Source organism: Sesamum indicum, linkage group LG6 (assembly GCF_026168435.1).
Source record: "Sesamum indicum cultivar Baizhima isolate 11 linkage group LG6, ASM2616843v1, whole genome shotgun sequence".
Taxonomy (NCBI): Eukaryota; Viridiplantae; Streptophyta; class Magnoliopsida; order Lamiales; family Pedaliaceae; genus Sesamum; species Sesamum indicum.
Window position 1 is genome coordinate 9654417 of NC_142662.1, and position 72089 is coordinate 9726505.

A 72089-nucleotide genomic window follows, 5' to 3' on the forward strand; every position below is an offset into this window, starting at 1 on the left:
TTCCTCCCCCTGCACAACTTGTTTATAGTTTCCAGGATCCTACAATGCAGATAGAGATGCTACAAAACATGCAAATGCAGCGCTAAAGGTTCTACAAGTGGGCTGTATGGAACCAGGCACAGGAGGAAGATTAGGATGCTTAGGAGATGATAGAGGAGGTAAGGATTGAGGATGTGGATCAGTAGACTCTGGAAAGTGGCTTCAACTGATGCAGGTGGTGAAGTAATGTTATCAAAAGGAAATAGTACATCTGCAGAAACTGGTAATAAGGGCAAAGGACAACTAGTGGAGCTAAAAGGAGGAATAGAGTAAGAAAGATGTTTTCATAATACACTACATCGCTAGAGATGATATAAGTTTGGGTATCAAGATAAAAAAGCTTAAAAGCCTTCCGACCAGGAGGGTATCCTAAGAAGATGAATTTAGAAGATCGCTTATTGAGTTTTGATTTGTAAAGTTTAACATTAACTGCATAACATAGATACCCGAAAACACGCAAGTGATCATACTTTGGGAGCTGACCATGAAGAAGTTGGTAAAGAGAGGACCAATTCAGAATTTGAGAAGGAGTACGACTAATGAAATAGGTGGCAACAAGTATACAATAAACCCAAAAATGATTGAAAAAGTAACGATGGTTGTCGAATCCACCAAAAATAATTTTTACGAACACTTTTGTAAACGTCTGTTGACTAAATCCCTGATCAGTAAACAACCTTGAGAACGTTCTCAAGATTTAATTTACCGACTACATTAAGAACTAGAAAGGCCCAATTCTAACCAATAAATTCCTACGAGAATTTATGTAAATGCATTCCCTACAACATAATTGAAAACTTCTACATAATCAATTATGCTATGTTACCACTAGTTATTGAACTAAACAAATAATTACGGATTTGCAAGTTCAATTGGCTAGGCAAATATTCTTGACAATGGATAATGATACCTATCATTCATAAATCAAATTATTTGTAATAAAAGTACAGAGTACAACACAAATACCAATATGAATAAAAGTAGAAAGCATAACTTAGATCTCACAACTCTTTGGATATAAGCATTCACCAAGTCTTCAACCGGAATGAGAGAACTAGCTAGACATGCTCATGGAAGAACGCATGAAAAACAAAGTAAGAAAATATCATAAAAACATAGAGAAATAGAAGAGTTCAAAAGTTGTCTCTTAAAGTGAATTACATCACATATATATAGTAACTAGATACCTAATTCTACTAGGATTAAAGATGGATTCCTAATTGAACTAAAAGACTATTAAAAATAAAATTATAATCCTAGTTAAACTCCTCATTCATCAAAAGGTACTTCAAGCAGCTCCAAATTCTTGCTAAAATCGAGTTTGAGTCTTGTCCGAATTTCAATTTTGGTTATTTTCTTCATTTTTCATTTCATTTGTCATAATGCTGTAAAATAATAATAATTAGATGCATTTTGGTCACAAAATAGATCAAAATACCACATAAAATAAACACAAAATGAGATCCTATCAAGTAAGGACCAAGCCAAAGTAAAGAGATGTTTGTGTTTATGCTCAACCACCCATTTTGTTATGGGGTATAGGTACAAGATTTTTGGTGAGTAATGCCATTAGTCAACAAAGATATCCTGGCATTTATTGCTAAGGAACTTTTGTGCCATGATCCCAACAAATGGCTTTGATGGTTTTGCGAAACTAAGTTTGTGTCGTTTTAATGCAAGGATGAAGGTAGTATGGCTTATGATTTAAACTGCATGAGATACATCCATGTGGATCTATTGTAATTATCCACAATTGTCAAGAAATATGAACAATTTGAAGGGGTAGCTTGCTTATAAGGTCCCCAGATATCGACGTGTACGAGATCAAAATAGAGATTGTATGTGATTCAATACATGGAAAAGGTAGTCTTTGTTGTTTGGCAAAATGGCATACATCACATGGATGAGCAAGAGACAATTGTTTAATATTTATTGAATGAATATGTTTCAAAGCTTCTACAGAAGCATGGCCTAGCCTTTGATGCCACATACAAATTGATAAGAAACATGACTTTCAAACATGAATGTAAAAATACAAGAACAGAAACAAAGTTCTGGGAAGTTGGAGTTCAAATAAAAGATTGGCTGTCAAGTATGTAAAGTTGGCTTACTAGCTTCCCTAATGCCAGTTTTTCCTTGGTCCACAGGTCATGCAAGATGCACCCAGAGTTTAGAAACACAAAAGAAACAGGTAAAGGTTGGCACTTGGCTCACAGATAATAGATTAATAGAGAAGGTGGGAATATGCAAGACATGTTCAAACATAATATGGTCCGATAGCTTGATAGTACCAATGTGTCCAACGGACTGTTTTAATCATAAGTTTTAAATCATTTCGCTCTCCAATTTATACTTGCGCTTTAATTATGCATAGAATTTATTTATTTATTAACAATAATTCTTTTAATTTACTATAAATTTTATTTTACGAAATCAACTATATGTATAAAAACTTGGCATTTTGGATTCCATAAAAAAAATGATTTCGTTATCAATTTATCTATTTTTGAGAGGGGACATTTTTCTATGGATTTCTCATAACTTGTCCCATTTTCCCACGTACAGTGACGATATAAAATTGGAGGTTTTAAAAGTTTCGAGAAAACAAGTCCTCAGTCATAAAATTAATAAATAAGTGGGCTATATTATCAAATCAATTTTTTATGGGAATAAACATTTCATACTCCCATATATAAAATACAGAAATTGAAATCCTTATATTTACATAATTTGGGGATTCTCCTTTATTTTTCACTTAATTTAGCTTCCACCACTCCTTTCTCCTCTTTGCAAACTTTTTTTTGTCTATTTTTAAAATAGAAGAGGCTTTTTAACTGAATTTTCAAAATGGGGGTGGGTGGTTGTAGCCGAGAGTTAACTAAGATATTAAAAAAATACAAACTACAAAAAAAATCTTAAGAATAATTACACTCTTTTCACCTAAGTTTGGTATAATTATATACAAACTCTCTGTGGTTCGAAAAATTATACCTGATATGTCAAGCATATGCATCCGTCTAACAAATAGGTTTTTCTGTTAGTCAAAATTAACTAAATTTATTGATATTAACAAAAAATTAAATAAAAATTGATATTTTTGCTCGATGACTTATTACTGATCAAATAAATTTATTCTAACTAGACTAGCCTTATAATGGTGAAGATATACCTTCCCACATGCATTAACATATGAATATGTATAAGGGTAATTTGGACAAAAAAAGATTTATTTGACCTATAATAAATTTATAATGAGTCAATCGAGGATACATATATTGATTTTTATCCAATTTTTATTTTTAGTTAATATCAACAAATGTGATGAATTTTGACTAACAAAAAAACTTATATATTAAATGAAAGCAAACTCAGGATTAGTAAATATAATTTTTAAAAGTACAAAAAATCTATGTGTAATTAAACCAAATTTCATAAAAGAGGAATGTAATTATTATATAAGTGTTGTTGAAATAAGAGCGATGAACTATTATTAATTGAAATAAATTGATTACAAGCATTCCTATCGGATATCAATATCTGTGACAAAGACCATTACAACAATCTTATAAATATCTATACATTATTATTATTGCTGAGCACCAAATTGGTGTCTAACTTTTTTATGGACTGTCATGTTTTTTATTTTTCTTAAAAATTCAACAATCTTTTTTGTGTTTTTTTTTTTTTGTTTTTCTCAACTTTCATGTTTCTTTTTCTTGGGTTATTTATTTTTTATTATTGAAAAATTATATTATTATAATTTTTTTTACTATACTAATATGAATATGTCGAGTCGTGATTTAAAATCATGACTCGACATTAAAAGTACTTTTTTTAATAAAATCCCCCAAGTCGTGATTAAGATCACGACTTGGCCATTTTTCTCTTTTTTTTCATTTAATTAAATTTTGTATAAATTAATTAAAAATTTTAATTTAATTATATATAATTAATTTTTAACAACATATTAAAGTCCAAAAAATCATAATATTAAAATTATATTAATTTAAAAAATTATAATTAAGTGTACAAATTTAATAGTGTATATCTTTTTGTACAATTGTAAAAAATACAATGAGGTACAATTAGTCTTGTCGGATACATTTCTTCCCATTGTTATGATCAATCATAACTTTTTGAGAGGAGACTCCTACCAAGCACATCTACACCAAAGAGTGAAATGTAAATGGCTTGGTACCTTTCATTGGTAATAGTCCGGTGCTATAGTTTTTTGCAGTATTTTGAGCTCTGAATGCAACCTCCTTTGACTTGTGCTTCTTTCCTCTTAGGTGTTCGTTCCGAGCTAGCTCACTGGTGCATCAACTCAGCCAATTATCGTACGAGATTTCCAAATAATATGGGCACTCCCAAAATACACAAAAACTTCAATCCGGGAAGAGACCATCCATCGCTGCATAATTCACCACCAAAATACACAAAAACTTCAATTCGAGAAGATGAAGTAGACATAGTTAGCAAGAAACTGAGAAATAACGCATGACTACATTTGAGATAACAAAGAGTGAATGGGTTGTTGCGTCTGTCTGTTTGAAGCACATAAGCCTTACTATATATACACACAATCGAACCTACCACCAACTTTTTTATTTAAAAAAATTTGAACGATGTGTCAGCCTTATTTAATTACAAGACGGCACATTGTTCGCCTTATTAAATGAACAAGGCTGACCAGTGGCAGCCTTTAATTGTGTGCCCAGCCTTTGATTAAAGGCAGCCGCAGCCAATCTTAATTTTAAGGCTGGCCACGGCCGGTGATGGGTCACTCAATGTGACCCATCACTATCATTTTTATTACAATTTTAAAATAAATTCACCACCCAACCTCTATAAATTCTGCGCAAGAGGGTACCACTTTTTACTACACTTTCACAACAAAGCTTTCGATTTTACTTTCATTCGTACAACTTTTCATCCGATAATTTTTATATTCGTGTGGGGTTACACAAATTATTTTTTCGTACAAATGGATAGACGCTCTATGTACGGCCCTCGTGATGGAATTGTATTATCTCAACAAGCCCAACATAGGTCCGATGATATTTCCGAAGGTGACCTAGACGCTGTACTATAGGCACGGCGTGCGGATGGTACCTTCTGGACTCATTTTCAACAAAATAATCTTTCCATACTTGTACAATAAATCCTACACCAAATAGGATTTTATGGAGTTTACAGGTGCGGGACTATAGTTGGGGCAGTGCTGTGCTGGCATTTTTATATAGTAAATTATGCAATGCCAGCTCAAAAGGCAAAGCGGCAATTGGTGGCGCATTGCAATTATTGCAGGTAAAATTTACTTCATAACTCATACACAATTTTTTTGCTATTAATATTAATTATTAACACATATTTGTATTATTCGTACAGATTTGAGCATGGCCACGGATTACTCCACTTTACCCTAGACTTGGTGCGGAGCGACGATTTGTGGGCCAAGTCCAAATGGACTACAATTGTTGGCTCCCAGCAACACCATATGGTGCTATTTGAAATTGTCAGCACACGTTCACCTGAACAGTACGGGGAACTGTCCGGGTGATAAGAGAAATACTGGATGAGATGCAGGCAGATCAGGTAACTTATTTTTAATATTATACGTATATTTATACCATGAATTAAAAGTGTATTAATTTACATATGTTTATTTATTACAGTTCATCTGAAAGCCGGATGACATGGACTCGGATGTCATTATGGCTTACGCCGCTGATTTGAACCCCCAGTTGTGGAGGTCATCATGTCCGTTGATATTCTATGCAATAATTGAACTGCATCGTCCCGAACGGGTTCTTCGTCAATTCAGGATGAGGCAAAATATTCCAGAAGCGACGCATATCCAATATATGAGCCTCCATCAGATCTCCCGTAAAAATCACACGGGCACAAAATTGGCACCTGCAACACATACAATACATCACTAGATGGCAAAGACGATATGACACGGTTGTACAGAGGCCACCTATTTCCAATAGAAGATAAACAGAACAAGGTTATTGGGAATAGTACTACAACATAATAAAAAATTTTGTGTCGTCATCTACTGATAGACGTGTGGAAAGCGGGTACCAACCTGGAGAAGCCCCTAGTTGCAAGTTGTGGTACGTTGTTAGTTAATATCACATATTTTATTTTAGATTTTTTTTACAACACAAAGCTCATTATTTTTCTACAATTTTCAGGGAAACAAGGTGAATGTCCTTGAAACTTTATGTCGATCTATAGCACTAAATATTGAAGGATATAGTCAATTGGTGGATAGATTTGAACACGGGTTACATATTATAAAGGAACTCATAACCCAACAGCCACAAAAAATTGCTTTTCCATCTGATGATGCTCCCACAACATCCCATAGGCAAAGAAGAAGTTTTAACCAAATGTCTACTAGTTCAGTTGAAAGTAATTATGTTTTCTTCTACGTATATACACTCAAGGTTATTACATGCCTCAACCGCCTCAATATTATTACATGCCTCAACCGCCTCAAGATGATTGGTTTCAATCGACTCCATATATGACAAACCAAACAAGAGATTATTCTTCACAAGTACATCTTGACCTTGGTCTTGGTATTGATCAACCATATGCACAAGGATACAATATTTCACCAATTCCATTTCCATCGTTTAGTGCATATTGTACAATGTGGAGTTTAGTTCTGCAACAACGTCTAGTCGGCTCGGTGGTGATGAAAATGAGGCGCAAAATGAGCCAGTGCATAATGTGGGTGAGAAAATAAGAAGACCTCGGCGTCAACGTAACAGAAGCAATTGTGGAACGGGTGGACATTTTTTACATTTGAAATTGTATACTTCATTGTATATTTTTCAATTGTACAAAAAAACACACGCTATTATATTTATCTACTTAATTGTAATTTTTAAAATTAATACAATTTTAATATTATGATTTTTTGAATTTTAATATGTTGTTAAAAAATTAATTTTATATAATTAACTTATAATAAAAAATAATTAAATAAAATAAAATAAAAAATAAAAAAAGGACCAAGTCGTGAAAACAAATCACGACACCAAGTAGGCTTCTGCAAACGCGACTTGGGCATTTTTGCTGAAAAAAGATTAATGTTTTAATAAAATCATGACTCGGCATATTAATATTAACATGTTATAAAAAACTATATTAATATAATTTTTTTAATAATAAAATAAATAAATAACTCTCTTTTCTTCCACCAGTAATTTTCTCTAAATAACTATCCACAACTTTATTTTTTTTATATTTTTTTATTTCCCGTTTGTCGATTGTCTGTTTTTTTGTCATGTATGTATGATTAATTATTTTGTTTTGGGGAGTGGGAGCTGGGCTAGCTGCAAATCTCCAAATTAATCCCAATTTCAAAAAGGGGAAATTGTATAATATCTATGTTATAGAAAAAGTGCTAAAAACTTATTTATGTTAATTAAATAGTAAAAAAATCTAAAATTATAAACCCTCCAAAAAAGGTCTTTCCTTTAAAAAAAATGGAGAGTTACTTACACCTGCTAGAAATGAGAGTGAGATAATATTTTGACCTATTTTCAGCCTTTGACCACTTTAAATATACAAAATTAGCCCTACCTTATGCATTTATCATCTCTCTTTATTTTTTAATCAATTTCTTTATTTTTTTGTTCTATTTTGCTTAAAATTTACAAACAAAATAATACAACAAAATAAAACTAAATAAAGAAAAAAAAAGAGATAGATCATCTTCCCCAAGACTCAATCACCCTCCGCCTCTACTTCTCCAGGTCGCAGCACCCTCGCCTCGCCACCTTCCGCTTCTTTGCATCACATCTCTAGGCCACATCCTTCTCCCTCCTCTCTACGGCATTTGGGGCTGCAACGACGTGCGGTCACCACCCAGATCTGCGCGGCGACGAGCTTCATCAGCCTCCCAAATTTGGGCACGATGTCACCTCCCAAATCTGTCACGGGCAAACTCTTTCGTCCCACAACAGAATTTTCTCCCATGCGACGTCTCATATTACACTCAAGCTTCGACCAACCTTTTCACATTACAGAATTTACCGATTGTCCATTGCCTGTCTTCGACACTGAAACTCGCTAGCACGATATTTGAACGGCTCCTTATGCGCTTGCCTATTCAAAATGCCCATGTTCGCCGTGACTCTCGGCCCATGCCTTAGAGTCTCTTCGCGGCCGGCCCCGACTAATTAGTCTGCCGCCATGCGTTTTGCCCACAATTTTATAACCCACCAACGCATCCCTCAATGGCAAGGAGCGTTCTTGCTCCGCCTCGGCATTACGACGCTCTGCATGAGCCTGCAACGCCGGTCTCATGTACATGCTCACTCGGTCCATTCTCAGCACACGCCTTCATCGTGGCCATTTTTTATGCCTCGCCTGAGTAGGACTGCATCTTTAGTCAGAGGCTCATTCGATATGCCAACATCTCGCAATGATCCTGCACGGAATGCCCAACATGAGTTGCTACCTTTCGGCCTAGCTTCATAATTTGCCCACAGTGCAGCGTTGCCCCACGACAGCTCATCTTAGCTAACAAACCCCTATGGATGACTAAACCCTAATAGCATATGACTAACCCCTATGAATTAAATATATAAAAATTTTAAAAATAAAATTTTTGTCATTCGATCCTATAATTTAATCTAATAATAATAAAAAATAAAATAAAAAAATACCAAGCTCGAGCTCATCATGAAAGAGACGAGCTCGAGCTCGAGGTCGAGCCATATTCCTGCGAATCAAGTTCGAGCTCGACTTGTTGCTATCTCTAGTTGCTTCTGATATCCGGCAGCCTGTAGGACATCCTTGACTGTCACACAAACCTTTCGACCGCTTTCTCACCCAACGTAGGCGATCCTAGTCCTACGCCGCCCGACCGGTTCCATACCTAAACACTCCTTTGAAATGCCTAGAGCAAGCTCTTGAAGGCCTCCAACATGCCCCCAAGAGATGCTCATTTAGTGATATCGCCTACCGTCATGCACGAGGAGGGTTGGCTGGAGCTCACCACTGCATGCCCCCCTTATATTAGGCTTAAAAATATTTTTCCTTGTTCCACCATTATACTTTGAAATGGCCGAGGAGTGATCGTTTTTTGAATCTCCCTCAACCGATGTCCAAATCACTTTTTTTGAAAATCCATTCTCTCAACTGCACTGGCAGACTCCAAACATCATCGTTGTTTCCTACTCAAACAGAACCTTCTAACTCTGAAACTTCTTGGAGGTGTGTCTAACACCCAAAGATACTTGCCATTGAAACAGTTTTACAAATCTTGAAAGATAAAGCATTCTGCTTCACACATTTGTCTCCTACTCATGCGCAGGTGGTGCCTGATCGTCGCCCTTATAAGTCCGTGCCCGAACATCTTCGGAATGACTTCATACTTGGCGGATAGCATCCCCACATATCAAGAAAGTTCACGTACAAACAGTTATTATTATTATTATTATTATTATTATTATTATTATTATATTTAATATTAATTATTAATTTTTAAAATTATCTATTAGTCGAAGAAAATTAGGAATATATTTTTATTAGATGTAATAACTTGTTCTTGTTAATCTAATAATAATTAATACATATTCTAAAATAATTATTGTTTAAATTTAATTCTAAATATCAATAAAAAAGAAAAGATTTTAAACAAGCTAGAGTTCAAGCTCGAGCCTAAAAAATTTGAGCACATCGAGCTCAAGTTAGAGCTCAAAATCATGAGTTTGGACTCGAACTCGAGCCTATTGTTAAGCTCAACTCGGACTTGACTTGTTTACACCCCTAACCATCAAATGTAGTTAGATCAAGATTCAAATGGACTATTTGCACGGAAAACAAAGGACTAGATTTTATACTGCCAGAGTGTGTATCTGTAACTATTTACAATTTTCTACCAAACTAATACATTCACAATCCAATGAATTGCCTACAAAATCTAGCCAAAGTGTACTCACGAGTCCAGTTCTGGCTGAAGGTAGTTGTGGCATTCCATTTGAGTCATCTCCCCACCTGCAATTGGATCAAACTTGCATCTGTAGAATCTGTATAAACACTAGTTTGTCACCATATGTATAACTTTTTATCTTTTTACCAACATTTGCAAGATTTATAAGTAAGCTTAGTCAACACCCTCAAATACATACCTGCCATTCGTGCCACCAATGAGAATTGTGTTCGTTTGGTGGCCAAACTCGACAATGTGTTGTATATCTTCTGGTACACGAAACTGAGCCATCGGCCACTTAGAACTAAAAGAATTTGATAGAATACCTGCATTGTTCCGAACTACTTCATACTAGAGCAGTACATTGCTTAAAGCTGTCTTGATTATTTTACAAGCGTTTGCACTAAAACTGCATAAAGAGTACAGAGCATATTAAAAATAAACTACCTTTGAAGGAGGAAAGACGCGAAAGAGAAATATTATTTTGTTCTGCTTCCTGTGGTCCATCGGTTTCCATGGAACTTGAGCCCGTGTTTAATCTAAAAATATGGACTGCTCCTTTATTGCATGAAACAGCCAACAACTCAGCATCATAGGAGAAACAAAGGCTGTGAATCTCTGCTCCTTCAGAATCCCTTCTTAACTACATTGAAACAGTGAAGATATTTAGAGGAGAGAACAAAGTCCCGCCAAGAGAATAACATGAAATCATCACAAGAAAGAGCTAATCAGACTGCGAAGTTCCAATGCTTCAAGCACTAACTAAAGGGCTCTAACCACAAACATAACCTCAAGAAACGACTAGTCATTCCAAGAACTTACGTTAACTCGCAAATCAGTTGTTTCCCCCAATAAGCATAATTGCGTGGGAAGAATATGCCACATTAGGGTGTTTGGCTAATCTTATATAAAGTATGTTATAAGCTTGTATATCAGTTAGAACATGTTTTCAGTCATAGCTAATAATTTTGGCCTTGTCTATGTGTAAACAACAACGAATAACATTAAATAACTATTGTCGCGGCTGTTATTAATTAATATTCATATAAAGTCATATTTCTGGGAGTGTTTTTTTCTATTACACACATCAAATTTAGCATAAACATCAAAAACAGTAAAAGCAAATGTACCTCCTGAAGCAACCTTCCGTCCGATGCGTCGAACACCCTAACCAACGTGCCCTCAGTACCCGCGGTTGCCAGCAGCCTCCCGTCATACGACAAAGCAAGACACGCAACATCCGAGTCGTGGGCCTTTATCAGCGTACTAGTATTACTACGTAACGAGTAGTGCACCACGCTCACCTCCCCTTTATCCGATCCCAAGCAAACCAGAACCATCTGCTCCGAATGCGAAACTTCACACAACCCCTTCGGATTGGGCCCGGTCTCTATCTCATGCAAATATAGGAAGCCAATTATATTGTAAATGAGTACCTTTTGCATCGTCACGGCAACAAGGCGGTTCTGCCAAAGGCGGACGCTCTTCACTTCGGAATGGAATTCGATCCACCCCATGAATTCTCGCTCAGCATCATCCCAGATCCTGACTCTGTTCAGGTTGAGTCCGCAGACTAGGGCAAATTTTCTGGTGTCTAAGTCCATCTGCACGATAGCAAAGTCGCCATGTCGGTCATGCTGGGGGAAGTATCGGTGACGGGTTAGTACAAAAGAGTTGGTGTTGAATATCATGTAGCCGTCGGTGGTGCCGACAGCAAAGAGGCTGCGTAAATGGTTGAAAGAAAGGTGCACTATGGACGGTGGCAGGGTGGCGTCTGGGTTTCTTGGATGTCGGATGGAGGGGCCGGCGGCTGTTGACGATGAAGCCATTGCGGAGGAGGAAAAGGAAAAGAAACGTACATCAGCGGGGAAAGAAGAGTGGGACGGAGAACAATTATACAGAAAAGTAGTATTAGAGAGGGAAATTTGGATGAGAAGACGATTTGGAAATGAAATTGAGAGATGAAAGTTCACTCATATACTTGGAAGTTGATCATCGGAGAAAAAGAGTTATCCAAGAAAGTTCAGTCACTATTTTCTGTTAGAACCGTTTTCCAAGAAGTAAATTCAATTTTTTTATTTTTGAGCCGTGACTTTTTTCAATGGATTTCTCATAACTTATCCCATTTTCCAATGTAAAAATTTCGAGAAAACAAGTCCTCAATCCATAAAATTAATAAATTAGTGGGCTAAATTATCAAATCATCTTTTTATGGGAATAAACATTTCATACTCCCATATATAAAATACAGAAACTGAAATCCTTATATTTACATAATTTGGGGATTCTCCTTCTTTTTTCACTTAATTTTGCTTCCACCACTCCTTTCTCCTCGTTGGAATTTTTTTTGTCTATTTTTAAAATAGAAGGGGCTTTTTAACTGAATTTTCAAAATGGGGGATGAGTGGTTGTAGCCTAGTGTTAACTAAGATATTAAAAAAAATACCAATTACAAAAAAATAAAATTAAGAATAATTACACTCCCTTCACCTAAGTTTGGTATAATTATTTATAAACTCTCTGTGATTCGAAAAATTATACCTGATACCTCAAACATATGCATCCGTTTAATAAATAGGTTTTTCTGTTAGTTAAAATTAACTAAATTTATTGATATTAACAAAAAACTAAATAAAAATTGATATTTACTCGCGATTGACTTATTGCTGATCAAATAAATTTATTTTAACTAGATTAGCCTTATAATGGTGAAGATATATCTTGTCACATGCATTAACGTGTGAAGATGTATAAGGATATTTGGACAAAACAAAATTATTTTGACCTATAATAAATTTGTAATGAGCCAATCGAGGATACATATATGAATTTTTATCCGATTTTTATTTTTAGTTAATATCAACAAATTCCATAATTTTTTACTAACAAAGAAACTTATATATTAAATGAAAGCAAACTCAGGATTAGTAAATATAATTTTTGAAAGTATAAAATTTTTACGTTTAATTAAATCAAATCTCATAAAAGATGAGTGTAATTATTATATAAGTTTTGTTGAAGTAAGAGCGATAAACTATTATTCATTAAAATAAATTGATTACAAGAATTCCTATAAGATATCAATATCTCTAACAAAAACCATTACAACAATTATACTCTAATAAATAATATCAATACTTACTGTTACAGTACAAATAATACTTGCTATTTAGTAAAAATGACATACCTATTATTTAATAAACACGATATCCCACGTATAAATATTACATATCAAGTATGCATATCTATATACCTTATTATTATTGCAGAGCACCAAATTGGCGTTTAACTTTTTTATGGCCTGTCATGTTTTTTATTTTTTTTAAAAATTCAACAATCTTTTCTTTTCTTTTTTTCTCAACTGTAGTTATCTTTCTCCTTCAACTTTCATGTTTCTTTTTCTTCCACCATTAATTTTCTCTAAATAACTACCCACAACTCTATTTTTTTTATATTTTTTATATCCCGTCTGTTGATTGTCTGTTTGTCTGTCCGTCATGTGTGTATGATTGATTATTTTATTTTGGGGAGTGGGAACTGGGTTAGCTTCAAATCTCCAAATTAATCCCAATTTCAAAAAGGGAAAATTGTATAATATCTCCTGTATTATAGGAAAAGTATTAAAAATTTAATTGTGTCAATTAAATAGTAAAAAAAAAACCCCTAAAATTATAAATCTTGCAAAATAAATTCTTTCCTTCAAAAAAAAAATAGAGAGTTACTTACACGCACTAGAAATGAGAGTGGGGTAATATTTTATCTATTTTCAGCATTCGACCACTATAAATGTACAAAATTAGCCCTACCTTACGCATTTATCACCTCTCTTTATTTTTTAATTAATTTATTTATTTATTGTACTATTTTGCTAGAAAAAAATATAAAATACTAACAATTAATATTCATCAATATTTTCATACGAAAATATTATTATGTCAAATTAAATGCTTATGCATATTATTACATCAAATTAAATTATATTAGTTAATTTAATTTTGGGTGGATATGTTTTAAAAATATATTATTTGATAGTAAATAAATTTTAAGCTTTCAATATAATTATATTACTCCAAAACAAGATATAATTAAATGAAACCATTATACTAAAATTTAAAAACAAAATAATACAACAACATAAAAATAAATAAAGAAAAATTACATCATCTTCCCCAAGACTCAATCACCCTCCGCCTCTACTTCTCCAGGTCACAGCACCCTCACCGCGGCACCTTCCGCCTCTTTGCATCACATCTCTAGGCCACATCCTTCTCCCTCCTCTCTGCAGCATTTGGGGCCGCAACGACGTGCGGTCGCCACGTAGATCTGGGTGGTGACGAGCATCGTCAGCCTCCCAAATTTGGGCACGATGTCACCGCCCAGATCTATCACGGGCGGACTCTTTCATCCCATAGCGGAATTTTCTCCCATGCAGCTTCTCATATTACACCCAACCTTCGATCGGCCTTTGGACATCAAAAAGTTTACCGACCGTCCATGGCGTGTTTTCGACACTGAAGCTCGCTAGCACGATATCTAAACACCTCCTTGTGCGCTTACCTATTCGAAGTGCCCATGTTTGTCTAGGTTCTTGGCCCACGCCTTACCGTCTCTTCACGGTTAGCCCCGACTAGCTAGTCTGCTGCCATGCGTCTTGCCCACAATCTTAGAATCCACCAACGCATCCCTCAATGGCAAAGAGCATCCTCGCTCCGCCTCGGCATTACGATGTTCCGCATGCGCCAGCAACGCCCGTCTCATGTACATGCTCACTCGGTCCATCCTCAGCGCACGCCTTTGTCGTGACCATCTTTTATGCCTCACCTGAGTAAGGCCACATCTTAAGTCCGAGGCCCATTCGATATGCCAACATCTTGTATTGATCCCACACGGAATGCCGAACATGCCTTCTTGCCTTATGGCCTACCTTCATAATTTGCCCACAGTGCAACGTTGCCCCACAACTGCTCATCTTAGCTAATGGACCCTGTGGACAGCTAGACCCCAACAACATGTGCCACTAGTTGGATCACGAAGTCTTAGAGTGCTTGCCTCGATCGTCCATTCGCACGAGAGGTGTTGCTCCTAGGGGTGGTAGACCAGTCAAGCCGGCTCGCGTGCTTCGAGAGCCAGCTAGATTTTGTACTCGAGCTCAATCCTCTTCGGCTCGCGAGCTTTGTTTTAGTTTTTATATATATTTTTACTTTTAAAATTTTTATATATTTAAATTCATATTCAATACTTTATCAATTTTATACTCAAAATTGACCATATATTATAATTATTAACAAATTTCATATATTTTAAATTGAATAATAATAAATTATGGTACTTTTATTTATTCATTTAATCTTTATTTAATCAACAACTTAGTAAATTATAATATTTTTTATAATTAAAATTATTATTTAATATGATACATATAAATTTTACATCATATTTTAATATATATTTGCATTGTGTTATACTTTTTTTTAATTGACAGGTAGTTCACTTATAATTTTTTTATCAATTTCTGAGTTTTATATTTAAAGATACATACTATGCATTATGTAATCTATTTTATTACTTATAAATTTATATCGAAATTTAGTGATTCTTATTAATTAATCTAAGAATAATGATAATAATAATAATAATAATGATGATGATGATGTTTAAACAATTTTAATTATTTTAATTATTAGTTTATTATATATAATTAGAAAAAAAATTTAAACAATAATTACAATATATTAAAATCTGGGGACTCGATTCATACCAAATTTAATTATAAATAAAGCTGTGTCTATTTGATCATATCAGACGGTATGATTTAAAATCACACAGTCTGATTCAACGATACATTGTCTTGAATGATTACTCTTATGTTCTGAGTACGATATCTCGACATCCGTATATCCAATAAGTCTAAAACTTTACCAAATGTATTTTTCTGTAAGTTTGATCATATCTAACGGTTTGATCTAAATTTTGATATCCCGATTAATCCATATTGCTCAACAATGTATGATGATAGTTACATCAATGTAATACTAACATTTATAAATATATAAATTTATTGTAGATTGTGTACATATATTAATCTCAACTATAAAATATTTTTATGTATTTCGATTGCATTATTTCAGATAATGGATACTTTCTATAATTTTAAATTGTTCAGTATGAATTTTTTTTTTGTATATTTTACTAATTATATTACTACTAAACTAACTAATAGTTTATATTTATAAAAATAAATTAAAATTTCATACTATATTTTGGTATATTTATAACATAGTATACATTATGCAATCTATTTTATTACTTATAAATTTATGCCAAAATTTGGTGATTTGATCCCATGATTTAATCTAATAATAACAATAAAAAAAAATACCAAGCTCTCGAGCTCATCATGTAAGAGTCGAGCTCGAGCTCAAGCTCGAACTGATTAACAAGCAAAACTATTTATAATACATTAGAATTATATTCAAGCAATATTTAAATTTTATCTAATTTTCGATTAGAAGATTTAGCTTGTATGAATCGTTATTGGTTTGATACCAATAATGGCAGTCATTTCAGTATGTTAAGGATACAGATGTATCCACGCTTGAAAATTCGTGGATAATACACTTTTTCTATCTATTCTATACCCTATATTATATATAGGGTATATGAAAGCAAAGAAATACACAGATCCCATGTCTTGAAATAAAAAACATCCCCTGGATAAACTTCACGACCAGGCGGTCTTCGTAATGGAAGAGACATTTGGCGAAAGACAGGTGGTGGTCCAAAAGACCAACAATGTGCGGACAGGGTAGTAGAGGAGGCTCTGATAGTACTTTTCTGACACTCTGTCCTTTGTCTTAAGAGATCTCTGATGACCTACAGATACTTTTACTCCATAGGTCCTCCAAGGTCCTATTTCCTGTTACATATTCCTTCCGTGATGTTGCTTGCCTTAACCTCTTTAGGTCTCATCTGAAGTGATGAAGGTCTCAATAAGGGATGTAGGAAATATCCCCACATCAGAAGCCCCTCCACTTACCAAGTGTGTCATACTAAGGTTGGGTTAGTGGAATCACGAGATCTTCGAACTTTTTTCTTTCCACAATCGTGTCTCTTTGCATAATTCAATTTCTTTAGTTTTGGCGATGAAATCAAAAAACATTCTGGCAACTTCGTCATCCATTGCGCACCTTGGTTTGCCAACCAATCATTTATCAATAGATGCCACTGCAGAGGGATACTTTTGGCAGAGTCGCATCCAATAAGAATCATTGTGGGTTTTTTCATTTTTGGGTCACTTCTTTCCTTTAAATGCTGACTTTTCCTTATTAACAAAAATTTTGTTTCCAAACTCTCTTGCTCGTGACAATTATGAGATTTACAACTCTCTGAGGCCAACTTTTGTCCCTTTATTCTAATCAGGTTGGTATCCTTTCGCACCTTGTCTTTTAAGTATTTAGATCATCCACTAGCTATGTCGCAGTCTGGTTCTTCAAGTGATGGGACGATCAGTAGTGCTCTTGTAGGTTTTTCCGGTCCCGATTTGATTAGGGATGCCATGTATGAATTTCCTACCATAATAAAAAAGGTAAAGTAGGTCAAAATCTTTACCACATCTTCATCTTTCTCCAAAGCATTGACCCCCTCTCTCAATTTTTTTTTTCCCACAGCAAAGCAGCCGCTATTCCACCACCATCTGCCATCACTCTCTTGCCGAAAAATAGTCCAGACTCATCGTCGCTGCTTCACCGTCACCCTCTGTCTTTGAGACCACCGTTGTTCCCTGTCGCCGTTTCTCTAGCCGGAACCCATCTCCGCCAACTCCAGGTCCGTAGTCGCTGATTCGTTGTTGCACTTTTCCGCCTCCTTCACCTACCCCACGTCACCATCGCTCGATTTCTCCCTCTCTATTCGTCATTGCACCACCATGAAACCTAAGACAAACAACCTTGGATGACATCGCTCAAAGAATCGCTCGAATGAGGCCAATTTGATTGACTTGTTCGGGCTAACACCAAGGCGCCCACCGACGCCATGAGCTCTTCGCGGCATGCACTCAGGGACGCTTCCTTAAACTCTCTCTCATTTTAATTTTAATCCTTGAGATGCATGTCATGGTCCACATTGAGGGCAATGTAGATTTTAAGTGTGGGGGTATAGTTGTTGAGCATGCTTGTTGAATTCGGTTGTTGATGGTCTTGTTGGTTGTTGAATATGGTTGTTGAATTTGCTTGATAAGATTTTTTGTGCTTGATGCATGATGGAAATGCGCTTGATCAAAAACTTTTGAGTAATGAGCCTTGTGAAAATTTTCCTTTTCTTTTTGACGTGAAAATTTTTTGACAAATTTTTGGAAAATTGTGGCATGATGAAACCCCTTTCAATTTTGGACTATTCTTGGCTTAATGATGTTATGTGCAAAACAATACGTGTTTTATATCTAAGGATAATTCACAAATTGAAAACTTAGTTTTACCAAAATGACTTGAATTAAAATCTTTTGATATAGGATTAGTGGACTAAAACATACCTCGTGAGATTTTGAGCTTGATATATTCATTCATGTTAAATTCCATTCTTTCTTGATAGAGAAACACTTCTATGGCTTTGACTTCCTAGAACTTGCCTTGAACCATATCGAGGCCACACAAATGTGCATTTATTTGGATATAATAAACGCATTAGAAACCACTTTCGACCTTCTTTAACCACCCAACACATTTTAACTTTAAAGAACCCATTTGAGCCTTTTTGACCTGTTTTGTTGATATAACCCATCATATACGAAACTATCCCGTCATTTGTTTAACCCCTTGACTTTGAACCTTCCAAGGATTATTAGAGCATCAAGGAAAATCGATTTATGTTCAAAAGAATAAGTTCTCAAAACGGGGGATTGACCTTTATGATTTATGTGATTAAAAGATATATCTCGAAATGAGTGTGAGGGTTCCAAATTGTGATCTTCTTTAATTTATGGGAGCCGACATCAACTTTTTTGTTCTACGCCTATCTCAAAAAAAAAAAAAGAATAGAGAGGAGAAAAAGAAAAGAAAAAGAAAAAGGTTCAAAAGAGAAAAAAAGAAAGCAATTTTCTTGCCACCAAAAAAATTGAAAAAGAAAAAAAAAGAAGAAAAAAATGTATGAACTCTCCAAAAGAAATAAAAAGGGCATAGTCCAAGGAATTTTGAGGGTAGATGAGTAAACTTTGAGAACTTCAAATTGTTGTTCACTCAAATTTCTTTTTGGTGCTCTAATTGATTCTTGAAATTTAACCTCGTTATCCTTATATCCTACCCCCAAACCAAAGCCCCATTATAACCAAAATCAAAGACCTTTCGATCCATATATGTGCATATTTCAAAGTGGTGGAAAAGTGGTGTATATGCAAGCTTATGGTGAAACATTGTCGTAGTAAGTGTCGAGATACACTCGAGCCATATATACACTTGAGAGAATGGAAAGCGGAGAGAAAATAGTCTGCTAGTTTTATACAATTAGTTTTGATGATAGTCACTATGTGAAAACTTGTTTGATACTGGTTGAATTATCTTTTACTTTGCACATGATTACAATTTGCCTTTAGTATGATCAAAATTTGGAGGGAGTTCTGAATGCATAATCCATCTTGATTTTTCTTGAGGACAAGCAAAGAGTTAAGTGTGGGGGTATTTGATAACTGCACAAATCGCCACAATTTTATAGTGATTTAATCTTCCTTTTTGAGCCAAAATATTCCTAATCATGTGAACTTATTGCATGTCCAGCTAAAAAGGGATGATATGGAATAAAGATGGCAAAATAGAGCTAAAACTAGAAACTGAAGGCATCATTAAGGAAAGAAAAGATCTCAAGACAGATTTGCTGATTTCATTAAACGTGCCCACACTTAGTGATTTGGTCAACACGGATGAAGAAAGAAAAGGCGTGATTTCCACAAGAGAAAATTAGGAATCATGTGCTTAGATTCGGAAAGGATTCCTTAAAATATGTTATTTGTGATTTATTTACCTTTTTAAAACTAATTATGCACTTATCCCTCCCCCCCCCCCCCCACGTCTAGATTCGTAGGAGATTTTTATTATAAATAGAGGGGTCTCTTCATTAGATAAGAGGATCTTGGAATTGAATAGAATACTTTATTTTATTAGCTTATTTCACTCTCATACTTTCCCCTTTAGTTTAAATTTATTGCCGGTGTTAATGGAATTCCACTTCTTAGTGTGTTCTTCTATTAACATGTCCATCTAAATTCTTTATTTTCTAATTAAGGTATGATGATTTCTTGATTTGTAACATATTGTGAGATCTAATCTGCTCTTTTTACACTTGTTAAATAAATATTCATGCTATTCTCTGTGCTTTTATTACAAACATCTAATTTTTGAATGATATGGTCAATTGTTCATTACCAAAAAGGTTTACTTAGCTAATTGGACTTTACAAATCCGTGTAATTGTTTGTTAACTTCAATACTAGTGGCAACGTAACATGATTAATTATGTCATAGTAAATAGTTATGTTATGGGGAATGCATGATCTAGTTTAAACGAATTATCCTCGTAGGAATTTGTTGACTAGAATCGGGTTTTTCTATTTCTTAATACTGTTAATAGATTAAATCTTGTGGACGTTCCCAGGATTGTCTGTTAGTTAGATATCTAGCCAACGGTCATACCTTAACTGACGAAAAGGTAAGAAAATGTGAGGTTGTTAGGTCGTACCAACAACCATAACTGATTTATTTACATAGTGTTATCTTTGCATCAATGATCAACTCACAAGAATCAAGAATGATCCTAGCCTTAATCGAAAAATCTCTCTCTCATATCCTTGTCAGGTAATTTCAATTATTTTCTAGTTTATTTAGTTTTCAATTTTTTCTTTTTATCATCAAATCTCCCCCCAATTATTTTCCTTATCTTAAAGAAATCAACTTATACCAGTCCTTGTGGAATCGACCCTACTCCCACTTTCACAAGTGTTGTAGGAATTATCTTGGTGGTCTCGACACCCACCAGACCATGAAAAAGGGGACCTATTCCTTGATGAATCCAGGGGTTCTGACTATCCTTTCCTCTCCTTATTGTCTTACTTGACAGACCAAAAGTTGATTTTCTGTGTTCCAAGTTTCATGTACCTGATGGTTATACCATTATCCAGCCCATGCCTGATGATCGTATATACCTTCCTCCTTCTGAGTGCGGGACTTTTTTCTTTGCTGATTTTGAGACTGGCCTTCGTTTACCCTCTTATCCATTGATTGAGGGGATTCTTGATCGTTCACATCTGTGCATAACCCAACTTACTCCATGCTCTTCTGGAACCATCTGTCCCGTTGTAATTTTGATGGCTCACTTAGCTATTGACCCTTCGGTTGACAATTTCTCAGTATAGGAGAGAAGGATTTTTTCTACCTAAATAGTAGGAAAGGGCTTAAGCTAGTGAGTAATAGTAAGAGATCATATATAGACTGGAAAAATCGTTCTTTCTATGTTCGTTCCTCTCCTCATAAGCCTCGGGTTAGCCAAAATCGGTGGCAACTAACCAAACCTCCCTTTGAACTTGTGGGGCCTGTTTCGTGAGATGATACCTTCTTAACGGAAAGGCTTCTTAAATACGAATATGATTATAAGGTTATCATGATTAAGTAAGTTTTTTCTGTAGTTGGCTTGTCTCCAACCTCTTTTTGCTTGGATGCCTCATATCTTGGTATATTTCTTCATTTGTTCTTTTGATGTTGGCCTCGTTTTCACATTTTTCTTATTGACTTCTGTTCGCTTGTCTCAGGAAACATTGTGATGGCTTCGAGTAGTCTTCGAATGAGCCCTCACTATCGTCTGCAAGCATCTTCTTCCTACAGCTCTGCTCCATCGCTTCCTGTTGTTGTGGCCCTTGTCTCCGCAAGGGTGCCCTCTCTTTTCTAGGCTACCCCTCGAGGTGTAAAAGGGGGAGTTCTCCCACTTCTGGTATCTCTACTAGGCACCAGAGGAAGCTGATAGGCGTTGATGACTCCGATGAGGTGGATGAGAAGGTGAAGACCTTTCCTGTAGCTCCCTGGCCACCATGGGAATCTTAATTTCTTTGCCAAAGACTACTGCCCCTCCTAACAAAATTAGTAAGAACCTGAAGGGTGACGTTGGCAAGGGAAAGGCCAAGGTTTCTCCTCATTTGGAACCCTAAATAATCGTTGAACTGGAAGAAAGCTTTGTTCTGTCCTCGTGGAGAAATACACACCTATGAGGCAGTTGAAAATTATGGAAGGTTTGCCCAAAGAGATTAGGGAGGCCTGGTTGGCTACCAGGGAATCTCCTCCGGTGTCTGCAAATCTTGCTCCCATACTCACCCCAACTAGAATGTTCATGAAAATTCTTCTATTTTGGGTTCTATTACGGGTGATGTTTCTTTGACTTATATTGCGAAATTCTCTTGCCCTGGACCAACTGAAGCTTTCGTTCAGCCCTCTACCTCAGATGGAATCTCATGGGGCCAAATTTCTAATGGGCATAAGGATTTCTTCTTGTTCACTTTCTAGCTGTTGTTATTCTCTTTCTAATACCTTATAACCTTCAATTTTACCAGGTAAGTTAGATCTTACATGGTGTAACTCTCCAAGTTGCTAATTCATATGAGCAAGCTTCCAAAGCAAAAGAGAAAACTGAAATAGCAAAGGCTTGAGTGAGGGGGTTGAAGGAGCAGAATGAGATGTTGCGTGCCTATATCGGGAGTCGATTGCCAAAGATCAGTAGGTGCACGATCTGGAGAGGAAGAATCTTCTTGAACTAGGGAGGCGAATTGCTAGTCATATCATCAGGGAAGTATAGCGGAAGGTATAGAACTGATCTATTCAGTGATGAGTATAAGGAGGTGGTGGCGAATTGTAGGCTCTAAGGTGCCCGTGCTTTCATAAAGTCTCCAGTGGTTGACCAACTTATGGATATGAAGGTATACGTGAGCTTGTGGTAACCTGGAATAGGTGTATAAACTAGGTAAGGTCTTTCAACGATTTTAAAGAGGGCTTTGACACCAGCCTCCTAAGCATCACCAAAGATGTGAACGGCAAGGATTATCCTGATACTCCTGTTGAGGTAGAAGTTCCTCTATCTGATGAGTTTTACTCTATGTTGCCTCGTACACCTCTTGATGCCTTGGACGAAGAAGCAAAGGAGCGTCCGATTGCTAAAGTTGCTAAAGAGGAATGGATCAAAATTGAAGTTGCTACTACCGAAGGTGAACTGATTATGCCTTGTTCTGTGGAGCCTATGATTGTCGAGGGTTACGATCCGATACTGCCTGTTGATGTTCTAGCCCCAAATATCGAGGTGAGTGCCAGTCTAAGCCCTAATCCTTCCCATTCAGCTTCTGCGGATATTGAACCTACTTTTGAAGGTGCTGGTGCTTTTGAGAATCTTGTTGAGAATACAGAGTAATTTGGATATTGGGCAGCTCCGCCCTTTGAATATTTAGTATGAAATCTGAATATTTTAGATGATGTTGGGTGCTTGTTTTGGTAATCTAATGCCAATGATGTCCAACTCTGTTTTGATGTTATGAATTTCTTCATGGTTGACTTCTTTACATGCTTTGATGTATCCCTGGATGAATTTCAATCCGATGTGAGTTGCATTTAATAAGTAGAGTTACCTAGTTATTTTTCTAGCTTCATGTTTTGCATGTCCTTAGCTCAAGGTAGAGTCTTGTTAGGACTTAGGCGATTACTTGATTCAGTTTGCGTATGCCTTGAAATCAAAGGTCCTTATTAAATGTATGCCATGGTGGCTTATAAATAAAGGTAATTACATTATTAGCATGTTATTTTCTGTATTTAATCATGTTCTTGGTATATGATATTGGATATCTATTGTTAAATACATGGATTGTATTTAGTTGTTTAACATGTTTATATTTTATATATATTTTATTATTATTTATTGGATAAACAATGGGGTTGATCATAAAGCCCAGTGGCCGAATGCATAGTTTAATTTTATGTTGGGTGAGGCCTGTGTGTCTCTTTGTTATAATTCCTTCTTTCATTTTTTAGCCTTAAAATAATAACGCTTGCTTTCTCCCTCCTTTTGTACTCCCCCCAACTTTTGATTAGGGTTTTCAATTTCTATTGTATTGATTGTAGTTAGAAAAGTGAGGTTTTATTTATTTTGAATAAATGTAAGATTCCAAGAAGTTGAAGGCCTAGGCCCGTTGGATGGTGTCTATTCAGACTTAAGCGCTCTCAGACTTAATATAAAGGTATCTATTCAGATCTAAGCCCTTTGGTACTTAGAATAAAAATATCTGTACAGAGTAAGCTTTTTCAGACTTAGAACAGAGGTCCACTACGGACATGGGCCTTTTGAGGGTCCAAGATAAAATGCCTTGTAGTATAATCAAAGTCTCTTTATTTAGAGGAGAATTTCACATCATAGAACTAAGCATAAAACTTCCTGAGGTTTTGTGCATTCCATTTTTGTAGATCTTTCCCTCACATTTCTTGAATGCGATATGCTCCATTTTTTGCTATTTTTACGACTTTGGAACGACCTTCCCAGTTCAGGTTCAGTTTTCCAACATGCTTGGAGGCTTCCCAGTTCTTCAAGACCAAGTACCCCCACTTGGAAGGTTCTTGATTTCACCTTCTTGTTATACGTTTTCTACGCTTGCCTTTTATACTTTATATCTTTGCATAGGTCAGCTCTCTTTTCTCAGTAGCATTATCAAGTCCATCACATGTTGCTCAACATTCTACGCTTGATCATACATTTTTTCACACGCAAATTTTGCCCCAATTTCCACTGGAATTGCTGCTTCTGAACCATACATCAAGCAGAAGGGGGTTTCACCTATGTTGTTTCTGGCAGTGGTGTAATATGCCTATAACATACCTGGTAACTCTTCTGCCTAGTTTCCTTTAAGACCTTCCAGGCGAGTTTTTAAGTTCTTCAATATGATTCTATTTTATTACCTCCATTTGCCCATTTGCTTGCAGATTTGACATTAAGGTGAAGTTCTATTGTATTTTCATCTCTTGGCACCAATCTTATATATTTCTTCCTTGGAATTGGGTACCATTATCTGAGATCAGTATCCTCGGAATCCCAAATTTGCATACTATGTTTTTCCAGAGGAACCTCATCAGTTCATTACATATATATTGGTTACAGCTTGTGCTTCCACCCATTTGGTGAAGTGTTCTACTGCTACGATGATGAATTTTCGCTGCCCAAGAGCTAGGGGGAAAATTTCCTAGAATATTAATCCTCATCTGATCAAAAGGGCATGTTACTGGGATGCTTAGCAAATTAGTGGGAGGTACATTAGATAGGTTGGAGTTTTATTGACAACCTTTACACTTCTTCGAGAATTCAAATTCGTCTTTAGGTAATGCGGGCTAGAAGTATCCTTGCCTTAGGACTTTTGAGCTAGTGCTCTTCCTCCATAGTGATTCCCATAACTTTCTTCATGCACTTCTCTAAGTATGTACCCTGTTTCATCTCTATTGACACATTTCAACAGCATACGCTGTGGTGTTCTTCTGTACAGCTCCGCTTCATACAGTGTGAATCTGGTAGATTGTATTCTCATTTGCCGATTTTGAGCTTTATCTGCGAATCTTTCGCCTTGGAGAAATCTTATGATTAAAGATTTCCAATTGTCATTAGGTACTTGAACGTTTAGTAATGGGAGACTTTTATCCTCTTGGGTTACGTGAAGTTCTCTGTGATCGGGGAATCTCTATTTTTGTTGTGCTTAGGTACCAAAAAAGTGATGTTCCTGTGTTTTATCCCAAAAGCTGTGCTTGCAAACTTTGATAGGCATCTGCCCTTTCATTTTCCTCTCTTGGATTTTTATGCAATTCAAACATTTCAAAAGTTTGTTGGAGGTTACGTACCTTTTGTGCAACCAGCTGAGAATCCGTGTAGGCGATTATCTCCGTAGCCCCTAGTTGCAATGCCAACTGCTATTAGTGCCTCATCCTCAGCTCATTATTCGTTACCGCAAAATTTAGTTTTACTGCTATCTCAATCTCAGTACTTTTGGGATCTCTAAGGACTATCCCTGCTCCCCCTTGAGTTGAGTTCGAGAAGCTATCTACTTGAAATAGCCACTTGCCTTTATCTCTTAAAGATATCAAAATTTCGGTTGTTGACTACTTCAAGCAGGCCTTCACAATGGATTACAGGGTGAGTGTTGACGACCTTCATTAGGTCCCTAATATTCTCTCGGAGGAGGACCAACATCATCTTAATGCTACCCCTATAATTGAAGAAGTGAAAGCAACTATCTTTGATATATGCCCAGATAGTACAGCTTGCCCTGACGGATTCTTGGCACACTTTTTTCAATGTTGTTGGGAAATTATTGGTCAAGATCTCTACGACGCTGTTTTGGATTTCCTCTCGGGATCTACTCCTCCGAAAAATTTCATAACGACTACCATTATTCTCATTCCAAAGATTGAGGCTCCATCCACTTGGAAAGATTTCAGGCCAATTAGCCTTTGTAATGTCACGAGGAAAATCCTATCCAAAATCATCAACAATTAAATGGTCAAACTGCTTCCCAAAATCATCTCCCCTTCCCAGAGCGGTTTTGTCCAGGGGCGCATGATCTCAGATAATATTCTTCTTGCACAAGAACTTTTCCACTGTCTTGGAAAAAATGGCAGTCTAAGCAACACCGTATTCAAACTTAACATGGAAAAAGCTTATGATCAAGTCAACTGGACATTCCTCTACCACATGCTTAGTAGAGTGAATTTCCCAACGCACTGGATTAACATGATCAAGAAACTCATAAAAAACTGATGGCTCAGTATTTTGATCAACGGTGAAGGGGTGGAATTTTTCAAGTCGACGCGAGGCCTCAAACAAGGGGATCCCTTATCCTCAACGCTCTTTGTTATTGCAGCAGAATGCTTATCTAGAGGACTTGATTGGCTTTTCCAACGACAGCCCCGAATGAATTTCTTTGCAAGGAGCAGCAAGAACATCTCCCACCTGGCATTTGCAGAAGATATCATTATCTTCCCGAAAGGGACTCGCAAGGATCTCAAAGGAATTTCTTAGGCACTACGGAGCTCATTTCTGGTTAGCGTATCAACAAGGAGAAAAGCTCCTTCACGGTCGATAAAAAGACCTCCAACATGAGAATTCGCTGCATCCAACAGGTCACTGGCTTCAGGCTGAAATACCTTCCGATCACATACCTAGGAACGCCTCTCTTCAAAGGAAACAAGAAGGGAGTTCTTTTCGACAAACTCATTCAGAAAATTCGGAATAAGATCACATGATGGGAAAAAGCACTCCTATTCCATGGAGGAAACCCCAGCTTATCAAAAGCATCCTCAGTGCCATGCCGACATACCTGCTACAAGTCCTGAAGCCTCCTAAGTGTGTTATGGAACGCATCGAAAGAATTTTTAACAAGCTCCTCTGGGACAATACTGGTGATCAAAGAAAACTGAACTGGTTTTCATGGGAATCTGTGTGCTATCTGATGGACGAAGGGAGTTTTGGGGTTAGAAGAATCCAAGATATGGTCCATGCATTTCAATTCAAGCTGTGGTGGAGATTTAGGAAACAAAGCTCACTTTGGACCCATTAGAATGGGGAATAAAGGTGAATAACTATTTGCTTGATAAAAACTGTAAACATCAAATTTTTTCTAAGGAATGTTTGACTTGCATAAATATTGAGATGGGTAAATTGGATCGGGGTCCAAAAATACACGTGAAATAAAAAAGTTATGTCCACATGTGAGCTTTTGCTTGAAGAGAAATAATAGACAAATGGGAGTTATATTTGGTTTTGTTGCTTTCTCTTCACTTTTGTTTAAGCCAAATATTTAAAAGGCGCCATTACTGGATGGACTCTTAGATGGTACTTTGGAAGCAACCCCACAGGGATTAAATTACGCTTAGGCTCAAGGTTAGTCTTATACCATTAGTTGTTTATTCTTTGACAAGATTTTCAATATTCTGTTTGTTAATTTTAATTATGGTTGAATACTTATCATGTCTATGCCTTTTTACCTCATCTTTTTCATATAATTTTTCCTATGAAATTTGAACTTTTAGCTTAATATTTATATTATTTGCTATTATATATGCTGTCTATTTTAATGTTGATAAACCTGCATTGTATGGTTAGTGTTTGCTTAAAATTCTTATTTGTATTTTTATATAATCATTGGATTTTAAACTTTAAATGCTATCATAATTTTCAATTAAACCATTTCTTATGTTTTAGGTCAACAAGCATCACATATTAATAAAATGTAGGGTTAAAATGGAGTTCACACCTTAAATTAACCAATATATTTAATTTAAGATGTGAACTCAATTTTAACCCTACATTTAAAGTAAAATGTAATAAATTTAAAACTAAAAACTTATTTAGGCAATTAAATTGATGTTCTAGAAGTATTGTAGAATTCTTTTCATAATTTATTAATATTTTTTAGTAGTATAACCATATCAAATTAAATTTATCCACATGAATCGAGTATGTTAGCGCTCATCCTGTAAGGTAAAGAATTTTTTGTTGTCATAATATTAAGTGGTTAAAATTTCTTTTGATATGTTTGTTATTTAATCAACTCTTATTTTTATTACAAGAGTAATTGATATTGAAAGATAAATGATAAGAGATTCGCTCAAATATTTAATTTTTTTTCATGGGCAAAGTTCTTAATAAAGAGAAGTATTTTTATTTATTTATCTATTTCAGCTTATTTAATTAATTTAAATGTGCATTAAAAGATTTTTTCTATAAAAATATTGTCATTTTATATAAAAATAAATAGTTTAAGAGAATGAGCAAATTGACTAATTGCCATGACAGAAGGTAACGGGACTAAAATAAGCGTATAAATAATTTGTTGGTATATGAAAGAAAATAATAAAACAAAGAGAATGAAATTTGACAATCATATAATTTTATTTGTATCATATTATGATCTTTCATTTATTTGCAAAATAGTTAAAAGATCTGGAAGTTATTTATGACGTGTTGAAAATTTTGAATAATAATTATTTTTAATAGTCATATGTTCTTTAAAGAAGTATTTAGTTTGTATGATTTACTAAAATTTTTGAGTAATTGTAGAATTATATCAAATTCAAATTATTCACAGTATAACTAAGTTTTCATTGTCTGGTTAAAATACACTTTGTTAGTTTTGTTTTGAATTTGGGATTCAGAACTAAATAACATAATTGATATATTTAATCATCTTTTTAAAATATATTCTCTCTATCATTCTCATTTTACTTCACTTGAATTAAACCTTTTTTATATTGGTGTTATCAGTTAATTTATTATTATTATTATTATTATTATTATTATTTTATATTAAAATTAATTTATATCAATCTGAGGCCCCCTCCCCCACCTCCATCCACCGCCAGCGCCCAGTCTTAGACTAGGCGTTGCATGGCGAGGTCTGGTTGTGGGGATGGATGGAGGGTCGGGGTTAATCTTTTATATGTTATTTTTAAAGTATTTTGATATTCAAATAAATATATTTAAGAAAATAATTATTATTTTTTTAGGAGGAGAAAAATAAAAAAAATAATATCAACTTACAAGAAACAACGGAGGGTAAATTATAAAATCAAAAAAGGTATTTTAATCAAATTTATGCAAAACACGAAAGGTTTCTAGTATATTTAGATGCGTGGAGTTAAATGTTTTTTGTAAATATGAGGGTAAAATAAATTGAGCATTCATTTGTTAACACGGCATATGACCCTTTGTCGTTAAATTTAATAGTGAAGGACCAATAATATCGAAATTTTAAATTTTGGGATCAATCCATAAAGCCAAAAGCGAAAGACCAAAAGTTATATATTTTGTAAATACTTAGAAGAGAAATGTTATATTTGTTACTAAATGAATAGTAAAATTATAATTAGCAAAAATTAGTGAGAAAATATTGTTTAAATATTTCACTTATAGTGTCAACAAGGCCAAAATTGGTAATTAGGAGATATTTTATAATTTTTTATTAAGTGGTATTTATAATTATAGCTTCGGCAAATTTGCCAAAAAAAATTAGAAAGAAAGGAAAAATGGTGAGTCGTTAGTTAATAAAAACGAAATATCTAATTAATAAAAACAAAATAAAACATTGGGAAAATCTCAACAAATCCATACTCAAACTCGGCTTGTATCTAACTATATTTTAATAAATTTAAATATTTATTTTAATACTCATAAATTTATGTAATATCTACTTATAAATTCATTAAGAAATAAACATTCATCTGTGAATTTCTTGTAATATCTTATTATTTACTCTTTAATTATTTTTTATACGATATTTTATATTTATTTGATATTAATGAATGAGTAAATGTTTAATCCCAATGAACTTTGTCTTTTGATTTTTAAATTTATGATGAATTTAATTATTTTGTGTATAATTTTTTCTTGAAAATAAAATTCTGTTAGTTCAAAAAAGTTTTTCTCCAATAGTGGTGATTTGGTGCCTAACTTATTAAATCTCTTTTTCAAAACATATCTCTTGTTTTCTCTCTCTATCTATTGGTGTATGTTTTGATTTATTTTTGTGTAACATAAAACATTTTTTGAGGGAAAAAATTCTCTGTTGATTTGTCAAATCCTTGTGATGCATCTATCATGCTCAAAATCCTACATCCATATGTAGAGTCTACTAATTGATCGATTCGAGGGAGAGGGTAAAAATCTTTAGGGCATGCCTTGTTGAGGTCACTGAAATCGATCTACATTCGCCATTTTCCCCATAGCTTGGGTACCAACGTTAGATAACCATTCAGGAAATTGTATCTCTTCAATATGTCACAGTGCTAATAGTTTATCAACCTTAGCTTGGATTGTTTTGTCTTTTTCAGGCCCAAAATGCCTTTTCTTTTGTTTTACCGGCTTAATGATCAGGTTGAAATGAGGTGATGGGTGATGACATTAGGATCGATCCCTTCTAAATATTGGGGGTCCTTGCAAAGATATCTACATTGTGACGTAGACACTGAATTATTTCTTCACGTGTAAAGTCCTCCAATTGAGAACTATTGCGTGTAAATTCTCTGCGTCCTTGGGCACGATCTCGACATTCATTAGTTTTTCAGTTGGCTGGACCTTGGGGGATGTCTTCTCATCTTCATTATCTCCCATAACCTCCTTCTCACGTTTGTTGGGGGTGCCTCCCTGGGAACTTCATCTCTACTTCCCTTTTGTTCTTTGCGTACGGCCTCCACATAACATTTGCGAGATTGGAGGAGGACTCCTTGCACTTCTCCTACACCTCTGCGTGTAAGGAACTTGATCTTCATGTGGTACGTGGAGATCACGGCTTGGAATGCATTGAGGGTAGGCCTTCCTAGGATGACGTTGTAAGTGGAAACATTGTCTACGACCAGGAACTTTAACAAGCAAGTCCTTGGAGTGGTACCAGTACCTAAGGTCAATGACAGCGATACCATGCCCCTAAGATGGACTACATCCCCTGCAAACTAGTAGAGGAAAGTGTTCACTTTTTCCAAAGGGGTATCCTCTAACTGCATTTGGTCGTAGGCTTCTTTGAAAAATATATTTGCAGAACTTCCTAAATATATAAGAATACGTCCTACTTCATAGTTGGCCAATAATCCATGATAACTAGAGCGTCATTATGAGGGCTTTTGGGACCTGAACGTTCTACCCTTCCAAACTAGATGAGGGGGGCATCCTCCGTTGCTCCAACATTCCATATTTCTTTTATAGTTACGCTGTGCTTCTCTAACCTAAGCCTTCCTGGCATGATGGGAGTCCCTCCATTTGGGCCTCCTACAATCATTCATATGATTCCTTTTCGAGGAGGATCATTGACTTCACTTTTTCCTTCAAATGTATTCTTGTATTCTTTGTTTCGTGAGGATTCTGGAGGAGAAGCTTTTACTTCCTTCCCCTTATTTAGTTCTTGTTTGATGTGTCATCCTGTTCCTCGAGCTTTTTCCCGAAAGACATATCCTAGCAGATACCCATTTTGGATAAGTCTTTCGATTTCATTCTTTAGGTGCCGACATTCTTTAGTGGTGTGGCCATATTCTTTACGAAAATGGAAGAATTTGTCATGCAGCTTCTTGCAATCATCTTTCCAATGTTCTCCAACTCTGAAGGACATCCTTCTTATTTAAGTACTTTCTGCCTATGCAGATTCCAACTTTGATCCATATCCATGAAGGCATCTCATGAAGAGGGTTGGAAGGGTCGGCATAAGCAACCACATCTTGTAGCCTTGTGATTGATATGATCTGACTATGATTATTGTCATCAGGAAATATCCTCCTCATGTCATCCTATGCCTTGGTACTCCAAATATCATCCACCACCACGAGATACCTCCTACCTTCAAACCTTTGTATGCATGTTATACCATATGTTCGTGGTTATGCTTTTCTTTATCAAATGTTTCATTGAATGCATTGATGGAATCTACAATAGCGAAATGCATCTCTTGTATGCTATAATCTTGTGACACCATAAGCCAAGCACGAGAATCAAAATATTGTATAATCAATTGATCATCATAAGCATTTCTAGCAAGAGTTGTTTTACCAATGCCACCCATGCCATAGATTGGAATGAATTATGCGACTCTCCGCAAATTCGAGTCTTTATTGCCATCAAGTCATCTTCAAATCCAACTGTGGCATCATTTTTGGCAAGCGCAAGACTAATGATGAAGTAGGAGCAGAAGAATCACTCAACTGCATCAGTGCTGAAGTAGGATGAGAAGAGTCACTGACTTGCAGGTGTTAGACTCCAAGACTGCTCTTAATTTCCACCACCTCTTCCACAATAGATTTCAAATCATCAGCCACTCCCGGTAGCTACTGATATTTCTTCTGAAACTTGCGCTGCACTTCGATAGGGAGAAAGATCAAAACTTAGGGTTCCTCCATTTGAATCCAAGCTAAGAATTTCTTCAAACAATAGGTACTCAAGAATATCCTCAGCTTCATTTGTTGCATCCCTCATTCGAGCTTCCAAATTGTTGGTTTTCTCAGGAAAATCTTCAAGAAATGCTTGCAAGAACTTCACGTGTTTAAGGAGAGATTTAAGTCGTGGTTTTTCTTCAAGAAATAGGGGAAACTGACGTTATTTCAGAAGCTGAACAAGCGTTTGCACAAGTGAAACAAGTGTAGCGTAAGTCATCTCAATTTGGCGGAAGATTAAAACTTTCAATTTCAGAGATTACAGAACTTAGAACAGGAGATTACATTAAGGTAATAGTAATATTACAGGATAGGATTAGGACGCTGTTGTGAGAAAAGTAATCACAACATTCTTCAAGTATAAATTAACAGTGCAATTGTGGAGTACAGATTCCTCACGGGTATAGGAAGAAAGCATGTGCACAAGTGTCAATTGCAATACAATTGTCGAAATTCATTATAGTTTACTCCTTGTACAATGTTTGTTTAGGCAAATTGTTCTTATTTTTTTAAATAATTATAAAAATTAGGGTTAAATATTGATGGGTATGGACCAGCGAGTTACATAGCTATTATGTCAGTAGGGGCCAGCTTCATACAGCCCAATGATTTTGGCCCAAACACTAACAATTGGCCCTATTTCCTCACACACGACTCTCTCTCTCTCTCAAGTCCATGTGGCATACTCCGTGTATGCCCTCCTGACCAGCCTGGAGCACATGTGGCAAAGAGGTTTTCTTCAAGGACTCAGATTCTTGCATGCAGCAGACTTCTTGCGGACTAAGAGTCCTTCTCAACCTCGAACTCCTTCCCTCACCTAGATAATCATTTTAACAACATGATCCCTAAAATGGGACTCGATCATGCCTTATCTCAACTAATCTTATCTGTTCATTGCAGAAATAGGAAACATGGTTAGTTCTTTGATAAGGAGGACACTCTTCTATAAATAGAGAACTCGTCCCCAAGCGAGGGGATACCTTCATCATACTGAAATTTGGTTGTTACTTTGTTACACTTCTGTTGCATTTACAAACACGATTTCTCGCAATACTTTTTATTATTTTAGATTATTATTCTTTGAATCCAATACTAACTTGGGCGTCGGAGTGCTAACATTTTGATATGTAGGTTTCTTTCTTTCGAATTCTTTTCTAAGCATTCCAGGCCCAGCGCCCAAGTTTGAATGTGCTGGACTCATGCTAAAATCACACGCATTAATTGGCGCCGTTTACGAAAAATTTTGGGTTAAACGCGTATGTTACTATGAAAACCCCTAGCAACCACGCTAACAAGCAGAAGGCTGTGGAGGCATCCAACAACAATCAGCCTCTGCAGGTGGTTGCGAGAACCTCCCTAGCCCCGATAGGAGGATCCGTCCCAGCTTTGCCTGCCCCGACGTTGCCCCTAGGGTGATGGACCCACTGATTGATCCTCTAAGGCGAAGCACCTCCTCGGACACCACATCAGGAGAGCTTTCTGCAACCTTATTGGGTGCAATTCAACAGGTGGTTACAGCCGCCATTCGGGAGAAAATGGTTGTATTATTGCCCACCTGCTTCTATGGTGAAGCAGGCGTCCTCAAGGGGGAATAGAAGGAGACCCATAAGAAGAAGACATCACTGAAAATGGCCCCGCTAGCGAGGATACTGGGACTCTCTTCGACGGCTCCCCAAGAGGTTCCCAGACAATGGGAAGCTAAACTGGAATACCTTCATAAAAGCCTATCGAATGTACAACACCAGATAGCTGGAACCTCAAAAGATAATCAATAGGGTGTCCCCTTCACAAAAGTAGTGATGGTGGACAAACTCTTGGCGAACTGCCACACTCCCGCTATTGCTGGATATGATGGGATGATGGACCCTCAAGAGCATCTCTCGCGCTTTGAGAAAGCGGCCCTTTTGCATCATTACACAAACGAAATCAAGTTTGCGTTTTCATCACTACCCTCGTTAGGGCTGCATGGTTCGATCAGTTACCTGATGGAGCAATAGGATGTTTTCCGATCTCTCTTCCTACTCCAATTTGCCAACAGTCAGAAGCTTCGTAAAATGAAGCTTAGTCTTTTTGCAATACGCCAAAAAAATAATGAGCTTTTAAAGGAATACTTGCAAAGATTTAACACGGCAGCTTTGGAGGTGCCCTCTACCACTCAAGAGGTGAAGGCCAGCGCTTTCTCACAAGGGCTCCTACATGACGACTTGCCCAAATTGCATAAACAAGACTTAGTCCTACAAAGCACTTGATTATGCGGGATATTCCTGCATATGTCAAGGGACTAGTGGGAGTTCGGTTTGTGCAAAATTATTACATAATACTGCAAACATCATTTGTAATCATTTGTTATTTTGCTATTGACTATATTTCGGCCCTCCTAGGGGTAACTAGAATACCTTAAATACCTAAGAGGTATAGGTCTTTATATTTGTCCGGTTAATTAGATTACGATCTAATGGGATGTAAGGAGTAGCGATGTAGAACATCGGCCTGAATCTATGGCCTGAAACTATGTGTGATTCGACATGGAGTTAGTGTTTAATTCAGGATTACTAGTGAAGTCCTTGAATTAACATTATAGAAATCCAACCAAGTCAAAGGGAGATCTATAAGAAGATTTTACCTTAAATTTGTCACATACATTCTCAAAAAGAAGAATTGGAGGATTAGATAGAGATTGTACTCACTTTTACATATCAAATACATATTTTTATTTGTGATCATTTTTATATATTTTAATTTACAGACACGATAAAATTCGGCTCTCACAAAATTTGGTGCGCCCAATGGGACAAGCTTTGGCTCTCATCTCTTCTCATCAAAAATCAACTTGAAAGGCCAATGTAGATGAACAACTAAATTTCCAACTCTCCAAACTTCCAATACCATATGTCAAGCTTGGAAACTTCTTCTCAATAGAGCAACATATTAGGGGTAAGTAGAGATAGTGTTATTATATTACCTCTCAAGCTTCCACTTAAGTTGGGGTCAGTTATATAATATATATAATTTAATAAATATAAAATAATATATAAATACTTTACTAATAATAAAATATACTTCATATGAAAATATATAATTATATTAATATTTTTATTATAATTTTTTATTTAAATAATTAAATGAATTAACATTAATTTCAAAAATATCTACTGGTGGAGGAGGGCTCATCCCTGGGCAACGGGGGTCGCCTAATGCCCCTGATAAAATCGATTGGCATCCTACTAAAAAATTATGTGAGATGGTTTAGTAATCAAATTTTCATTAAAATGTTACGAGTTCAAAACTTACTCAACGTATAAAGTTATGTATTGAAAATGTAAACTACACTGAAAATATAAATTATTCGTAATTTTACGTAGGTTTGTTATGGTCTGATGATGATCAACTTATAATATCGAGTCCAAAGAGGGATTCACGATCAACAAAGAGAGAGACAGAGAGAGAGAGAATCTTCATACTTCAGATACTACGAATATGGTGAGACAAGTAGATTATTACAAGATATTCCTCATACAATATGAATATATATAGTTGACTTTGATTAAAATCCATCTGTTAAGAGTATCAAATATTATTAGTTGTTGTTTTGTCGTCTAATAATATATTAATATCAAATATTAGAGAGAATATTCTTAATAAGATTCAAACATAATATATTTAAAACCAGTCAGTACCGCGTCCCAAGACATGAAAAAAATTATACGTCAAGCATATATTATTTAAATTGTAAGATATAAACATAAACAAAAGGATAAATAATTTAAAATTAAGGTAATTGATAAGTATAAAAATAGAGAAATAAAATTAGCATACCAAAAAAATTAAATTATTTTAGTGGTTAATTTACTTAGAAAATAAACAGATGTTTTCGATAAAATTGAAGGACTACAATACAATTTTTAGAAAAATTATGAACCTTAATGGAATTTTTAGAAAATTAGAGGACTTTCGTGTAATTTCTGAAAATAGGAATTTTATGAAATTATTAGAAATTTAAGGACTACAATACAATTTTTACAAAAATTATGAACCTTAATGAAATTTTTAGGAAATTAGAGGAGTTTAATGTAATTTTAGGAAAATAGGAATTTTATGAAATAATTAGAAATTTAAGTACTACAATGAAATTTTTAGGGAAATTATGAACCTTAATGAAATTTTAGGCGCAACTTGGACTATTTTGGAATATATAGAAAAATTATGCATTTTCAGAAAACTATGGACCTAGATGCAATTTGTAGGCAAATTTCGGACCTTATTGCAATTATTAGGCAAATTACAAAAAAATATATTTTATTCAAAATTAAATACAATTATGTGTTTTGAATGTTATTATTTTTTATATTGTAGACAATGACAATCAGTGCTTCGCAACCCCTGGGTTGCGCCTGCGACAGTTGCCTTCCCTGGGATGAGCCAGCGGATGCACCTTCAGCCGCCCAATCCTCGAAGGGAGTCTCCCAGCCCCCGACGATACTTACAGATTCCCACACAACGGGATCAAATTCAACGATGGGGGCTAGCAGTACACAGGTCCCGGTGAGGCCGTTGGATGCACCACCCCACCACCACCAACGCCACTACTTCCCCCAGTGGCCCAGAGGGGTTTCATCAGCCCCCGGGATGCAAGGTATGTATAATATTTATTGTTAATTGATTTAATATTTTTGTTATTTTTTAATTAATTTTAATATTAATAATAATTTTCAGGTTCGACCGCAATTTTCACACGGCTATCAATTCTGCGGTCAAAGGGCATTATCTGCATCCCTGGGCTGACATATCGTAGATCAACTAATTGAAGGTAATAATAATATTACTTATTTTAAGAAATATTTATATTTTTAAAATTAAATATTTATATAATTTGTGTTTGTCAATCTTTCAAATGTCGTACTGGTGGGACACGACGAGTCAATGTGCAAGCTCGTCAAGTCGTAGGTGGGGAAGTTCCTACGGAAGTTTTGCTGACGCACAGTACCAGCTCCTCAAATTCTAGTTGAGCCCAAAATTCCAGGCTCAGTCGGTTAAGAATAAGTCAACCGGACCACCAACCCGGAAGCAGTTGTGATCGTCTATCGCGGGGGGTCGTTATCCGTTGGGACAAACAAGTCGACGATGGTAAGTATTTCAAATCATATTAGTAATTTCATTTAATTTTTTTATTCTTAATCATTTTTATATTGATTTTTTTAACAGATTGCCAAGATATTTTACCTCACCTCTTCGTATGATCTCGAGGACTCCAAATGAATCATGCTACTCAGTGTTAGGCCTAACCCACCAACCAAATCACACCTTAACTATCACCTCCCACGTCTTGTGCGACAAGAAAATAGCGATCATGTTCCTTTGTTCATAACAATGGGGTGTAGCTTGCCTCTATTCCAAGTGTGCCACGACTCGTGAAATCACATTAGGATAACGACAGCTTCCTCATCACATTATTATGGATGGAAAGCCTGGACATATAAAAAATCATTTAGATCCAAGTACATTACGGGCCTAATATTTACTTAGTGTTAAGCTCAGCCTATCAACTGAATCACACCTCAATTGTCGGTCCCACAACTTGTGAGACAGGGAAACAATGAGCATGTTCCTTTGTTCACAATAATGGTGCAACTTGCCTCTATTCCAAATATGCCACGACTCGTGAGACCACATTTGGTAGCGACAACTTTCTCACCATATTATTGTGGATAGAAAACTTGGACAGATCAAAACCATTTGATCCAAGTCCATTACGACTGAAAAATCTTGCTCTTCAAAATTCATTTAATGTTGGGGTACTTTGAAACTTGTCTTAGAGTTTGTTAAGCTGGTTGTCGCATGCTTGAGCATGTTTCAATAAATTTCCTACGGCAGTTGTCAATGATGCGATTTGTTGTTCCAGTGAAGGAGTTTGCATCATCATAACTGTTGCAACCTCAGCATTTTGACTTATAATAATGACTTATCGAGCAAATCTTTCTCCACAACTTGAGTTTTCTACAGTTGTTACAATTTGTAATAGCTTTTGTGCAAGCCGTTACAGATACTTTATAATGTCTTGTTTAACTGCGGTAGGCCTAGCTCTTACAACGCTACAAAAAGTTCTCCATCTGTCCATCCCATGGCAGGTTTTGCTTCAGGTGGTAAGATTGTTCTTACACTCTTCGAATTTCTGTTGCACATAAGTAGAAACCAGAGTCACTAGATACGTGTGCCAACTTAGCTCAATAAATGATCGGCACTTCTCAAACTGCGTCCAACATGACTCAAACTTCCAAGGGCGTTGTTTGGGTTGTGTAAAAGTGTTCTCATGGTCCTTCAATTAAATCAACAATAGTTTGTCAAGGTGGTGCACCGAGGCCTCCAAAAACGCTTGTTTCCATCCCATTGTCCCGCAAATCCTGTCAAGTCTCTCCCGGAGTGTATACGAGTGCTCCTGATTATTACACCATGTGAATTTGTTCCATGAAAAACTGAGATCATATAGTCCACTAGCCTAAAGAGCAGCACAAAAATTAAAAATACAACTAATAAACGTTAAAGTGCCTAAGGAATAAAATGAAGAACAGAAATTTAACCACAAAATATACCTTTTTCTATTTCTATTCGGCTAGTCTGGTTAATTCCAAATTTACTCTGGTTCGTCTACAAGGAGAATTCAATGTAGCATCCCTCTAAAGCTAGTCCACGCACATCTATGGAAGTAGATCTATGTCAGTGCTAGGTAAAGATATATTTATGGAAGAAACAAAACCCAACTAACACTATCGATAGTGTATTTTGTTTTCTTTCATTCTTAATCGGACAAAATGCATAAAACCGCCCTCTGTTTTAAAAAGATAGCAAAAAACTCATTTCTATTTTAAAATAGGCTAAAAACCCCCCTGCCCCCTCTCCGTTTAATCCAACTAACATTGTTAATTTTTTATAAAATGACCATTATACCCTTACATAATATATATTATTTTTTATTTTAATGACCGTTGGATCTCCTTTGATCAAATATTAATTGTTAGATCTAATTAGTTAATCTCAACCATTAGATTTTAAAAAAAATGAAAGGTCTAGATTTAATAAATTATTTAACTTATATTATATATACATAATTTAAAATTAAAAAATATATTATTATTATTATTATTGTTATATATATAAAAAAAGAACTAACAACCCCACCCCCTTACCCCTCGCTGCCCCCCCCACCCCACCACCATCTCCGTCGGCGGCGCGAATTTTTTAAACTATCGTATCTCTGCAAATACTTTACCAAAATGAGTCTGATGGTGGTGATTTGAGATCGAGATTCGACGCGAGCAAAGACAAATCAACGGCAAATATGTTTGGTGGTCATGGCTTGAGTCCACTCTCTCCGATTGACAAAATATTTATTTTGAAGAGAAAATTCGAACGGTACCACTAACCATCAAAAACTCATCCGGACGGCGCCGAAAACTTAGAAACAAGTTTCTGGTAAAAAAGGGGCGAAAATCGCTTAGTTTTTTCTTTTTCTTTTTTAATTTTTTAATTTTTTAATTAAAATATATTTTAGTTAATTAAGAATACTTTAAATAATTATAATAATTAAATATTTTAATTAATTAAGAATAATTATAATAATTATTATTGAAATTAAATATATATTTTAATTGATTAAAAATAATTTAAATTTAACATTTAACAATTATAAAATTATTTGAATTTAAATATAATATAATTTAATATTTCAATTTAAATCATAAGAAAATAAAAAAAACAAAATAAAAATAAAAATGGCATTTTAGTAAAAAAAAAACACCTAAGAAAAAGGTCAAAAACAGTTAAAAAAATACCCCCTCACGCACAAAGAGCCCTTGTAATGCACATTCCGCTAATTACTAACGAAAGGGGTATTTGTTGTTGAGTTTTACGAAACACAGGAGGACTTTTAGCCTATTTTTAAAATAGAAGGAGTTTTTAGCCAACTTTTTAAAACACAGGGGGATTTATGTATTTTGTCCTTCTTAATCTAAATCGAGTTCAAGAAGAACATGAAAAACATGGAGAGATGGGAGAAATTTCGTTGCCTAAGGCTTCGAGAGGCGTGTTGGCTGATTTCTATCACCCAAGAGGGAGAATGAGAGTTGTATGGAAAGTATATTCGAAAACCTAGTTTCCAAATCCTCTAGTTTCATTAGAGATAACCACTCCCATAAGTTATGCATAACATGTACAGAAATCAGCAAGTTGTGTGACCAAGTTTGAAGATTTCTAAGAGCCCCACTCGGTCATCTCACTCTCTGTTGGTCAAACATGAAGGCTAGGGTTTCTATAATTGGATTGGATTTGATTTAATCAAATCGAGCCCAACCAAGGTCCAACGAATCTAAGATTAATCCAATTAATTTTAATTTAATAGAAGCACAATTATTTAATTCAATTAAATAATCCTGAAGTCCATCTCCTAATTAAATAGTCCAAGCCCTATTTAAATTAATTCAATTAATGTAAAAGGCTAATCCCGAGTTTGATTAATCTAATTAATTAAATCTCGTATCATCCATCCAATGGACTATCCCAAATAAATGATCCAAGCAATTATTTATTCTCCATGAGTTAATTTAATCTAACTAAATTAATTCCATCACTTCCAGTGATTTGTGTGTGACCCTTTAGGTTTACCCTCAACTAGACTTAGGCTTGTATCCAACACAACTGATTAATTAAATTCAATTTAATCAATTATTTATGATTGATGATTAATTAGATATGCCCGTCGTTATGGGTGGTCATCTAGCAATACTCCATAGTGATAGAGGTTATGTGAAAGTAGGAGTGAAAATTTAGGCTCCAAGTTCCATACAAGTATGTTCTTCCATCGACCGCCTCCCATCCTTCGTCTACGACATTAAATTAGGTACGGTTTTCATTCTGGATTAGACAACTATGTTTACTCAATTGATCTACCTAGGGAACTATTACTCAACTAATCGCTACGACGGTAAACTTAAAAAGTTTAAACATCTCAAGGCGCATAAGTGAATAGTTGTAAAAAAAAAAAATTGATAGGGAACAAATTCTCTCTTAGAATCCACCATCCTCACTGTATACTTCGAATGCACAGGACAAGACTTATAATGACCCTTTCAAAGATATGGTCACCTCTTTCCAGATCTAAGATACAACCATCATATGCATGCGACTACCATGAATCCTCATATCCGAGGATTAATCATGTACTATCAGAGGCAAGGAATTCAGGTCATACCGACCAAGCCTCCAATGCTTCTATATAACAACTCCACCCGAGTCAGTTTAGTCAGCTGACAACCTTGTCAGCTAACCTACTATAATTATATAAAAGTTGAAAAATATTAGCACTTTCTCTTTCTTTATATTGCAGCATGCTTCTCTATTCTTTTGGAGGTTTTCTTCTATGATTTTTATATAGTTTCTACCAAAATATGTGCAGTTTAGTAATTAGGAGTAAAAGTGACCAGTTACAGATCAAAATAGCTAAACTAGTCGCAAAATAAGCGAGTGAACTACACTGCCCAGCGAAAGGGGGGGGGGGTGATACACTCTTTATTAAAATGATGGGGAAGGCTTTTTGCCCCCTTTTCTTTCAAATGTATTTTTTGCCCTTTTCTATATTTAAGAGAGTAATTTGGATTTATCCCTACAAAAATATCTTATTTAAATGTACAAAATGCATAAACTCCCTTTGTGTTTTAAAAAGTCCGCTAAAAATTTCTTTTTATTTTAAAAATAGGCTAAAACGCCCCTATGTTTTGTAAAACTCATCAACAAACACGTCTTCTGTTAATAATTAGCGGAAGGTGCATTATACACACTCTTTGTGTATGTGGGTGTATTTTTTTAACTATTTATGACCGTTTTCTTAGATATTTTAACTAAAACGCCCTTTTTATTTTTGTTTTGTTTTTTTATAATTATAAATTAAAGAGCAGATGGTTGCTGCATATGTGGAAGAGATGAAAAAGGACCTTATGGCACATTTTGGGGAGGAGAATAAATCCACCAAATCAGACTCAACTATGGCATCTGAATTCATGCAAGATGCTCAAGATCCAAATGATGTGGAATTTGAGGATATTTTAGCTATCAACCTTGGCAGAAAAAATTCACAAGAAGGATATGGAACAATCTTCCTCAAACCAGGCAAGAACTGGGAGAAAATCTGATTAAAGAAGGTATCGATGCATGATTGTCAGTGTCAAATGACGCATTAATAAGCCATTAATAAGATGACGTAATCAATAACGTCAAAGCAGACAGAAGGCCGGGAATCTTGGCTTTTCTACTATTCATTTTTTACTTTTAGTTCAATTATTATTGTAACTGTAGCACTTTTTCCCGAAATATCGGTCTTATACTGTGTAATACACGGTTTCTATTGTAGTTTGTAGGGTTAGGCCCCTATATAATAGGATCCTCTGCATTCTATAAATATAGATGTTTAGAGCATTAAGGGCAGAACCTCAGAAAAAACCTCTCTTTTGTTTTCTCTCTTTATCTCTTGCTCATGTGTTGAGCAATCCCTTCTCATTGTAAATTTATATATTGAAATAAAAGAAGTTTGCAACTGCATAAGGACTACTGCAAGTTTTACTCGCTTTATTTTAATTTCTATATTTTATTTATAATCTTATTTTATTGTTCATGGATAGCCTTATAGGCTAACTAATTCATGTGTTGATTCCTAACTGTTAATTACACTAGCATGAATTTGGCATCATGAATAATTAGGACTCATCAAATTTATAGGTTGGATAATAATAACTGGCCTTGACATAAAAATATGTTCTAAATATATGGCTCCTGGTAAGACCCCGGTCACAACCGTGTTGAAAGCGCTTTTAGGGGCAGTTTGGAGTATTATATTTGGATATAAATTTTATGAAAGATTGCCGGTTATTCATTATCTTGTAAAATTATCCTATCCCTGCCTGATGATCCTGGTAGTAATGGTATCAGAGCCATGGTAGTAGTAATTAATATGTTATGGATCAACACATGACTTTATTCATGCATCACATGAACATACTTAATAAGAATTCTAATATTAAAAATATTAAAAATGAGGAGTATGATATACCTGAGAATTTGGATTTATTAAATAGATGGACAATTCCAAAAGTTGAACCAAGATTAATATATCAATTAGGAACTTTTGAAAAGTTAGGATTAAAACAAGTAGTAAAAACTACTGAAGAATCTATCTCATTAGATAATGATGAAATGATAATAAGATTATTATCCGAAAAGGACATTAGTCATTATAGACAAACACATAAATTCCTACATATAGGACTTGTACAAATTGCATTTAAACCTTTGACTTTAGAAGGTTTACCGGAAAGCTTTATTGCAGCTTTAAGAGATGGTAGAAATTTAAATTGGAAACAATCCCTTATGGGTATAATACAATCTAGCTTGGCACATGGACCAGTTTATTTTAATGTATATCCAAATTTATAATTATCTTTATCTGATATTAATATATTAGATGCCTTAACATTAAATGTTAAAACTCATGGTTATGATTATATGCCTGGAACAGAAGTAATATGTATCTGTTATAGAATATATTATAAGCCTTTATTTACATTAAATCCACAATGTAAAAGGATTGATAAATCAAAAAATGAAACTATACTAATTGAAACAAACTTTAGTAATTCAAATATTACTACAAGAAGACCTATTAAATGGGAAGAAATAACTTTTCCAGAAAACTGGATAATTGAATAAGCTGTACCTAAAAGGCCACAAATACATGATCATAATAAGATTATAGATATTCTTCAGAATAATGAAGGAACTGTAAATATTAAATTTGAAACAAATTCTAAATCATTACTATTTCAGAAATGTAACTCGATGAGATCTTACATATCACCTATAGATTATAGGGTAGAATCTCCTATGCCTTCTAGAGCCTCTACTTCTCAAATAAGAGAAACAGAAATATTTACTCCTGTTACAGAAAAATTATACATTAACAAACAAAATATTGTAAGAGAAGCTAATAATCAAACTCAGGATAATAATGAGTTAGAACCGACTATGTCAGAAATGGAGTTTAATATTTAATGGATTATAGCTCTATTATAGATTTTAGCCCTGGCTCTCCAGCCAGAAAAATTATTTCAGAAGAATTTAAAGATACAGGTTATAGCCAATTCAGAGAATGGTTTTTCCAAAGCTTTGATAAGCAAGAAATGTTATATTTTCAAGATGAATTTTATAAGGTTTGCAAAGAAAAAAATGCTTTAATTCCTTTTGTGACATGGTTTATCGATACATATGTCAAAAACTATATTTCTATTATAGAAAGAAATTATAGACTAGAATCAGGGAAAGTTTATCAAGGTCTTTACCCTCCACAACAGTCTTTTCATATTGAAAAGAATGGAAAAATTCATAATTTTTCAGCCTTTTCTAAATTAATAGAAACAGACACTCTTAGGTCATGTTTACTTTCCCCCACTTCGTATACCCCCTCCGGATTAATTTTGGATTGTCAGTTGGATTGCGCCAGATGGGATGGAGTGCTCATATGTTTACTTCCCCGGATAAGAGTGGCAATATATCCTTACATTTCTATTTACTTGTATAAATTAAATCCACCATTTTCTAGTTCCATTACATTTTACCCCCTTCAATTTGAGCAATTACAGAACACAGCTGTCCCCCCCCCTCTTCGTCATTTCCATCTACTTTTTTCTTTTTCTGCAAACGTTGTACATAATTTTAAAAAAGACAACCAAATAAAACATATTCTTGTTATTGTTGGATGAATATTTTTATATTTTAATACATTATTAACTTGTTTATTTTTCTAATACAAAATAATGCGAAATGGCTAATTAGTAAAATTTTAGAAATCAACCTTTTCTTTTCAATATATTTTTCTCGCACCAAACAGATAAGTATATGAATTTTACTCTCCATTTCATCATACCAAATAATTTGATAAAAAAATATTATTATTTTCCGTCCTCCCTTCACTTCCCTTTTTCGCTAGTCCAACGAACCCTTAATAATATACTTAAAAACGATTAAATTTAGTGATTAATGATCTTGAGCATAAAGTATGAGATTTTCAAATAAACGTCAACATAAAATTTTAGATGGTAGCATATGTACCTTCCTCGGCTACTTTAGAAAGAGATCCATCAGCCTGCTTCCTAAATATAAACGCTAATGAAAATCATAAGCCATTGGTTCCAAACAAGCAAAGTTCATCATTGTATCCCAACACGAATAAAGAGCACCATACAGTGTTCAAAGAAAATAATATAAGGCAAGGCACAAAAGGATAAACTAAAATAATTTCACTAAAGAAGTACAATTTGATTGCTGCTCATATAAACAAACATACAAATACTACCAGCAATTCTGTTCAGTAGGTCATGGTGTTGGAAGTTTCAAGACACAAGAATCATTTCTTTAATCATAAGATGGCATCATCAGATATCCATAGGAGCGATACCTTGGTCGGTAGGGGGTCCCTGATCTGCAGAAGCTGGACCTGGTTCAGCAGCACTGGCTTGGCCTGGAGCAGCGGATTCATCAGCTGGGGCTCTTCACCAACTACCTCGAATTCATTGATCAGTCCTTGTACGGTTTCCTGATCCAATAAATGAAATACCTCCCCTACCCCTAATACGGCAGTTGGGGAAATCGCACTCGTCAATTTCTCTCCTTATAAGGTCCCCCTTAATACAAATAGTGCATCCTTGATCAGTTAATTCATATCATTGAAGTATGAATATACCAGATACAAATGGTTTAAACACCAGTGTAACAAGAACTTGGATACTTGTTCCAAATATTCAAAGCTAACTGACACTTCTGCTTGTGATCTTTATCTCACCCTCAGCTCTAAAATCCTAAACCAAATGTACCAGGTAAACCACATAAATCCAGTACAAGCTTAAAACTGAGAGAGTGTGCACACATCACAAGCTAAAATAAAATTTTCCAGGGATAGCTTAAAAAACAAATGGTGATGTTTATCTTCTACACATTACTAGTTTGTTACATGAAGGAGAAAAGACAACAACCAACTGACTGTGGTTCCAGTTTAGTCGAACATCTCTCTCAAAAGTTGCAACTATGGATGAAAAGAGAAATTTTGGAAAGACAAGAAACTCACTTCAGCAATAAGGCTGAAGCTTATACTATGAGCAAAGAGAAGTACTCCGGAAAAACCCATGTGACTTTAATAGATATAGACATATAGGTGATTAAGTCAAGTGATCATCACTCAGGTGGACTTCAACACTTTGCAATATTTATTGACGGTAAAACAAAAAGCAGTCCCACTATGCTACTACATCTTACCAAATTCAGAGCATGTCTCAACCCCAATAGGACGGCAAACAATGATGGTGGCATGGAGCAAAGAAATTGCAGACCACAAGTAAGGCCACGAACATCTGAAACTTGTTCAAGAATATGCCTGCCAGCTTGTCTGATATTCTAAAACAATCAGTAAATTTAAGGCTCAACTTTAGACAATTTTGTCAATAAAACATACAGCAGAAAATTATCATTCTCAAGAACTCAAAGCAAAACTATCATAACTAAAAACAATTACATCATTAGGATCCACAAGAAAGAGTATCAAACTATTGCTCATCTTTGGTTCCCAGGTCCACTGCTTTTTAATATCTCCTTGTTCCATCCTAACAGTGTAATGAGCAGTTAACCTGCATTATTTGTCCAGATTGTGCAATTGTTAAACTGTATCATCTAGAGTACAAAACATCACATGTGGCCAAGTTACCTGGCAAGCCTTTTACCTCATGAGCACACTAAAATTACTGCTCACGGGCTCTTGATGCAGGAGAAAGTATAAAAATTCCCTTCTTTGTTTTTCATGTTCGCCGTCTTGCAAAGCTTCAAGAAACTGGAAGGATAAGAGACAAATTATGACAGAGGTGCATACCACCACATCCGTGTTTCCAAGAAATAGAAGAAAAAGAGAAAGAAGAGAGCTTAGTGAGAGACTCAAATAAAACTTAGCAACACAAACATACCTGCAGAAAAGGCTGGAAAAGATAAAAAATTTCTTTATGGCTTTTCTCATTTCGAGAATGGAAACACTGGCCCAGAAGTGTATTTCTCATAACAGATTTGCGAGGGATAGTTTACATAACCGTTTTCTTTGTTGTGATCCTTTCACGAATTTCTACACTACTAGTCCCCTAATCTTAAACCCTAACTCTCAATTAGACGATGCTCCACAAAATAAACCACCAAACAAGTACGAAAAACAAAAAATGAAACACTTATTAGGGTTTAACCAAGAAATTAAACTAAACCTGAGCCTTGTTGTCCATCGGCCGTCAGTCCGGCGACGACCACACCGATGTGGTCGTCGACCTTGAATAGCTCAGAACTCGCCTTGTTAACGCTGGCGAGCACCACATGAGTCTTCGATCTCAGCCCTATCGCCCGAGCCCTGCTTCACCGCCTCCATCGCGTATTCTACTTGGAACAGCCGCCCCGCCGGTGACCATGTCGTGACGTCAGTGTCGAACTGGTTCCTGAATATTTTGGATGCGGCGTCGTTGTAATAGAGGAGAGAGAAGGAGGTGGGTTGTGATTTGCTTCTCTTTTTCTTCAAGGCAGATTACTTAAAGCGAGAAAAATTGAGGGTAACAAAGTAATTGCAACAGCCATAAATGCGGGGATAACTTCTGAGATTACGAATCCCACCCCCAAGAGCCGGATTCATATCTATCGTTTTATCCAGTTAAGTATCGGGCTTCGGTCTTTCATCCCGGGCTATGCAGTTCGGAAGTAAACGGTGGACAAACCCCAATAAAGGTGGATATCCCTTATATTCCATGTTAGTAAACATGACCTTACAGTAATAATATGTTTGAACAACAAAATTATACAAATTTATTCCTTAATATTTTAGGAGAACAAATACAATCAATTCATAATAAAATTGAAATGATTATTAAAGCTATAAATAATATACAACCAATTATAATAGAAACAAAATCTGAAGAAAAAGAAGCATCTCCTAGCTTTCAGCCTCCTCCAGTTATATCTGATTTCAAAATAAGACCAATCCATGAATTAGAAAAAATGCTTGAAGAAAAATTCAGTAAATTAAGTATAAAAACTCTTGATAAAGAGTTACAGTATGAATTGATAGAAAATACTAATCATAAACAAGTTTTTAAAAACCAAATCAATAAAATCACTAATAAATGGGGCTGATAAACCTATTCAAAGTAAATTCTATTATAATAGACCAACACCTATGGATCTTTTACATGAAGAATATACTGATACAATAGATATTAGTTATTCAGGTAATAAGATTTATGAATGGAACATAGATGGATATTCTAATAAACAGATTTATACCACGGTACATAGAATGCCGATGTATTCTACTATTTGTAAAAATAGTAATAATTCAGATAAAACTATTGCAGCAATGATTGTTGTTGGATTTACTGGACAACTTAAAGGTTGGTGGGATAATTATGTATCTCAACAAGATAAAGATAGTATTATCAATACAGTTAAACAAGAAAATAATAATTTAGTTGAAAATACAGTTTATACACTTGCTGTTAATATTATTGAACACTTTACAGGAAGATTTAGTGATAATAGTGATACTATTAGAACTTTATTACAAAATCTAAGGTGTAAAACACTTTCAGACTTTAGATGGTAAAAAGATACTTTTTTAAGTAGAGTAATGGAATTACCAGAATGTAATAATATACACTGGAAATCAAAATTTATTGATGGTCTGCCTAGTCTATTTGCAGAAAGGATTAGGAAAAAATTAAGAAAAGACCAAATTAATATTCCATATGAAAGTTATACTTACGGAGCTCTAATAGATACTTGTATACAAGAAGGATTAGCTTTGTGTAATGAGATAAAGCTTAGTCAACAAATTAAAAAACAAAACCTTGATGAAAGAAAACAATTAGGACAATTTTGTCAACAATTTTTGGTTTAGAAAATCCTACTACTAGTAAGGATCATAAAATTAATAAGCCTTATAAATCAAAATATAGAAAATATTCTCAGAAACATATAGAGAAAAAGAATAAAAGAAAAGAAGAAAAATCTCAAAGAAAACCGAAATATTCGAAAAATAAAAATAGATACTGCAAGATTTGCAAGAAATTAGGTCATACTGCAAAATACTGTTGGACTAAAAAGAAGATTAATAATCTTGAAATATCATATGATATAAAGAATATAATAATACAAACTTTACAAGAATCAGAATCTGAAAATACAGAGACAGAATCAATAAGTACTTCTGAATCAGAAGAAGAAGAAATATTAAATGTGTTAGAAAATGAAAATATTTCAGAATCAAGTTCAGAATGTGAACCTTGTAGCCTAGGACTAGCCTGTCCTAAAGAAATAAATAATATTAATAGTAAAAATGATATTGAAAAATCAGAATTGTATAAAATACTCTCCCAATTCTCAGAAATGAATATTAATGTTCTTACTTCAAACCATGCCTTTGAATTATTAAAAGCAATTAAAGACCCGAAATTAAGAATGCAAATTATTGATGAAATTAATACTGAATCCAGTACTTCTACTTCTTATAATCCAGAAGAAGACTTAAATGGAACAATTATAAACCCAAAAAGATCATACAATATGAATGAGGTAATGAACCAACTTAGAAGTAAATATCAACATAAAGAAGATAATATATCTCTTCAAAATTTATATAAAGAAATAAACAATCTAAAAGAAGAAATTAAAATATTGAAAGATAAAAATATTATTCAGGAATCTAGAATTTCTGACTTAGAAAATATTTCTAAATTAGAAAATATATCTCAAAATAATAATAAATTAAAAATAGATGAGCATAGCATTTTCTCTGAAAACTTTTTATCCACCATAGAAATGGTTATATCCCAAAAATGGTATATAAAAATATCTCTTCTGATTGATAATCATTATACAAAATCATTTACAGTTCTTGTTGATAGTGGTGCTGATTTGAATGTTATTCAAGAAGGATTAATACCAACTAGATATTTTCATAAAAGTAGTCATACTTTATGGCATGCTGGAGGTGATAAACTCCAAATACAGTATAAAATTCCTAAAGCTTTTGTCTGTATTGATAATAAATGTATTTCTCAAAGTTTTATTCTTGCTAAGAATATTACTAACCAAGTAATACTTGGGACTCCATTCTTACATAATATTTATCCAATAAAAATGATTGATAATAAAGGAATTATAGGAACCTTTCAGAATGATGATATATTTCTTGAATTTATTATTGAACCATTTAGTAAAATATTGCATAATATTTATGATAATATTAAAGCAAAACAGAATCAAATTAATTTCTTAAAACAAGAAATAAACATTATAACAATTGAAGAACAATTGAAGAATCCTAAATTACAGGATAAAATTAGTCTATTAAAAAATCAATTCTCTTTAGAAATTTGTAATGATCATCCTAATGCTTTTTGGGATAGAAAGAAACATATACTTTCTTTACCTTATGAAGATTCTTTTGATGAAAAGAATATACCTACTAAGGCGAGGCCTTGTCAAATGAATTCTGAATACTTAGAATTATGTAAAAAAGAAATTGAATCCCTTTTACAAAAAGGATTAATAAGTCCTTCTCAATCTTCATGGTCATGTACTGCTTTTTATGTTAATAAACATTCTGAAATTGAAAGAGGTATTCCAAGATTAGTTATAAATTATAAACCTCTTAATAAGACATTAAAATGGATTAGGCATCCTATTCCTAATAAAAAAGATCTACTTGATAGACTTTATGATAGTTTAGTATTTTCTAAATTTGACTTAAAATCAGGATATTGGCAAATACAAATTAATAAATCTGATAGATATAAAACTGCATTTAATGTTCCTATTGGACATTACGAATGGAATGTTATGCCATTTGGTTTGAAAAATGCTCCTTCTGAATTCCAGAAAATTATGAATGATATTTTTACTCCTTATATTACTTTTATAATAGTATATATTGATGACATATTAGTCTATTCAAAAACTATTGAAATAATTTTATAATTGTTAATTATTAATCTAAAATTATTTTTATTTCATTAAAATATATATTTAATTACAACAATTGTTATTATAATTATTCTTAATTAGCTAAAATATTTAATTATTATAATCATTTAAAATATTCTTAATTAACTAAAATATATTTTTATTAATATAATTAATATTAGTTAAAAAATTAAGAAAAAAAGTGAACGAATGAGTTTCCGGCCGCCAGTGGTACCATTTGAATCATCTCTTCAAGTTGAACATTTCCATACTGTCAATTTGAGTTTTTATCAACTGAAGAGACTAGGCTCAAACCACGACTATCGAACATATTTGGCATCGATTTGTTGTCGTCTGGCCGAGCATACCACCATCATCAGACTAATCTCTTTAAGACGATTCTAATGAGATTAGCCTCACTTATTTTGGTAAAGTATTTGTGGAGATCCAATGATTTCAAAAATCGCACACCACCATCATCAGACTAATCTCTTTAAGACGATTCTAATGAGATTAGCCTAACTTATTTTGGTAAAGTATTCGTGGAGATCCAATGATTTGAAAAATTCACTGCGGATTCTAACGCGATGGAAATGGTGGCGGGGTGAGGGGGTGGGGTGGGATAGTTAGTTTTTTTTCTTATATATATAAATAATAATATATTTTTTTAATTTTAAATTATTTATATATAATATAAGTTAAATAATTTAATGAATGTTGATCTTTCATTTTTTAAAATATAACGATTGAGATTAATTATCTAATGATTAATATTTAATAAAAAAAGATCCAACAGTCATTAAAATAAGAAATAATATACATTAAGCAAGAATACAGCGGTCATTTTCTAAAAAAATTAATACTGTTAGTTAAATTAAACGGAGAGGGGGTAATTGAGCTATGTTTAATAAACACAGGGGGAGTTTTAACCTATTTTTAAAATAAAAAGAAATTTTTAGCCGACTTTTTAAAATATAGGTGAGTTTTATACATTGTCCTATTTAAATTAGAATGTAAGACTTTATTTGATTTTTAATTAGAAAAATTTTGTACATGATTGATTTTAATACAAATTTCTATATATCTAATAAATTTACAATTAGAAAATTTTTTTTTTCTGTCATCTCACTCCACATTTCTTTCTTCTCACAAATATTTTTTCTTTTTGCTCATTATGAATTTCATTTTGCTCTTCATCTCATATCATAATTTTTTTTATATGCTTGCAAAAATCGTGTACATCAATAATTAGTGATTATTAAATCAATCACATTAATATTCAACCACCAAGACTAAAAGAAGCTATTATCGATAGTTATATTCTGTTCTTTTCTTTTGAAATTTTTAATGATTTTATATTGAACAATTTGTAAATGTGGTTTTTGTTGTTTTAATTTATGAGTTATTAGTTAATCTTATATCCATAAATTATGAGATATTACAAATAATGATATATTGAATCAGTAAATGAGTTTAAATTAAAGAATTTACACGTATTTAAATTATGGACACTTAAATTTAAAATATACGATTTTATTTTGTTTACACTTATAATATTATGCTCCCGGAAATCGCGTCGAGTGTGGCTAGTAGATCAAATTAAAATAATAAATTAGTAGAATACATCATAAATAAATATTAATCGTGAAGAATTTATTTTATTCATTTGAACTAAAAAGTACTAACTAATGAAATGAGACTTGGCTTTTCTAGACAATGGATAAAACACATTCGGTTAACTCAAATAAAAAAATGAATAAATTCGTACATTTTGTCAAATTCTTGTAAATGATATATATTAGAAAATAGAGATGTAAATTTTCATTTTTATCTAAAAAATATTTAGATTTATTAGTTTATAATTTAAGTTTAAAAAATTAATAATATATTTTTACCTTTGAAATAGTTTATTATCTGTCATATATTACTTAATTTTTAATTTTTAAAGTTACAATTACTTATAATGCTAATTACCTTTTTTATTAAATTAAAATATATTAGTTTAATTTTTTAAACTCAAATTATAAACTAATAATTATTAGTTTAGGGATATGTAATATAGTAGAAATGTGAATATAACCCTTTATTTAACAAATTTCAAATTTCAAATGTAAAAAAAAACCCTTTGATTTCCCCAAAAAATTTTCATCAAAACCATGGGCGGGGGAATGAAAAGCCAAAATCTCACATCTGCACACACACACAAACACAAATATATATATATATGTTGTGTTAAAATATGTATGTAGTAGTGAAATTGAAATCCCTTTGATTTTCCCTCTAAAACGCTAAACCGAGTTTACCACCAACTTCCCAGCAAGGCGCCAACTGCATGACCGGGGAGCGAGAGAAGACGCCGCCGGATGGCGTCCGGTGCCGGAGGAGTGACGGGAAACAGTGGCGGTGCCGCGGGCTGAGGGTTGGGGATCAGCCCTACTGCGAGAGGCATCGGTATTTGCTTTCTAGTACCGGCAAGAATTCTAAAAGGAAGGCCTTTGCTTCTGCCCGTGCTACTAGGGTTGTGGGAAAGGGGCCTCCTAAAGGCGGTGGAAGATGTGTAGGTGAGGAGAAAAGGGGTGTGATTCAGGAGAAGAGGTTGCGGAGTAAGGAGAAGGATGGTAAGAATGTGAAGAATTTAGATGGGGATGAGGGAGGGGAGGAAGTTGATACGGAGTCAGAGGATGGGGATATAGTAGGTGTAGTGAAAACGGGGAATACGAAGGGGTTGAGGACGAGGACAGAAGTGGCAGGGTCCAGTGTTGCGGGGAATGAGAGTGGAGAGGATGTGGAAGAGGAGAAGAGGCTGGAGTCAGTACAAAGAAGTGGTGCAGCAAGAAAGGAGGAATCAGACTTTTCTGAGGAGGATGGGAGCGGTATTGATGGCAGTTCAGAATCTTCAGATGAGGGTGATGATGTTCTTGCGGTGAAACTTGGTAAAAAAGATGGAAAGGCTGGGGCTTTGCTGAAGAAAAAGGGCGGCGTATTGCGGGGGAAGAATATGCAAGTGAAAAGGGAAGAAGAAAAAAGTGAAGAAGATGACTTTGGGTTTCAAGTGGTGAAGAAACGGGCGAAGAACAATGTGATGGAGTCCGGTAAAGAGGAGATTAAGAGTAAAGGCATAAAAGTGCGGGAGAAGACAATCCTGCTGATGAAGAAAACTGAAAACGAAGAGAGTCATTCTGATGGTGATTCAGAAATTGAATTGACGGATAGACAAGTGAAGACACCTGGGAGAACTGTCACTCTTGGGTCGGTTTTATATAGGAAGAAGGGCGAAGATCATAGAACACAAGAAAAAAAGATAGTTCACAGTAAGAGAGCTGGAACAGATGAACATAGTTCTGATGATGGCTCATGGTACAATCTAAGGAAAAGAAAATCTCCACAACCGATGGATGGACCAGGAGTTCTCACCAAACGGAAGTATACCAGTGATGTATGCTTGTACTCTGTGCTCTTTGGGTTTGTTTTTTAACTTTTAAGATTTGGAATTGAAATAAATTTACTTGAAACAAACAGGATCCCAGTGACCCTTATCAGATGTGTCATCAATGCATGAGGAGTGATAGGAAAGTTGTGAGGTGCAGCCAATGCCGCCGTAGGCGCTACTGTTTTCCTTGCATTGAGGCGTGGTACATTCTTTATACCTATCAATATCTAAGAGACTCTACCTTTTATCATTTTTAAAGGCAACATCATCATTACTTTGTCTAATGCAATAAAGCACAAAACTTAGTGGTGAAATATTGGCTAACATGAATGCTTTTAAGCATCATCAAATTTCATCGATTCCCTCTCAAATTAAGTTCAAAGACATTGATGGACCTAATTTAATAGCACACTGTAAAAACTTTTGTTTCCTTGTTTTGGTTTCTACAAGTTTCTACTCCTACCTTTGGGTTTATTATATGTTATACCGTGGAACAAGGAGAGGGCACCAACACTGAATGGGTGCAAAGTGATTATCCGGTTTGAGTGCTTTTCTAGAACTTGTAAGGGATTAAATTGGTTTGAAGTTGTACCTACTGTTGTAGATGTTATCAAGCATCTAAACCTGCTATTATTCGAGACTTCATTGCTTTTCTTGTTGGCGTGCTCATTATAGGTATCCTGAACTATCAGAAGAAGCTCTAACGGAGGCGTGCCCATGTTGTCGTCAAAATTGCAACTGTAAAGCTTGTTTACAAAGAGTTAATCTTCTTGAGGTTGTGTTTATGGTCTTCATGCTATGTGCTAATTCTTAACTTTTGATTAAATGTTTTCCCTCAACACTTTTCTGACTGTTGATGCAGAGTGAGTTTTCTGGTGATCCAAAAGATAACAGAGAAAAGATACGCTTCTTTAAGTATCTCCTTAGTTTCCTCCTGCCTTTTCTTGAAGATTTTAATCATGATCAGATCACGGAAAAAGATATTGAAGCTAAGATTCGTGGTAACTTTGCACATATTTCATTGTATTCATGTAATGGGATTTATTTTGGTTGATGGAGAAATGCTTTATAGAGAGTTGATTTGGCTCCTTTCATATTGTCTCTATGGTACATTAATAAACCTTTTCTATTGTTAGCCTTATCGGCATAATTTGCATTCATGCAGGATCAGCTCTATCAGATCTAAAGATAGAGAAAATTGACTTTTCTCCTAATGAGCGTGTATATTGGTAAGCTTCTTATCCGTGTGGATTAATAGTAAGTCTAGTACTGTCCTTGAATAAATGATGCCACTTCTTCTTGTGCAGCAATAGCTGCAGGACCTCTATAGTTGATTTTCATCGAAGTTGTCCGAAATGTTCGTATGATCTCTGCATCACTTGCTGCAAGGAGATTCGAGAAGGCTGTTTGAGAGGGTGTGACCAGGAGGTAGTAATCCAGTATATTGATAGAGGTGAACACTACTTACATGGAACAGAACCTTCTGTGACTTCCAAAAGGGGAAGAAATTTAATTTCATCCAGTAAGTCGAATTGTAGCACTGAGGAGATGCCATTGCCTGAGTGGAAAGTGACAGAATTAGGTGAGATTCCTTGTCCGCCAGAGGAAAGGGGTGGGTGTGGACATGGTAAGTTGGAGCTCAAGTGTTTTTTTGGTGAAAGCTGGGTGTCAGAGTTGAAGGAGAAGGCTGAAAATTTAGTTGTTGCCTGTGGACCTGCTGAAGTATCTCATATTTCTGGTCGATGTCCTTGTTCGGAATCTAATGACGGTGGTAGTGTTTGGGATGGGCAACTGCGCAAGGCTTCCTACCGAAGTTCTGGTGACAATGACTTGTACTGTCCTTTGGCAAGTGAAATCCAGCCAGGGAAACTGGAGCACTTCCAGAGACATTGGATTATGGGAGAGCCAATTGTTGTACGTGATGTTCTCAAACTCACATCTGGATTGAGTTGGGATCCAATGGTAATGTGGCGTGCATTCCGTAAGATTTCAATTAAAAGGGGTTCCTCTGACTTGATGGTGACAGCAGTAGATTGCCTTGACTCATGTGAGGTAAGCACTTATAAGAAACCACTTGGGGTTTATCCTAAAGGTGTGTTGATATATTTTCCTGTAGGCTTGGTTGGGAATGGTGTTTACTAGCTTTGCAGCATTAAGATGATTATACGCTTCACTTACGTTTTTCAATACAGAAATCCTTAATATTCCTTAAATGAATGAGTTTAATGTTTGTGGACAATGCAGCTCCTGGAGTACCTAATGACAAAATCTACTTGAAAACACAACAAAAATATGAGAAAAGCAAGAAGTTGTATATAGGATGTTGAATCAAATAGAGACGTTTTATAATGATAACTTGTTGGCATCTAATGTTAGTTTCTAGGAATATTACTTGACCAAAAAGCACAAATATCAACAAAAGAATCCAATCCCTGATAATTCGTTTATTCTGATTTCCTCTCTTCTTTCTTGTAAATTTGTAATGCTATACCAGAAGGTTGTAGGTAAATGTTGATAATTTTTGTTCCTTAGCAATTGATATTGCTTAGGCCTGGCTTATCAATTGAAAGGAAAATTCTATCTGAAATGAAACTTTTTATGTAACTTGCAATCCCAATTTTTTTATATTTTGTCTTTATTGAGATACTTTGCATTGGTTTCACTTTATCCACTGAGAATTGCCCTTGCCTAGATGCTAATCTTGACAAAAGCCTCAAGCTCTTTCTTGTACTATAATGGCCTCTATTTTCAACTCCCTACTAATTTTGTACTGAAGCACTATCTGTTTGGTTATGAACAACGTCCGAACACGAAATTGTTTCCTGAGCTGGATTTTTGCTATTCAAAACACTATTACTTGTTTCAATACAGGTTGTCATAAACAATCTGATAGTGTTATACTGTTTTGTTATATTTTTGTAGCCTAAATCCTTTCAATATTCTGTGATTTCATTCTATGCTTATTCCTATTTGTCCAATACACTTGATAAATTCTGTGAATTGAATTTGTTTATTTGGTTTTACTCTAGCCCGGTGAGGATTAAGCATTCTCTTATCTGCTGATTCTCTCTTTATTTTACTCCTCTTCGCTGCTGTTATTTTTCCTTGATTTAATCATTGCGTTCTCATAAATGGTCTTATCATAGTTCCAGTGCTAGCTAATACACATCCTTCTCAGCTCTATTTTATCAAGTTACTGTTCTTGGTACTATTTGCATCCTCAAAAAGGAAAAGCAAGTTGTGTGAGATCACCTTTACCTTTGGTGATTTTCTTCAGTGGAAATGGAAATGAGAAGAGCAGCTACCCTTATTTCTCTTTACCTTCCATAAGAAAATTAAGTAATTAACTTAAAAAGTCTGTTGTTTTGGCAGTTACTTCCTAATGGAAGTAGAGTTCATGAAATCCTAGAAATCTGGCACTGAAAAGTTGTTCTTTTCTTTTCTTTTTTTTTTTTAAAATAATAATTGTTTTTTTAATTTGGCACTGAAAGTTATTTCATCATAAGCCGTTAGCCAAATAAGGTTCCCTTTTTTTGTATTGTTAATGTGTAATGAATTTAATGCTTTCTGCTGTTCCTTCGGCGAATCATTGATGAATTTTCTTTTCATTATATAGAGTTTCAGTGAATTGTTATTTTTTTAACAGCTATGATGGTTTTGCCAGTAGAAAAAATTTGTAGATTATGATGTCTCATCAACTAGACTGCAACTTTGATCTATCATTTGGCCATGCAGATGAATGCTTTCCGTTTTCATTGTCTCCATACTTTATTGTGGTTCTATGTAGATGACAACCTGTTGGAAATATCACAAAAAATTTCAATTTTAATGTGAATTTGTAGGTTGATATAAATATACGGAAATTTTTTACGGGTTACTCAGACGGTCGCAACTATAAAAACTCCTGGCCTGAAATGCTTAAGTTGAAGGATTGGCCGCCATCCACCTTATTTGAGAAGCGATTGCCACGCCATGGAGCAGAATTTCTTAGTGCCTTGCCCTATAAAGAGTACACACACCCACGTTCTGGAATTCTGAATTTGGCTTCAAAATTGTCAACTGAAATGCTGAAACCGGACCTTGGGCCTAAAACATATATAGCATATGGATTTGCTGAAGAGCTTGGACGTGGGGATTCTGTAACTAAGCTTCACTGTGATATTTCAGATGCGGTAAGGGATATTTCAATATTAATAAATTGCTTAGTTAATTGTCTTGAACTAAGTATTGCACTGGAAGATATATGCACAAATGTCAAAATCACCATTCAAATTACCAAATTGTATAGTAACTTGATGAAAATAGCATCTTGAGGTCCATTATTATACCAAGTAATTTAGGTAGCTTGGTTGGGAGTAATTCAGTTTAGTGTAAAGAAGCCTTATTAGGTCACTTCAATATTTTGTGGCATGTTACCTGGTACAGAGTTATTGCTGGCAAAGAATATTACATCTCCTGAAAATTAATATCATTTTGTATGCTCCTAACCTATGGCTCTGATATTCTTATCCCCTTAAATCTTGATGTGCCTTTCTCTTTTCTTGTGGAATCCTGCTTGGTTGGGATTACACTGCATAATTTACACGTTACACTGGGTTGATATGCAGTGGGTGTGTGTAATATTTAATGAAGGCATATTAAATATCACAGGGCCCACAGCCATTGGTTGGGAATCACCATCTTGATATGCAGTGTAATCCCAAACAATTTACAGGCAAACCTTTCTTTTATTTTGGCTGTTTTTTCCTTAAGAAATTGTCTGAAGAGCATGCTGTTTTGATTACGAGCATAATGCCTGTCACACCTGCACTTTCCTTTTCTCTTCACTTCTGTTTGGCAAGCACCCATGAGATTCTGAAGAATAATTTTCTAGGCATGATTTCCTTCAGAAAACAATTAATAAAATTAGAATAGAATTAGATCTGGGGCCCTTGATCTGTGGGTCCATACTGCATTATATTGAATAATGTTATTGGACGTGAAACAAACCTGTCCTTTGGCTGTGAAAAAATGAGTATTTGGAAAAAAGATTCGAAAAATGGTCTTAGTTGGGAATGGGACTGATAAAAAAAGTAGCTTTTAGTTGATTGCTGGTTTGGCAACGAGCACAAAATGTGAAGAACATTGCAAGAAGCTTTCATATCTGTCGGAGGGAGCATAATCTTTGACAAATTTTCTTCCTTGTAGTCCCTTTCGCCTGTTTGTAATATATTAATTATTCTTTTTTATTTTCTCTCCTTAAATATACAGATATTATCATATCAACTTTCAAGATGGTCATCCCTCTTCTAAAAATCTTAGGTTATCATCAAATAGAAAGGGGAGAACAGTTTTTCTGACACGGTATTGGAATGACACATCTGGATATAGGGCTCTTAGTTTTTCTTTTTTAATTTTTTGTTCTGTGCTGTTTACACTGCTAGTTAATAACTTGCAGTTTGAATATTTTTAATATGAGTGGATTTATCATACTATTTAGGTGAATATTTTGTTGCACACTGCTGATGTGGCTCCTGAGAAACGTGAACTTTCAAAAATTGAAAAATTAAAGGAAAAGCACGTGATACAAGATCAGAGAGAACTTTTCTGTAATGCCAATGCAAATCACAAAGAGACCGGGATAGCCATGCAGGAATCTAATGCCTGCCTGAACTTGGAGTCTCCAGGCTCATCGCCTGTTGAAGTATTGCTTCCTGTTGCTGCTGCTGCTAAAGGTAGAAATGAACAATCTCAGTCTTCTGGTGACCAGAGTACAAATGCTAAAACTAAGGTGAATGATGATGAGCCCAAGGTGGAAGATACTGACTCTTTGCTCATAAACGTTGAAGACAGCCTTTTGCTTGATAACAATATTAAGGAATCAAATGCAGCTTCTGGATTGGCATCTCAGAATAAGGATGGCAGTGATGTGATGGTTGGAATTGTGAAGAGGACAAAGGGCAATAGATGCGGTAGAAATAAAAAATTAAGTAATGCATTGAATGGGAAGTCAGCACATATTGCAACTGGCTCACAAAAGCTTCAAGAAGTGAGGAATGCAGAGGAAATCAACATTGGGGCAGAAAAAGGTAATTTCTTCTCATGTTAAATTGCTCAAGGATCACGTGCACCAGGCGGGTCAGTTTTTCCTGGTCAGACTAATTTTAGGTGTCCTGCATTTGTACCATATATAGTAGAGGGAGGTGCCATTTGGGATATTTTCCGTCGGGAAGATGTCCGTAAGCTTGAGGAATATCTTAGAAGACACCATAAAGAATTCAGGCATATCCATGGTTGTCCGGTGGAGCAGGTAAGAGCAAACTTATAATAGTAAAGTACAACCAAACAACTGTTGCTTTATTGTGGGACAAAATTATAGCTTCTTTTTACATTTGAAGAGTGAGCGTATGTGATGTTCTCTGAATTGGATTATTTTAAATAAATGTTACTGAGTTTGGATTTGCGTAATTTTCTTAGTTGAAGAAGTAACCAAAACAGAAATAATGATATGTTATTCATTAGGTTATGCTTCTTATCCCATAGATTATGGAGTTCCATTACATGACTTGAATCCCGGCTTTCCTGTTAACCAAGGATATGTGGTTGGCTGAGCTGCATATTTATGTTTTAGCAGCTGATTTAGTCTGTACTTATGTTTGTTTTAATTTTATGTTCTGTCATATCCATTTGTTCATTGCGCATTTCGATGACCTGCGAAGTAATCATTTTGGCTTATTAGTTCTGCTGAATATTTTAGTTGCTCTTTTGGTAGTTTAAGCCCATTATTTAATTTGGCTCATTTTCGTCTTGAGAGGTGGAAGACTAAACACAAATGTAGTCAGGTGCAAAATGCTATTACACGGAGAAGCATGCACTTTTCTTCTCTTTGTTCTACATTTAAGCTTCTCATTTCCTTTGCTGGTTAATAGGAGGATACGCGTGTACTGTGCTGATTTTGCTAATTTTTCCCAACCCAACTTTGGCCCAAAGCACCTTAATAGTCCAATCCAACAAGAAGTGGCCCTTGCTGTGTAGAACTTTTAGTCTTTCGGTGGTTGGAGTCATTTTTCTGTGTTATGATTCAGGTTTCCTATATCTTTTATTAGATCATGAATTAAATGTTTAATTATTTCAAATTCTATTGTATTCATTGTCTTCTCGTTTATAATTGTATTCAATAGATTTTACAAATTAATCATAGTTAAAAGCATTTAACATAGAGCCCGGTAAAATATCATATGAAGTTAATAACTCCACAACTAACATTATTCAAGTTTTTAGCATTAGATGCAAGTCCAAAGGTCACAAATCTATCACTCATGCTATAACAAAATACTAAACTATCAGCGGAACTGAGTTCATAGGTCTCCCACTCTAAATATATCCAGTGTCATTCAACGTGTAACTAATTCATTAGGCATAAGAACTAGTCTTGGTACTTGAGTTTTAAATTTTTTGATAAGACAACAAAATTATACTACATAAGGACTAATTAATTAGTCTTATGTGAGATGCGTATATAAGCATAAATGTTTAGATTTCATTTATTGAAGCTAAATGTGGTTTGCTGTCATCTATACTTCTCGAATTAACCCTAGACCACCTATAGGACCTTCAACCACCAATTATATTGTGGTTTGGTTGGGCTTATTGGTTGGAGTGATTGTAGTTGAAGACCCTATCGGTTGATGTTCTTTTCTCCCATTGATGCATGCTCACTTACCTAATAAAGCTCTTTGTTCACATTTGTTTGGTCAAAATGTAGCAACTTGGGCGGCCGCCTGCTTTGGTCATCTCGTTGAGTGACGAATAATTCTTTGAACTGGTATATGGGCAAAGTAGTGCTTGTTTCTTTTTTCCCCTTTATGGTAATAAATTTCATGGTCAAATGTGAGCTAAGACTATTTAGTTCTTTTGTAATTTATTGTCTGTACCCTGAAAATGTTTTTATGCAGGTTGTACACCCAATTCATGATCAGAGTTTGTACTTGACCTCTTATCATAAAGCAAAACTCAAGGAGGAATTTGGTTCGTACTGTTGGGCTTCCCTGGCTAGTGCTTTTTTTGTTCCTTGTCATTGTTTTAGTTACGTTCTGTTGTAAAATTTATGTAGGAGTTGAACCATGGACCTTTGTGCAAAAACTTGGAGAGGCTGTTTTCATTCCTGCTGGATGTCCTCATCAAGTCAGAAATCTTAAGGTACATCAACCTTTGGATTAGCTTGTTGCAATATTATATTGATATTGACTACCTATCATTAATGCGTATGTGACTTTTGAATTATTTCTAGTTCGGCCTATTAGTTGGATTTCCTATCCATATTACTCCCTTGGGAACTGCAAGTCTTAATGCCGAACTTATTTGCCTGTTAATCTTTTATTTTCGCCAAGCCTCTGTTAAAACTACAGTTAGTGATACTTCATTTTACCAAAAGCTCTTGAAGGATAGAAAAGTCTGTAGTGCAGTTATAGATGAAATTCAGATCTATTAAAGATTTCTTACTTTTATCCTTGCTCAGTTGTGTATTTGTTATTTACCAGTTACCTGAGAATCTGTAGGTTTCTACCAACTTTTTCCTTAAACCAATCTGGTGTTAGTTAAATTTGATCTCACATTCCTTGTTATAATTCTTAATATTGTGGCACCAATGTTCCTGATTGATGTTCCCTTTGCAATTTGCAGTCTTGTATAAAAGTTGCTCTTGACTTTGTTTCCCCGGAAAATCTTGGAGAGTGCATTCGCTTGACTGAGGGGTTTCGTACTCTTCCCCAAAACCACAGAGCTAAGGAGGACAAATTGGAGGTACATATGCCTTTGGTTTGATTGTTAGGATATTTCACTTGCAGCAGCTCTTGCCTTGTTGGATTAAAAAGTCTAGTAACGCACTAATGCTCCTATGGTTGCATAACTTGAAACAGGTGAAGAAGATGGCTATATATGCATTACAAGATGCTGTTTCTCATCTCAAGGATCTAATCTTGTGAGTGTACCTTGCATGAGATCACTCTCTTGCTAATTCTTTAGGCACCCATGCCTTTTCGACTCTTTGCTAAGCAAGTTGGATTCAGTTTTGTCATGCATAGTCTTTGGGGGAAATGTTCTTGGAAAATGGGTCTTGGTAGTCAAAAAATGTCAAAATTGAATTTTTCACAAGATCTGAATTCTTTTTGAAACTTGTCACATGTGTTGCCATAAGATTGCAAATAACTAGCTATTTTAAAGGATCTGCATGTGCGTGTACGATGCAAATATCCCACCTCTAAACTGACACTAAAAGAAACTTCAAACCTCAGATCTGCAGAACAAGAAGCTGACAACCAGATTTGTGGAACCATGCAATCGGAGCCAAACTCAGGTCAACAACCGGAAGATCCTCACTTACGATGAATTTATCAAGGTCAACACGTATCATAAGCCTAATCATATTTTGTTCAGACTAATTAGGTCCTGCCTCAGGCTTGTAGACGACGACCATTTTGAACTCTGTCGCCAGTAATCATGTGTCCTGGTAACACTTCTACTCACCAATATAGTCTAGTTGGCCCTGCAACACTTGATCTTGAGAATTAATCTGTTGGTAGTTCTTTTTTGCTGTTATATTTTGCGGTTTAAACTTCTCTTCTGGCCCTCTAGCCCAGTGATTTTTTTGTGTAAATCTTGTTAATATGCAAACACTGTGGCCGTGGCCATCTTGTACAGCAGTAAGTAGAATTAACTGTGCAACTGTGGTTATTAATCAATTCGTGTCTATATTTATTATCTATGGTTATATTTATTTTTCTCGTCGTCAAAGTATAATCCATTTTCTTCAGATTAACTAATTTTGCAATACTATTGTTTATATGAATAGTAATGTAAATTAATGTCGATATGATTTTATATTTTGATTTCTTTGTTATTATTATTATTATTATTATTCTGTTTTAGTAAAATGTATTTTTATCGTTGTTAATATACTTCAATTTTTTTAGTAAGTCCTTTTTGGAGCTTATTGAATTATGTAAACTCTGTTGTCCATTTTCAAGTTTTTAATTTAATCATTTGAATATATTTCTAAGCAAGACTATACATAAATTTCTTTTGAAGAATTTGTCTAGTTCCTCTGTATTTATAGATAAGTTAAACATAAATATGATGTGGGTGCATATTTATTATGATTCTTTTTTAAAAGTACATATAAATTCTGTATATTTTAATTTCCTATAAAGAGAAAAATATGAAGGAATATTAGTTTCATCTTTACTTGAATTCAGTTCAAAATGAGATGTATTTAATAAGTGATGGAATAGGATAATTTTGAAAATAAAAGCTAATGTGAGCCATCTTTATATTAATTTTTTGTTTTTGGGTAAGTGTTAAATGGTTTGGTTTTAGTAGTAGAACAAAGGATATTTCCTTCAAGCTCTGTCATTAACATTGGTTTTGTTGGATGTCAACCTTATAATATTTTGAGCACTTTTCCAAAAAAAAAAAATAAAAATGCATCAATGAGATATAAAAGAGTACAATTGCAACAAGTATGTGCTGCTCCTAGTCTTTCGCTTGGGGTTGGGGACCCCAAAGCAGGCAACTAATTCAAATATAGTGAAATAAATAAATAATTATAAAAATACTGTAACTTTCAGAGAATTAAATTTTTAGGCAAAATTGGGATTTTGACAAATAAAGAGTATCATTTTTATATTCACAAATATTGTTTAGTGACACAATGATATCATTTTTTCTTGATAATACTCTTAAAGTTGTCGTATTTTCTTTCTTTCTGGTGTTGGACTTCTTGAAATTCATCTGTTTGATTATATGGGAAAAAAAATAAAATACTGTACAATTCTGTTGAGTTATTTAATAAGTTATGCAAGAAAGGGCCATGACATTTTTATACCTTTGGTATATGAAATAGCAGAATCATAAATTAAATTGCTAATGATAAAATGTTTCCAAAAACAATGAAAGATAAACTTCGAAATTCGATAAAAGTCTCAAACTACTAATGAAGACTTGAGATTGTAAAAATATAGTAAATGTAATTAAATTTAATATAATTCGTAAGCAATTGTAAAAATATAGTAAATGTGTCTGATGGGGGTAAAACCCTATTCTCTCATAAAAAGACAACTTTGCTCCTGATGGGGCCCAAAATCGCAAGCTTGCCAGCATGACCCGTGCCACTTTTACCGACCCGACCCGACGACCTGAGACACGTGGCGCGCGCATAGCGGATCGATAGACCCCCAGGTTCTCTATAAATACCTCTCAGTCAGTGCATTAAAGGTACGTCGTCTTGACCGCATCTTACCTTCAGGTCGCTTCAGCTCGCTATTTTCCTAAGCGATCCCATATTTCGACCTCAACCAAACACTGACTTGAGTATCGGAGGGCCTTAGCTGGGGGCCACCCCAGCAAGCCTAACGATCTGCTTCTTTTCTCAGGGCCCAATCACTAGTCTGGGGGAGGAGCGACCTCGAACCGCTTGGGAGATCGAACCAAGGAGGTCGCGTAGATTTCGACCCGGATCAGTTGGCGCCGTCTGTGGGAATCTGAGGAAAGCCCCTTTTTAGATTTGGTTTGAGGAAGAATTCGCCATGTCAGAATCATCAAGGCGTGAACAAGAGGGAAGGTGGCATCTAACCGATGAAGAGAAGCAGCGGATGATCGGGATAGCGAGTAAGAATGTCATGGATGAGCACTGCCCATCTGTTAGGGAACCATCGGGGGAAAGACGGACGGAAGAACGGAGGAAAATGATCTTGGGTGGTCAAGTAGAAGGAACTGTTCGCATAAGGAAGAATAAGGAAGTAGTGCCAAGAACTAGTCGGGTGAGAGAGAAATCAGCTACCGCATCTAGCAACAATAAGGCAGGACAGCCAGCGATCTCCAGAGCTGAAGTGGGAGGCGTAAGTAGGCAGATAGAGAAATTGAAGCAACAGCTAGACGACCTGAAGAAGCGAAGCGACCTGAAGAAGCAAGGCGACCGGGCTAGGCAAAATACGAACTCGCCCTTCACCAACGAAATGCTATCCGAAGTTGTTGGTCCAAATTTTTGATTACCCGATCTACCTAGATACGATGGGACGAAGGACCCACGCGAGCATATCACTACGTTCGGAATGGTAATGAATCTATATAGGCAAACGGATTCTATTAACGCAAAACTGTTTGTGACTACTTTGACAGGGAAGGCACAAGAATGGTTCACCAGCTTGCCTAATGGGACCATTGGATCATATGAGCAATTGATACACAGGTTCGCATACCACTTCGCCAGCAGACAAAAGTCAAAAAGATCAGCGATCCACTTATTCGCGATCCGGCAAGGAAGAGAGGAATCTCTTAAAGATTTTATGGGGAGATTCAATAATGAGACATTGGAGGTGCAGGAGCTGCGGATTGATATGATGACGAGTATATTAATACACAGTTTAAAGAAGGGACCATTCGCATCAGCGTTAGCTAGAGATCCTCCCGGAGATGTGGAACAATTGATGCTTTTGGCCCACAAATATATCAACGAGGAGGAGATGAATGCAATCAAGGATAGAGAATGGGAAGGAGATCGAGAACGAAGACGAAATTGGCGAAGGTAACATGAGAGGGGACCTTCTCCGCCAATATACCACTAGAACGCGACGACCGTCACCTCCAGAGAGCAAGCGTGATGAGGATTGAAGATAGCAATCCACTACAGTGGGTATGTTCGTGTCTTTATTTCCATGACGGATGATTGTTATGTTTTTGAAATATTAGTATTTACATCACAAATCATGTACGCAATTACAATATTTGGTTGTATTAGCACGTATGAATGTTCACATGAAATAAATAGCTCCAGTGGTATCCTATTCTACGACGCAATATCATGCCGCCACCAATCACGCGACCTGAAAAAGGCGCGACCTCATGTGTCTGCGAAAGACCACCAATTAAACGATCTCATGTGTCTGCGAAAAACCACCAATCACGCGACCTGCAAAAGGCGCGACCTCATGTGTCTGCGAAAGATCACCAATCACGCGACCTGCAAAAGGCGCGACCTCATGTGTCTGCGAAAGACCATCAACTACGCGACCCGCAAAGGCACGACCTATTGTGTCTGCGAAAGACCACCAATCACGCGACCTGCAAAAGGCGCGACCTCATGTGTCTGCGAAAGACCACCAATCACGCGACCTGCAAAAGGCGCGACCTCATGTGTCTGCGAACGACCATCAACCACGCGACCCGCAAAGGCACGACCTATTGTGTCTGCGAAAGACCACCAATCACGCGACCTGCAAAAGGCGCGACCTCATGTGTCTGCGAAAGACCATCAACTACGCGACCCACAAAGGCACGACCTATTGTGTCTGCGAAAGACCATCAACCACGCGACCCGCAAAGGCACGACCTATTGTGTCTGCGAAAAACCACCAATCACGCGACCTGCAAAAGGCGCGACCTCATGTGTCTGCGAAAGACCATCAACTACGCGACCCGCAAAGGCATGACCTATTGTGTCTGCGAAAGACCATCAACTACGCTACCCGCAAAGGCACGACCTATTGTGTCTGCGAAAGACCATCAACTACGCGACCCGCAAAGGCGCGACCTGTCGTGTCTGCCAAAGACCATCAACTATGCGACCTGCAAAAGACCGTCAACAACGCGACCCCTCGTCTATAAAGGACCACCAACTACGAGGCCTGGAAAGGGTACAACCCGTCAGGATAACATAAGGTGCAAAATCGTCTGATGACCATTGATTATGCGATCTAAAAGAATGCATCCTCCCTGTCAGCCGAAACCGATCAATGCGATCAGGGAAAGTGCTTGAAAATCCCTCCAATTCTCCCTATATTTGAGGTCGGATTGATGATTACCTTACTAATGGGAATTCTTGGAATACGAAGATGAAAGGGGAATCTCTCATAAAGAAGAAAGTTCATTGAGAAGAAGGATAATTTACAGATACAACTCTGAGGTAAGCACAGTGATCTGCGTAAATGATTACAAATTGAAATACAAGAGCCTACTTATCTACTGCATCTTCGCCCCTATTCTCAAGTTCCTCCACCAAGACCGCAAATTCATCATTATGTTTCAAAGGGGGTTCTTCAGGGAACGCCGCGAGATTACCATCCAAGGACGGGTCGGTCCAGTTCGTGTCGAACCCATCGGCAAACCCCTTCAGCTTCTTTATTTGAGAAATGCAGCGATTAAAACCTTCTATGAGGTAGTCAGCAGACTTAGCTTCTACAGCGGTTGTGAAGGCGGTAGATTTCATGAAATCTCGAGCTCCCTGTAACCGAGTGTCCGCTAAGGTCTTCTTATAGTTATCAGAACTCAAGTACTGGTCGCGACCTTGATTCCGGGCAACTTCGAGCTTGTGTTGATACTCTTCTGAGGAGAGGTATTCTTCTCGGCCGACCACCCGACCCGCCGAAAATCCTTCAGCCTTAGCCGACTCCACCGAAGATGCGACCTTCTGCCTGAGCTCTCTTAACTGAGCCTCAAGCTCAGACTTCTGAGCCTCGAGCTCGACCTTCTCTTTCTCACAGGTCGCTAACTTCGAGCTCTTTTCCTCGAGTAGCTTGTCAGCGACCATCTTCTCATGTCGCCAGTAATTGCACTTCAAGGACAAATGATGCCCGAAAGCTGAGACCTACATATAGCAGCAGAGAATTAGTTAAGGCAAAAACAAAAGAAGTTGATGAAGTTGGTAGAACACTACCTGTGCGAGGGAGTGAGCGAAGTTCTGCTCGACCCGAATATGCGACATGGGAGCGAGGAGAGCTTGATCGCGAGGCAGGATGGTGGATTTATACAACTCCCAGGAGTCTTGGCCAACATGGGTCTTCAGCACAGAACTTTGACCCGAGATGGCCCAGTTCGGTATCAGTTTCTCACCCTCCATGGCAGCAGGACTATATGAAGGCGATTGGAGGTCCACCTGGGTCTCTCTCCACCAGGCAGTCAATTCGTCAACTACCTTCAGATTCTCGCTCTCCGCTGAAGAATTTGCCTTGGATTTCTTTTGAGAAGGGGGATTAGGTCGCAGGGAATTACGCTTCCTCTTGGACGACTCTGAAGCGACCTGTTTCCCCTTGGATTTCTTCCGTATGAGCGGTTGAGGATCACTTTGTTCTTCGGAACCAATCGACAGATGCTCAGGAACGGGATCGTTATTTTCACTGGCGGCCTCAACGGGAGTCGGGCACGGCGAACTCAGAGAGCGAACTCCGTGCGACCTCGGCGCATTTTCTGAGGGAGCAGATGGAGTACGCTGGGAGTCTGGTCCCAATGGAGGAACTGCTCGCTTAGCCCTTTTGGCACGAACCATTCTTGCAATGCGGGCATCCATCACGACAGAATCTGCAAAGATACAAACCAGTCACCACTAAGTACCATAAATTATGAACAGAGGGAGGTAAGAGATTGATCACCTAAAGAACCCCGGGTTCGAATAGGTGCCGGACTGAGACCTGCGAGCTTCAGGGTATGCTCCGTCAAAAGCAATTTGGCTTCATATTGATACTGGGTGATAGTAACAATCAGGTCGTCATCTAACCCTACGCCGTGGACTTGGGGTACGGGTTTAGTAGTTCGCCAGTCACAAGGGAATGGCCAGACTTGGTTAGGAGGAGGTCGAAGGAAGAAAAATTTGTCTTTCCAAGAGCCCACATTGGACTTTCACTTGGTAACAAAAGAGCAGTTTGGTTTGGCAGTGAGAGAAGGAAGAATAATTTCGTAATCTAGAGGAATATAATACCTCTCTCTAATCGCGTCAGCTGTCAAGTATAATGTACTCTCAATGGTTAGCCAAGGTTTATCAGTCGATTCGCCCTCACTATGTTTTGGGGTCATCAGCGGGATTGTTGTTTTCGGGTCGCTTCTGCCTACGCTAGGAGATCCTATCTGTTTTCTACGAGCTATGGGCATTTGTGAGGTCGCAGATGAGCTGCCGGGACTACCCGAAGAACTAGCAGATGAACTACCAGAACTACTCGATGAACTACCAGAGCTACTCGATGAACTACCAGATGAGCTACTAGAACTACTAGGCTTGGAAGACATAATATTAAAAGGAGGTCGCTCGGAAGTACCTGGCTAGAAGGCAGGTCGCAGCTGGAAAAGGCAGGTCGCGCGAGAAACGATTGAGATTGATAGTGAAGAGCAGAGCAGCAGTCGACCCCCCTATATTTATAGGGGTAAATTTATGGAGATTCGTGTCGAAGACAACGGTCGGATATCGAGATAGGCGGTGATGATCTAAAGGACGAGATCGATGGACCATTCGACTTTCCTTAGCGTGCTACTCACACTAAGAAAAGTAGGGGAGTAATGATGGGGGTAAACCCTATTCTCTCATAAAAAGACAACTTTGCCCCTGATGGGCCCAAAATCGCAAGCTTGCCAGCATGACCCGTGCCACTTTTACCGGGTCGGGTCGCGACCCGACCCGACGACCTGAGACACGTGGCGCGCGCATAGCGGATCGATAGACCCCCAGGTTCTCTATAAATACCTCACAGTCAGTGCATTAAAGGTACGTCGTCTTGACCGCATCTTACCTTCAGGTCGCTTCAGCTCGCTATTTTCCTAAGCGATCCCATATTTCGACCTCAACCAAACACTGACTTGAGCATCGGAGGGCCTTAGTTGGGGGCCACCCCAGCAAGCCT

At 35.7% G+C, this 72089-nt stretch overlaps 2 protein-coding genes and 1 pseudogene across 5 annotated transcripts; 1 reads left to right on the plus strand and 2 right to left on the minus strand.

The window, feature by feature from the left end:
• Positions 1–9885: 9885 nt before the first annotated feature.
• LOC105164505 (autophagy-related protein 18a) lies at positions 9886–11997 on the minus strand. The gene is made up of 4 exons (XM_011083156.3): positions 11128–11997; positions 10445–10640; positions 10197–10323; positions 9886–10094 (listed from the first exon to the last, which is right to left on the minus strand). Exons 1-4 carry the CDS (start codon positions 11824–11826, stop codon positions 10004–10006), a joined length of 1113 nt encoding a protein of 370 aa, XP_011081458.2. The 5' UTR covers positions 11827–11997; the 3' UTR covers positions 9886–10003.
• A 20028-nt stretch (positions 11998–32025) lies between these two features.
• On the minus strand, positions 32026–33171 carry LOC110012094 (putative late blight resistance protein homolog R1B-17; annotated as a pseudogene).
• A 21027-nt stretch (positions 33172–54198) lies between these two features.
• On the plus strand, positions 54199–65192 carry LOC105164507 (lysine-specific demethylase JMJ27). Of its 4 annotated transcripts, none has more exons than XM_088881745.1 (14): positions 54200–55458; positions 55542–55654; positions 56128–56227; positions 56315–56453; positions 56618–56681; positions 56760–57504; positions 59295–59624; positions 60932–61520; positions 61629–61741; positions 63387–63459; positions 63545–63630; positions 64114–64233; positions 64350–64411; positions 64725–65192. In XM_088881745.1, exons 1-14 carry the CDS (start codon positions 54355–54357, stop codon positions 64816–64818), a joined length of 3732 nt encoding a protein of 1243 aa, XP_088737871.1. In that variant the 5' UTR covers positions 54200–54354; the 3' UTR covers positions 64819–65192. The 4 variants fall into 4 exon arrangements, with proteins under 4 accessions (XP_088737872.1, XP_088737873.1, XP_088737871.1 ...); XM_088881744.1 differs by having other exon boundaries at positions 54201–55458; positions 61626–61741; XM_088881746.1 differs by lacking the exons at positions 63545–63630; positions 64114–64233; positions 64350–64411; positions 64725–65192 and adding an exon at positions 63197–63256 and having other exon boundaries at positions 54199–55458; positions 61626–61741.
• The last annotated feature ends 6897 nt before the right edge of the window (positions 65193–72089 follow it).

Coding starts and splice junctions, on each gene's coding strand:
- LOC105164505 (XM_011083156.3), bottom strand. CDS start 11,826: ATGGCTTCATCGTCAACAGCCGCCGGCCCCTCCATCCGACATCCAAGA. Junction 10,324..10,444: donor GCGTCTTTCCTCCTTCAAAG/GTAGTTTATTTT, acceptor GGAACAATGCAG/GTATTCTATCAAATTCTTTT. Junction 10,095..10,196: donor ATTGGTGGCACGAATGGCAG/GTATGTATTTGA, acceptor GTGTTTATACAG/ATTCTACAGATGCAAGTTTG.
- LOC105164507 (XM_088881744.1), top strand. CDS start 54,355: ATGACCGGGGAGCGAGAGAAGACGCCGCCGGATGGCGTCCGGTGCCGG. Junction 57,505..59,294: donor ATTGCCTTGACTCATGTGAG/GTAAGCACTTAT, acceptor GTGAATTTGTAG/GTTGATATAAATATACGGAA. Junction 64,412..64,724: donor CATCTCAAGGATCTAATCTT/GTGAGTGTACCT, acceptor TTCAAACCTCAG/ATCTGCAGAACAAGAAGCTG.